At 38.3% G+C, this 72089-nt stretch overlaps 2 protein-coding genes and 1 long non-coding RNA gene across 4 annotated transcripts in view; all 3 read left to right on the forward strand.

Moving 5' to 3' along the window:
• The first annotated feature begins 17426 nt into the window (after nt 1-17426).
• LOC148718651 (uncharacterized) lies at nt 17427-19294 on the forward strand. The gene is made up of 3 exons (XR_015994271.1): nt 17427-17592; nt 18372-18475; nt 18615-19294. It is a non-coding gene; the product is annotated as an uncharacterized LOC148718651 (long non-coding RNA).
• A 9066-nt stretch (nt 19295-28360) lies between these two features.
• LOC148718652 (uncharacterized) lies at nt 28361-43773 on the forward strand. The gene is made up of 19 exons (XM_088740319.1): nt 28361-28581; nt 32776-33111; nt 33831-34231; nt 34334-34393; nt 34815-35019; nt 35293-35400; nt 35538-35607; nt 37440-37530; nt 37653-37702; nt 38258-38390; nt 38484-38587; nt 38685-38787; nt 38872-39022; nt 39147-39228; nt 39686-39752; nt 39884-39966; nt 40932-41052; nt 42841-42882; nt 43079-43773. The coding sequence occupies exons 1-19, from the start codon at nt 28521-28523 to the stop codon at nt 43277-43279; spliced, it is 2469 nt and encodes an 822-aa protein (XP_088596445.1). The 5' UTR covers nt 28361-28520; the 3' UTR covers nt 43280-43773.
• Nucleotides 43774-55421: 11648 nt separating this feature from the next.
• Nucleotides 55422-72089, forward strand: part of LOC111346143 (uncharacterized) — a 17230-nt gene continuing 562 nt past the window's right edge. The window contains exons 1-19 of one of the 2 annotated variants that reach the window (XM_088740317.1): nt 55422-55652; nt 58163-58501; nt 59230-59639; nt 59741-59800; nt 60249-60453; nt 60730-60837; nt 60975-61044; nt 64357-64447; nt 64576-64625; nt 65906-66038; nt 66132-66235; nt 66329-66431; nt 66515-66665; nt 66790-66871; nt 67329-67395; nt 67524-67606; nt 69261-69381; nt 71687-71728; nt 71935-72089. The exon at nt 71935-72089 is cut by the window's right edge and continues 562 nt beyond it. In XM_088740317.1, the coding sequence (XP_088596443.1) occupies nt 55592-55652; nt 58163-58501; nt 59230-59639; nt 59741-59800; nt 60249-60453; nt 60730-60837; nt 60975-61044; nt 64357-64447; nt 64576-64625; nt 65906-66038; nt 66132-66235; nt 66329-66431; nt 66515-66665; nt 66790-66871; nt 67329-67395; nt 67524-67606; nt 69261-69381; nt 71687-71728; nt 71935-72089 (2435 nt within the window). In that variant the 5' untranslated portion in view covers nt 55422-55591. The remainder of the gene's footprint in view (nt 55653-58162; nt 58502-59229; nt 59640-59740; nt 59801-60248; nt 60454-60729; nt 60838-60974; nt 61045-64356; nt 64448-64575; nt 64626-65905; nt 66039-66131; nt 66236-66328; nt 66432-66514; nt 66666-66789; nt 66872-67328; nt 67396-67523; nt 67607-69260; nt 69382-71686; nt 71729-71934) is intronic. The other variant, XM_088740318.1, reaches the window with a different exon arrangement.

Below are 72089 nucleotides of genomic sequence, written 5' to 3' on the forward strand. Positions count from 1 at the left end.
GAATGTAATTAAGTATCGTTTCTTGGTCTGAAATACTTCCTTGTTTTGTGCGCTTTTGAAGAATTTTGTTACTTCGGCTGCAAAAGACCTGTATTGTGTTTCAGTTTGATGTCATATCAATACCACAGTAAACATTACAGGAAAAATCCAATCTCAACGCTTGCAAGCGTTCAGTGTGTCACACAGTTAAAGAAATTTCGACTGTGTGGCCAATTAAACAAAATATTGTGTTCTAGCAGTTTCCCTTAAAACCAAAATGAACAAATGGGAACAAAAATGGTGAATAAATTATATTTGAAGATCATAATCAAGAGTATCAAGAAGTGTTTTGAACGCCTAAGGACACAAAGAGAACACAACGATTATAAATAACAATGAGAAATCTAGATACGTAGGTCTATCGGTAAAATTAGATCTTGCGAGCTTACATAAACAACTGAATCTGATAAAAGAAAAAAACACTTCACATGCATACGTCACTGAAAGATGATAGATTTCTTCATGAAAAGTGTTGGAGAACGATATTTACGCACGAGTTTATTTTCAAAACAAACGAGTGCGTAAATATCGCACAACTCACTTTCATTATGAAGTTTGTCTACTCTAGACAAATTAAGATTCACTTACAGTTTTCTTCATGGCATACCTTTGCCCTCCTTTTGAAGTTGCTTTTTTGCGCGTTCAAAAGCAACTTCTTCGTTGACACTGACGGGATATTTGCATTCTTTCAAAGCTCGATTAAAATTTAAAAACAGACCTCTAGGACTTGAAGGGTTATCAAAGGCAACCGAGTAATTTCTGGATTTTTTTCGCACGAGAAGCAGTATTTGGTTTAATATGTCTTCGCAGTCGGTTACTTCAGGTTACAGTAGTGTCAGACTTACATAACAAATTTCGATATTGATGAGAAATGACTCCTTATCCCTTGATAAAGCAGTTTCATGGAACACGATCACGCAATATGGAAATCAATCACTAATAAAAGGGTACAAAATGCACCGTGCGCCAAAGCGCATGGGCCAGAGCTGGAGGAGGACTTCGTCATGAACAGATTTCTCTTTATCGTTGTGTATGGATCGACTCTTGCTATCGCGTTACCATTTGTATTTACTGATTATGGAGATGAGAAGAACGTAGCAGTCTCGAAAGAATCTATGCACGACTTTCACCCGGAATTTGAAGATGTTTCAAGGTACTTAATTTAAAAGAAAAGTTTACTCTAAAAATCGATTCTTTTATCGCCACCATTTGAGGGCAGTGGAAAAAAGAAAGATAAACTTCAACTTAAACATTTAAAACGGGCAGAACCTTTTCAGCCCGATCGAATTTGACTTCAACCGGATTGAAAAAAAGGAGTTCTGAGAAGCTATACAATAACTGGAGAATTAAAATAGTTTAACTTCATGAACAACTTAGCCATACTTAGGATCTTAGATTGAAAAATCTTAATAGTCTATATACTACTGTTCACTCAAATGGGACAATTCATGCTTGTCTTCAATCCATACAATCCTTTTGAGGATTAGTCAACTATATAAACCGCACAAAGAGAAAGGTTTGTACCGTTGCGGAGTACTTTTCTGACAAGCTCTGTCTTTTCTCTTTTTCATTATAGTAAACAGCTGGTTTCGCTACTTTTCGAGTTCGCAACTTTCGAATGCGATACAGGTTCGCTACCTTGAACATCGTGTTTGCCACATCAGTAAACTCAGTTCCATACCAACGTTTAATTTCACTGAATACCTGTTTAAATTACAACAGAGAGAGTGAGAAAGTCGCTTTATTACTTTCAACACGGAAGTTCGCTAGCAAGTGCCACGATCCATTCTAAACAACGATAATGACGGCCTTTGTTTAGTATTACGATTTTATCTATGTACTAAATTAAGCTTTACTTTTTAAAACCTATACAATCATGATTTTCTTCGGTAATTTCCAAATTCATGTAAGTTTAGAATGATAGTTAACTAAACGAGGCTCCACTGACATTGTTTACGCTCCCGAGGCTAGGTGTCAATAGATTTTAATTTCGCATTAGTTCTATCCAGCCTGTAAACAAAGTGTTGAAATAGTCATGTAATTTTTAATTCTTTATGCGGTGACTAACTTGGTTAGCTAATGTAGCGAGCACGCATATGTGCAGCGAACGTGCCACGGTGTAGCGAACGTGTTGCGAAACCGCCGTAAATTCAAAACTATGCGTCTTTGAGAGATGACTTCTCGTGCCTTTGATAAACATTCGGCAAAGCAAGTCTAATGGAAAGTTCGACGAAGAATGCAATTTTGCCTCACCGATCTAATGTTTGGCGATATCTAGCTGGCCGGAAACGACATATCGCTCAGTATAAACGATATATCGTTGAGCTGAGACGATATAGCATTTGGCTTAAAGGATATTTTGCTAAGAGTAAACGATTGTTTGCAAGGAGCTCAAGGATATATCGGTGATTTGTAGCGGCCGTTAAAACAATAGTCCTGCGATATTTCGCCGATATATTTATTATTCCAGTCGAAATATCTTTCAAGTATAGCTGACATATCGTGATTACCGGGCAATCATCGTTTGGATTGGATTAGTTTTGCACGGTACTGCAACATCATAATATAGTGGCGCTTTGAACTGGTGACTGGCTTAATCAATTGCCTTCAGCATGGAGAAAACCTGACAGTACTCGGGCTTCATCTGACCAAATTGTTTGTAGAATGGCTGAAAAGGATGGGACAGCTGCGAGAATTTATAAACTGTTTATGATCTCTTAGCAGCTGAACATGTAAACTTACTGTATTTTTCTCATTTAAAGGGACTTAAATTGGAATGTTGAAGACGATGACCTCTACAAAATAAATCAGAAACTGGCATCGACGATGATAAAGACGAAACCGAAGACGAAGAGAGTAATATTTCTTTAAGTTTAACGCACCCCAAATCGCGGAAAAATGGGCCACGCACGTCCAAGCCTCCAAGCCACCTTGCAGTACGCACCCTAGGGGTACGCCCTCGTATACGCCGAAGGAGCTAAGATCTCTCTAGCAGATGATACCCATAAGGTAGGTGAGAATAAATTCCTCAGTTCTCAGCTGCGTCTGCAGAATATTAGTCAAATGAGCGGGGTCGGCGCTTCGTTTAGGGTGCTCACTTCTCCCTCTATAATACCGGGGCACTTTCAGCTCTTTCGAGAAGCGGCTTTTCACCAGAACACTAGCAGTTTTTACATTTTAGTTTAGCTCTTAATGCCATGTATGTTTGTAAATGTTGAGTTCACGGTCGATGAGATGGTATGTCAATTAAAGTCCAGCTTCTTTACGCTAAGATTAAAGAAGAGTTGAAGGAGTTTATCCCCGCAATATAATCAAGAGTTTCAAGAAGTGTCTTGATTGATGGAACGAACGCCTGAGAATATGAATAACATCATCCATTTTAAACGTGACGTAAGAGATGGGATCTTCTTTATGCAGATTAAATCTCGATATGAAAAGTAAATTCATTATCATGCCAGGAGTTGTTTTTTTTAAAAATCATCGTTCATTTGATCTGCTATCATTGTTATTAAAATTATGACTGTGATCCTATTTATAAACAGTATCATTATTATTATAACTGTGAAAATTTTTCTAGGTTTCAAATGTATTTTTTGCCTGACCAACAATTCACTAGAGGCCTTAAAAGCCAGAACATTGAGGCCAGCAGAACTTGACAAGGGAATATTCATTAAAAATTACATCTTTTTCTCTTTTTTTTTCTCGTATCAAAATATTGTGTTTCAAGAAGCCATCGAGTGATATTATCCACCGGTTATTTTTGGTTATTTTGAAGGTGAATAGACATATAAGAAAAAAGAAAACCGACTATTCAATGGCGACTAAGGAATAAAACCCACCGTTGTAGGAATAGATTAATTATAGAATTTGATAATAGCTCATCTTCCGTATTTCATCATATTTTACATAAACTGTTAACTCCCAAAATAGAAAAAATATGTTTTCCTAAAAATGTAAATAACGATCATATTTGTCGCATATGGATATATTTTAAAAATGGTGGACAAATACACCGAATCCTTTAGGGGACATAAAATTCTTACCCCTCGTGTTTCTCATGCTCATCAACGGCTGGGAAAATTAAGAACATAGACAATCAGAAGACATTGCTTTGTTTGCACTTAACTTGTCAATGAACGCTGAAATGAATAATTACACATTATAATTTTAAGAGTAAGTAGTTTATTCACTGACAGGTCGGTATTTTTAGGGCTGAATAGCTAAGGTAACAGTATTGTTTCAGTTTTACTAGAAATCAAATCGTGCAAGCGTATGTAATAAAGAGAATTTGATAAGGGGGCGGACAATTTTTGTCTTATGACGGGTTACTTGAGGATTTAACTGTGGATAGTTTTATTACTTCACCCAAAAATGTTTTATTATGGCTGGGAGACAAATCTCCAGAGAGCAATGAACTGTCTTTTTCATCATGTGGAATATGGCAAGTTTATTAATTAAGTCAGCGAAAGCTCCAGAGGTCTGCGCTATTTATTGATATTCAACGGAAAAGCCCTCCTCGACCGGGTATTTTTAGTCTGAAATAATTAAGTTCTATTTCAAAAAAGGAATATGGAACACTTCCACTGTCGATTCTCATATTAACATTTTAATAGATTCGTATATTTCCATTTTTATATATTGGATTGTTTTCATATCGTTTCGACTCTGTGGTGTCAATCCTTGATATCAAGGAAGTTTCGCTTATGCTGAGGTATTTTTTGTCAAATTCAGTCAGGCTAAACCAAATATCAGCAAATATTTTTGTCTTTAGTAATTTGACCTTCATACTCAGGAGACATTCGTAATAGATAAAAACTAACGCATCTGTAGCTGGCTAAAAACCCAAAGAATATTCGAATAAGGGTGTACAACAGCCAAGGCATGGACATTTTCAGAAATTGACCTAAAGAATGGTGGAACATTTTTCGACAGGGAACAAAAAGTGATCTTCGCTTTGCAATGTGAAATACTTACTTGTTTTGTGCGATTTTGAACAATTCCCTCTGGTATTGGTGGGCTGCAAGAGATCTGTCAGTATTATATTGTGTTTCAATTTGATATCATATCGTGAATAGTTTCGGAAGAAAAATAATCGATAGCAGGCGGGTTTCGTAATCCAAGCTCGAGTATTGACAAAGGTAACCACTTCGGCAAAAATGACGAAAGTTCAATTCCTAGAAAAAAGATCCTCATATAACATTTACGTGCACTGTACACCCAAGGACCCTACAATGTGCTTTTGATTATCAAAATTTGTCTTTCATTACTATTGGTTCCTTATATTTCAACAGGCTCATGAGGACCATCCGAACTTGAAGACTAACAAGAAATTTAGCTTGAAGCATGAGAATCAAATTTCTGCAATAATACACGGTTATGATAAGGTTATATTTTAGACGTTAACTCGAACGTAAAACTCGGAAAGAGTTAGTTGTAATAATCATGAGCTTTTCATCGATGGAACTTTGGTTTAAAAAGCAATAAACAAGAAATTTGGTTCATTAACTCTTGTGCTCACTGGTGCTCACTGGGGGTGGGAAAGCTTTTCTTTCCTTTTCAAAATGTAAAAATATATATTGTGTGAGCCCTTGGCCCGTGGAATACTGGATATTGGATATCCACGGTCTTGTTAGGTGCAAATTCTATTAGGCAACCCCCAACCTGTGAAAATTTATTCGGTGTCCGCTCATTCACTATCCGCCGGGAGCAAGGAAATTTTCCTTTTACTATTCCAAATGTTTTCTTCAAGATGCCAGCCAATTAAGCTAACCTAAGGATTATTCGACACAAAAACAAAATGTCTTGATCCTTCCCGATCGCGATAAACCGAGACTTCTTTCTTCCATGGTGTTGAAGTCATTTGCCTACTCAGTCCTGCAAGATATCAGCAATTGGCTGCAGTACTAAAGTTAATTCAACGAGCAGTAAGCGCCCTGCCTGACATATATCGACACAGTCTATACGTAAAAAAACAATTCTTAGTCTTCTTTGCTTTGCAAATTATGATATCTTCGTGTTACTTTTAGTATCTGTATTACAAATCTCTCAGTTTTTCCATAGCCTGAATACGTAAGGAATGGGAATTCTAACAAAATTGTTTCAGTCCGGAAATTATATAATGCAAACCTATGTAAACAACAGAATTTGATAAGAGGGGGAAATTTTTAGTCTCATGGAACGGATTACTTGACGGGTTACTTGTCAGGTTACTTAACGGAGGTTAATTTTATAAATAATTCACTAAAAACAATATAATATTTTCAATTAGGATCAAAGTCGATTAACTCAGGCCTAATCACGAGATCCATAAATAGACTTGCAATATCTCTTATCTATCTATAATGATAAACCAATGTCTAAAACGCAAGCGCCTTAACTAAGAAGTACTAGATGATGTCGCCAATATCGACAGTTGGAGTATTCAACATTTAGCCTCCAGTTAATTAAAATACCGTCAGGTCTTACTACGGTCTCAATATTTTTCCAATATATAAGTATCAGTTTTATTAATCTCCTGCCGTAGAGAGGAATATCATGATTGAAGTTGTCCCCCAGATTGGCTCTCTTGCCTATTTTTTTTCACTTGTTGAAGAAATTGTGTTGTAAGCAAAACGAGTATGGACATTTCAGTGCTTCCTAGTGTTGACTCAGCTGGAATAAGGTCGTAACGAATTAACAGGTCGCGTTTAAAGAAGATCTTAACTCAGTAGTTAACAACAAATTTTTCATCAAACTATTGCAAATGATCTCTGAAATAAGCAAATTGAACTAGATATCGCCTATTTTGAAAGTGGATATTTGTCCTTGCCGCCACACTGAATCGGGTGATGTTTCACAACTGATTGCCACTACTTCCCTTTCCGGTCTGCGATGGATGAATATTCGAAGCAGAATGCTTACCCAATATGATCAAGATAACTAAGTGTTTTGACTAACAACTTACGATGAAAATAAAAACTTTGAAATGGAGAGCAAACAAAGTTTCTCTTGACGTAATGGTATTTCTAATGTCAGAGCGCCTTTGGGATAATCAATTGGCTCAATTAACTTTTAATCAGTACAATCTTGTGAGGTTTGTTGGGATTTGCGCTGTGTTTCAGTTTTTGATATGATACATTTACTTGAAAGAATGAAAAGCGGCAATGGTAATAGAAGATAATATTTATATTCCTATCTAGAATATTCGTGGAGATCACTTACCAAGCTAACGAGGCCTCTTAATCTATTTAAGTGAACATCATCACGCCATATGGAGACCATGCGTGTGCAGTTCCCGCTTTCATTGAGTTTTCGCAACTCAAAATAAGTATTGGCATAAAGGAACTTGTTGAAAACGAGATAAATATCTCGGATAAGCAAAACATTGCTGAGATACTAAACTCGTTTTTTGTTGATCAACCGAAGAAACTGGTTGCTGCACTTGGGCTTGGCTCGCTGACTGACCCCCCAACGATGACTTCTATCAGTCAAGGCAATAGAGCTTTTGACCTTCCAAGAATAACTCAGAAGAGAGTTGTAGAGTTACAGTTATCTATCCCAACCCATAAGGTCACCGGAGATGACGGCATCAGCGCCAAAATACTAAGAATTGCAGCTCCAGCAATTGCTCCATCACCTGGATTATCCTGGATTGTAAAGCGCCTTTGATCATCCCATAATGTTAAAGGGCGCTGTGTAAGTAAATAAATTATTATTATTATTACTATTATTATTATTATTATTATTATTATTATCATCATTATTATTATTATTATTATTATTATTATTATTATTATTATGTCAATTGCCCTTTCCAAGGTAAGGTTTTTACTTTTTTCTAAGCAGCGTTGTCTTACTCGTTCGTCCAGAGATTTGCATGCAATGGCGTTTCGGATCAACTTGTTTGACTCTGTCATGTCCAGAGCACGGGCCAGGAGCTTAAGATCGGAGACAAGGGAGTCAAACATTTTACCTTGCAACTGGTGTCTTCGATCAAATTTAGCTGCCGCCATAATCGGGTTCTTCTTTGCTTCAAGATGTGCTTTGAACTTTCCGACGACTCTATGGAAAATGTCCTTTTCATTTACATTTTGTGCACTTTCTCCAGATCCAACTTGCACAGTTTCCCATTAGAAAGTGAGGTAATTTTTTCGACCTTTGTCGCCGACGAAGCTCATAAGGTTGCATATTTCTTCCTTCTCAGTGCATTTGCTGAGCGGTCTTCCGAACGTGAATTCGCAGTGTTGGTAAAATCTCTCCCATTTTTTGCTCAGGTCCGTAGCGGCCCAGTTCATTCTTGGACAGTTGAACGACGAATTGGCGTATCCTTTAGCCATCTTGTTGTGTTTGGTTTTATCCAGTGGTGCCCGTAATCCCACTCCTGACACCAAGTTACATATTGATGACACAGACGCCATGTTGGATCTCCAATCCGAACTGCGTGGTTTAATGTGATTGGTTAACAAACAATAACTCAACAATTAAATAACTGAATAATGACCAGCAGTATTGCCATACATAACACTATGTATGCTGAAAACAAGATGGCGCCAGAAACCTTTCGATGTTGACAAGGAAAGTACAAAAGTTGTCGAAGTTCTGTAACGCACGTAACTTCATGACTAGAGATGAAACTACCGTGGAATCACCTTGGAATCTTAAGAATATAGATGACTTCTGACGTTCCAAGACACGATATAAAGCCCAAAAAGGGAGAAGAAACGAAGCACAGTAAAACGTGGCTGCCAGCTATGTCATGATGTCATAACAAAAAACAATAATAATGATGATGTTAATGATAATAATGAAAATAATGAAGCTGATAATTATAACGATGATAATTATAATAATTATAACAAAAATAACAATAACACTAATGAAACTAATAATAATAATTGACGGTTGTAAAGAACGGAGTAGGATGTATCTGGTTGACGTGGAATGAGAAAAAGTGTGCTGTGGTAAATGTGAAGAAAGCTCATACCGAGCAAGGTAGAGAAGACATGAATATTGCTAACCTCAAACCTAAGAAGTTAGGTAAAGATAGCACCTGTAAATTTCTGGTCGTTCTTGAAAACAACAAGCAAGAGGACGAGGAAATATTAGAGGTTGCTGCGAAGGCTATTAATCATCTGGTCTAACCCATTGTCAGACCGCTCGAAGGTTAAGGCAACCGATCAGTACGCACTTCCGGTACTTACATACCTCATGTAGACACAAACGTGGCCGATAGCAGGCATTAAACAGGTAGATCGCGAGGAAAGAAAGATCATTGAAGAGAATGGAGGAAATCACACTCGTGGATCAAAGGCAGTACTCTATGTCACGGAAGCACGGTGGAAGAGGTGTTAGGTCGGTGGAGAAGGAATACAAGAACACTAATATGAAAGCAGCAATAAAGAAGCTCTATTGTAATGGTCACCCAACGATGGCTACTGTAAGATCCTTTGAAGAGCTTGCTGAACAAAAAGGTCGTCACTCCACGATCCAAGATGTAACGACGTATGCAGCTGAACTGGGTTTTCAGCTACGGCTAAGTTATCCAAACACAACTGTCATCGATGGGGATAAAGAAGTACAGGTCAAACAGGTGAAGCCAGTAATCAACAAGTCACGGCAGCAGGAGACACAATCAACTGTATCTGAGGAGAGATGTCAAGGAAAATTAATCAGGAACAGATGGGACGACGAAGAAGTTGATCTTGAGAAATGCTTTGCGTGGCTTTCTTCATAGAAGAATGCCCCTACATACACCATAGCAGGAATGCAAGAGCTTTACCTATGCTATAACTGAAAGATGAGTTCGCAGTCACGGATGAAAATTGCCGTTTATGTGGAAAGTTCACAGAGAAGGTACAACACATTCTATTTGGCTGCATCGCTTTGGCCCAAACAAAGTACTTACAGAGTCATAACAATGCCCCTAAGATCCTATTCTTCGAAGTCCTGAGACCCATGAACTTCATTAGCAAAGTGGAGCCATGGTTCTCAACAGCTGTATAATAATAATAATAATAATAATAATAATAATCAACTTTATTTAAAGAGGGTAAAACACATAACAGTATAAAACTGACAAACCAGTGGCCCTCTTAAAATATATTACAAATAATTATTGAAAAAGATTAAAAACTAATTAATCATGGAAAAAGATCAAGAGCTAAAAATCTAAAATTACAAAGTTTATAAAAACTATAAGATAAAATGTTCTAATCGTTTATAACTATTCTTAAAAAAATCTAACATGGCCTTCTTAAAACATTTGATAGTAGGTTTCATTTTTATGTCCAGTGGTAAGGTATTCCAGAGGCGTGAGGTCGATACTGTGAAAGACCTACCTCCCTCTGACTCCCGCTTGAATCGGGGACAGACGAGGTTGAGTTTTCCAGGTCTGCTTGATCTTTCATTTATGTCTGCATTTCTTACGAGCATTTGGGACATATAAGGTGGACAGTCCCCAGACAATCGTTTGTACACCATTAGTGACCTATTTACTTTTGCCTCATGAAAGAATGGAACCCAATCCAATTTCCTAAACAGTTGTACGCTATTCGCTTTAGTGTCAGCTCCGAGAATTACACGTGCCGCACGTTTCTGAAGTTTAAAGACTTTCTGCAAATTCTCAGCAGAACAAGATGTCCATACGGTTGATGCATAAAGCATTGTCTGCTTGATCATAGCATTATAATAAAGTTTCCTTTGATCAATGAGCAAAAAGCGTCTTATTTTTCGCAGCACGGCAATTCTCTGCGATAACTTCGTGCATAGATTTTCGACATGTTGGTCGAAAGTAAGCTGGCTGTCAATCGTGACACCTAATAGTTTATGCGAGTTCACTTGTTCAAGTTCAGTAGAATTAACGTTTAGCTGCAGGGTGGACTGTTCCATTCCATACATTCCATGTATCAAAGTCAATGTACGAGAATGAACGTGCTATCGCCTACTGGGACGTCGCCTTACATGCAGACACAACATTGGTGAAAGCCAACAGAAGAGATGTTACAATTATTGACAAATTAAACAGAAGAGTTGCATTCATCGAGAATAGCTGCCCATGGCTGGAAAACAGAGAGGCGAAAGACATTGAAAGATCACAAAGTATCACCAACTATGGTTAGAGCTCACAAACAGATACCCTGGGTACAAGATCATTCAATACAATATAATCATATATGTCCTTGGTGGTTGCTCAAGAGAGGTGGAGCAGAATATCAAGGAACTGGTGAAAGACAAGAGTGAATCTGTCTTGGGACAGATGCAGAAGGCCATCCTTATAAGTTCACTTCATATTGCAAGAACATTAAGCTAAGTCACTAGATATTGCACAGTTACAGTGGAATTTATTTCCATAGAACATTATTGAACATTAAGACATTCAAGTATTTACAAATTCTTTTAATCATTTTTACCCATTTATATTTCTAATTGTATATATAGATAATATTCGACGCTGGGGCTGGCCATGGCTTATCGCTCAGCCCCAACTATAGTTTTGTTTTTATTCTGGGCATTCAGATGTATATACTGCCGCATGGTAATAATGATAACAATGACAATAATGATAATAATGATAATGTTGATAATAATGATAATGATGATAAAAAAATTATAATAATAATTATGAAATACCCGTCAAAAGGTTTTTAGAGCGGGGGTTCGAGCTAATTTTGATGCGGACTTGCAGATTCTGCAGATACTCTGGTGCAATACTTTATATTTATCGTCTCTCCAAACTCATTCGTATGATAGATTTGAGAGGATAAACAATGGAGAAGAATAGAAAAGATCAGTAAACACAGATTGTAAATGACTACAAAATATTAGTTCAGTAAGATGAAAAAAAAAAATACACAACGGAGATAGTGGTAAACCACGAAGGAACAGAGAAGGGTAAAAATGGAGAAGATAACAACGGATTGGAAATCACATCCTTCAAAATACAAGAAACTAGACGCAAACCGATTTTGCATCAGCAAGGGCGGCGCTTTGTTTAGGGTGCTCACCTCTCACAGCTTTGGTCTGGGTTTGATCATATTACCTGCCTTCACATTTGGTTTTATTTTGTTCTTCAAAGGGCCTTTTTGAATGCATGGTTTCAAGCGACTGAGTTATTTAACTGTTTCACGTTATACGGTTGCACCAAAAAACAGAAATACTATCTTTGAATATCGTGTATTCACAGGTCATCTCTCACATTTGCTATGAAAGACATTTCTTATACATGCACTGTACAACTAGGGACCCTTAATTGTGATGTTGATGAATTTATTAATATTGTATCCTTTTATTTCAACAGATTTATAAGGACCGTCCAAACTCGAAGACTGATGGGAAAATTCAATCTTGGAGATCTTTCTCCGTAGTAATGCGTAGTATTTTTGATTAATAAGTATAATATGTGACTAAAACGGGAATACAATCGTAATGAGCATAATAAAAATCGTGAATGAACTGCTAAAACAACCAAATTTAGAGACACTCGACGGATGAGAACAGAAAAAGGGAAGTACACTACATTACAGTCACTCCTCAATGCCGAGGCACTATGAGGACTTTCGAGAAGCTATCGCGATTTTTCACCATCACACTATTTGTTTTATTTTTAGTTTCAACACTCATGTAGCTCTTGTGCGATTTATCTTCTTATTATAAGTATGATTGTGATAATTTTTATAAACCGTAACATCGTTATCTAACTATTAATTAAATTTTATTTTAGGTTTAAAATGTATTATTTGGCTGACCAACAATTCACTAGAGGTCCATAACTATAATGTCGTAATGATGAGGCTTCAAAAGCCAGAGCATTAAGATCAGCAGAAGTCGACGAGTAAATGTTCATCAAAAGTTACTTCTTTTTCACTTTTTTCTGGTAACAAAATGTTGTGTTTCTAGAAGCCATTGAGTAAAATCATCCACTGGTTACTTTTAGTAATTTTGCGGGCCGGAAGAGACATGAAGTTTAAACAATGCAGTATTTTATTCTTTAGTGTGTTGTTGGCGTAGCTGAAGGATTGGAGAGTTGGTGAACTTAACGTTTGATAATTATTTTTACGTTGCTACTGTCTATAAGGTCGATTTCAGTAGTTTGCAGAACAGTGTCAGGTTGATATTCGAAGCTTTAGTATTGGTGAGGTGGGTACTTTTTTAACTGAAGTGGGCTCTTAGTTATTAGATGAAAAAGGCCACGCGATATGGGATACAATGTATGCTCTAAAGATATAAAATGCACCTTTACCTTTGCTAACAAGCCAGAGCTAAAGAAGACCGTTATGAACAGATCTCTCCTTATCGCCGCGTTTGGATCGGCTTTTGCCATCATCTTGGCTGTATCTTTTACCAATCATGAACAGGAAGGAAACTCATCAGTGTTAAAAGAATCTACCACGGACTTAGAATCGGAGTTCGAAGATACTTTCAGGTAATAAGTTTGGGATAACCTGTTAAATCTTCAGGTCACATTAAGTTTCGCAGGGCTCTTTCAAACTGGTCGAATTTGCCTTAAATAGGGGTGACAGAAATTTGCTTCTGGACGCCCATATTTATGTCCAGCTTTATATACGACATGGTTGGCATAAATAATCTTACAATGATTGTAGCAACTAAGTACAAAAAAACCAAACACTAAAGAAAGGTTTAGATTTCCAGAAACTTTGGATTACATGCAATTACTTTGGCTTAGGTTTACCTGTAATATGCTGGATACTGTAGCTAAGTTTAATAAATACAGCCATTTGTAATATTGGACTTTTGCGGCTAACGCCATGCCAAAAATACTGCCGTTTTGAAGTGGGTGTCTATCTAGACTTAACGATGAATGCATTTGGCCTCGTCAAGGAGAAAAATGACGCACCGGCTAAAAGTTGAAAATCAGAAGAGCTTACAATACTTTTCTCATCTTAAGTGACCTAGACTGGAATGTAAAAGATGACGGCCTCGATGAAAACGAACGAGAAGCTTACAACGATGATGAAAAGGACGCTGAAGATGTCGAGGGGAATAATGGTTTTTTCAACGTATTGAAGAAATCATCGGATCCAATATCGCGGTTCAGACTCCCACGTCCAGTCCCCCGGGCAGTACACCCATGGTTTAGACGTCGTTATTACCGTCGCGGTTGAAAAGTAAACAGTTGATAATCATAAGGAAGATAGGGACTTTATAAGGTTGGTTTAAGCAGGGATTGCACTTTGGTGAGTGTGCTCATCTCCCACAACTGTGGTCTGGATTTCTGGGTTTGATTTTCCTATCTTGCGACGTGTGTCGATACAGTTTGATCCTGCTTCTCTTACGTTATCCAAAAGACTTTATTATGATCAGGTCAACAAGCAACAAGTCAAATTATAAATTCCACACCAACCGTTCTTCAATTTATCAGTTATGCATGCGCGGTTACACAAACACTAGGTATGATATACTCTTTGACATTTTATTATTTGCACATATATATATGCAAAAGGGCCATCAAGTAAGAAAGCTTACCAATGGGATATCCATATTTTTGTACTTAAACTGAGACATTTCCTATATTCAGGGATACATACATACTTTATTTGAACAGCTCTCTGTCTAGGGCTCTTCCACTGTCAATGCTAACAGCTAATAACATGAATATATCATAATATGCTAAAATTAAAAATTACAGATTTAAAAAATAATTATAGACTTTAGCCTTAAACTTTTTTACATCAGAGGTTTTCTTAATCTCGTTTGGAAGGTTATTATACAGCTTTGCACCCCGAAAATCAAATTATCGTTGCCCTGTTTTTAATCTACAAATTGGGAGGTCTAATTCACCACTGAAACTAGTGTTTCTGTCGTGAATCTTCGAACGCTGAATAAATTTTCCAGTAAGGTAGCTGGGTATCTGGTCATGAATACACTTATGGACCACTAATAAGTCGTTTATAAGCAGTCTATCGTTCACATTGAGCCAATTTAGAGATTTCAGGCCTTCCGTGACATGGTCGTATTTCTTAAGGCCTGAAACGATTCTACATGCGAAATTTTGGATTAATTGAGGTTTTTTGATGTCACCTTTTGTCGTATTGCTCCAAGCCGTGGAGCAATAATATAACCCACTAAATATAAAAGTGTTCATCAAGAAAACAAGAGTTTTACTGTCCAGGAGATGTTTTATCCTATTAACGCAGTTTAACATGTATGTACAGGTTGAAGCAGTTTTCGCAATATGTTCGTTATAGTTAAGGTGACAATCGATCTGTACACCCAAGTCTTTGGTAACAGAGGAAGGCTTTACTTCCTTCCCTAGCAACAGCACAGGTGGTGAAGATGATACACTTCTTGTAAGTTGCGGAACGCCAACAAAAATTAGTTTTGTCTTGTCGGGGTTGATTAGCAGAGAGTGGGCACAGCACCAACTGCATATATCCCTGAGGTCTAGGTTTACAGCAGCCACCGCTTCCGAAAGCTGACTAGAAGGAAGTGCCATAAAAATCCTACACTCTACACTCTATCCTACACTCTACACTTTAGGACTATTTGAAGGGCTTCTGGGTATCAAACATCCACTTTATTTCTATTTGTTTCTTTTATTACATCAGATTTATAGAGATCGTCCAGACTCGAAGACTGACATGAGGAAGATATTGGCCTTTATTTCTGTGGGATTGAATAAAACACGTCTTTAAATCCCTTAATCGTGGTGTTAGTCTCATTGTATTTATTTTTGAACTTACCGTAAACGTGGCCTCAAGAAACGTAAGGAATAAAATCTGATTCAAACACTCTTGTGCTCAGTGGGGGACGGGGGGGGGGAGGGTCTCGTCTCACTTCGTTCCCTTTTGCGACTCTTTTCTTCGATAAATACAATAAACCTAGTATCCAGTTTAGCCGCTAAACGGCTAGTACATTAATTAAAGACAGCGAAAGTTCCAGAGGTTCCCTCTAGAGGTCTATTTTGAGCGGAAAGAAACAGCTTTTTTTAAGAAAGGAATACAAAACACTTCTACTTTCGATTCTTATATTTTCATTTTAATACAGGATTGTTTTCAAATCTTTTTAAATCTGTGACGTCAATGTTTTATTTCGAGAAAGTTTCGCTGATGCTCAACATGCACAGCTCAAATATCAGAAAATACTAGGGTTTAGTAAGTTGACACACAGGAGACATTAACAACAAAGTTGAACTAGCGCATTTTTAAATGACTGAAAACCAATCAAATATTCCAATCAAAATGTACACCGGTCAAGCCATGAATCTGCGCAAAGATCGATCTAATGAACAACATAACTTTTTCGATAGAGAATGTAATTAAGTATCATTTTGTGGTCTGAAATACTTCTGAAGATTTTTCTACGATGTTGATTCGGCTGCAAAAGATCTGTATTATGTTTCAGTACGACGTCATATCAATATCACAGTAAACATTTGAGGAAAAATTTAGTCTAAACGCTTGCATCTGTTCTTGTGTCACACAGTTAAAGAAATTTCGACAGTGTGGCTAATTAAACAAAATGTTGTGTTCTAACAGCTTCCCTTAACACCAGAATGAACAAATGGTGAAGACATTATATTTGTGCATCATAATCAGGAGTACCAAGAAGTGTTTTGAACGCCTAAGGGCACACAAAGGAGACAACGATTATAAATAATAATGAAACATCTAGATACGTAGATCTTTCGGTAGAATTAGATCATGCGCGAACTTGCATAAACGACTGAATCTGATAAAAGAAAGAAAAAAACGCTTCGCATGCATACGTCAATGAAGGAAATAAATATTTTTTCATGGAAAGTGTTAACGTACTATATTTACGCACGAGTTTATTTTCAAACCAAACGAGCGCGTAAATATCGTACCAAAACACTTATGAAGTTTGTCTACTATATACAAATTTAGATTTGCTTACAGTTTTCTTCATCGCAGACCAAAATGCAGTAAACTGAAGAGCCAAAAAGTGTATTTCAATGCATCTCTGTTTGAAATTTACAGGAAGCTTTTTTTCGAAGAGGAAACTCATCTCATCATCGCTTAGGGCTTCTGCTGCATTAGGTCCATTACCTTTGCCTCCTTTTAAAGTTGCTCTTTTTTTGCGCGTTCAAAAGCAACGTCTTCGATGACACTGACGAGATATTTGCATTCTTTCAAAGCTCGATTAAAATTAAAAAGCAGACTTCTAATACCTGAAGGGTCATCAAAGGTTACCGAGTAATTTCTGGATCTTTTTCGCACCAGAAGTAGTTTTTGGTTTAATATGTCTTAGCTGTCGGTTACCTCAGGTTGCACTTAAATGTCAGACATACATAACTAATTTCGATATTGATGAAAAATAACTCTCTATTCCTTGATAAAGATGTCTCATAGAACACGATCACGCAATATGGAAATCAATCACTCATAAAAGGGTAGAAAATGCACCGTGCATCAATGCGCATGGGCCAGAGCTAGAGGAGGACTTTATCATGAGCAGATTTCTCTTTATCGCTGTGTATGGATCGACTCTTGCTATAGCCTTAGCATTTATCTTTACTGATTATGGAGATGAGAAGAACATAGCAGTCTCGAAAGAATCTAGGCGTGACATTGACCCGGAATTTGAAAATGTTTCAAGGTACTTCATTTAAAAGTAAAATTCACTCTAAAACTCGATTCTTTTATCGCCACCAGATAAGAACAGTGGTGAAAGAGAGATAAAATTCAATTTAAACATTTTAAAATAGGCAGAACCCTTTCAGCCCGTTTTATTTGACCTCAGCCGGAGTAAAAAAAAAGGAGTTCTGAGAAGCTATACAATAACTTGGGAATTAAAATAATTTAACTTCATCAACAACTTAGCCATACTTAGGATCTTAATTAGAAAAAAAAAAAATAAATAGTTTATATACTAAAGCGGAGCAATTCAGGCTTGTATTCAATCCATACAATCATTTTGAGAATTAGACAACTATATAAACCGAACAGAGAGAAAGGTTCGTACCGTTGCGGGTTACTTTTCTCACAAGCTCTGTCTTTTCTCTTTTCCATCATAAGTAAACAGCTGGTTTCGCTACTTTTCGAGTTCGCAACTTTGGAATTCGATACACTTTGATGATTTTACCTATGGAATAAACTAAGCTTTTACTTTTTAAAACATATACAGTCTCCCCTTACTTTTGTCGGTGATATTTAAATTCATGTAAATCTCCTTTATTCTTTAGGTTAACGTTTCAGTCTTACTAGAACGCAAGAATAATAGTTAACTAAACGAAGCTCCACTGACATTGTTTACGCTCTAGAGGCTAGGTGTCAATAGATTGTAATTTTCCATTAGTTCTATCTTTAAAAAAAAAGTGTTGAAATAGTCTTCCCTATAATTTGTCATTCTTTGTGTGGTAAACAACTTGGTTGTAGCAAGCTCGGAAATGTGGACACCGTCGAACATTCCTCTAGTGCAGTACGCCCATATCGTTTACGCAGAAGGAACCAAGGCACCTCAAGGAGATGATACCCATCAGGTAGGTACGAATAAAGTCCTCAGTTCTCAGCTTCTTCTACAAAATTGTAGTCAAATGAGCAGGGGCGGCGCAGGGTGCTCCCTTCTCACAGTTCTGGTCTGGGTTTGATAACCTTACCTGCTCTCACATTTTGTTGCAGTTTGTACTCCAAAGGATTTCATACTGGCTTAACGGTAAGTGATGCTCTGCTTTAAGTGATCCGTTGAAAATTGTTTATATCAGATATGTAACCAAAATAGGAATACAATCGTAATGAGTATAAATACATATCGTGGATGAACTGTTAAGACAACCAAGTTTAGAAAGACTATGATGATAACAGAAAAAGGGAAGTACACTGCGTTCACTCTTTAATGCCGGGACACTATGAACACATTCGAGAAACGAGTTTTCATCAGAACAGTCTAGTAGATTTTAATTTTTTGTTTCAACGCTCACGTAGCTCTTATGCCATGTATGTTCGTAGATGTCGAGTTCAGGTCAATGAAATACCATGTCAATTAAAGTTCGTCTTCTTTACGCTAAGATTAAAGAAGGGTTGAAAGAAATTTATCTCCGCAATGTAATCAAGAGCTTCGAGAAGTGGTTTGATTGATGGAACGAACGCCTGAGAGTATGAATAACATCATCCATTTTGGACGTGACGTAATGATGGGATCTTCCGTAAGCAGATTAAATCCCGCTATGAAAAGTTAATTCATTATTATGCCAGGAGTTGTTTTTTTAAAAATCATCGTTTACATTTTATCCGCTATCATTGTGATCATAAGTATGATTATTATAATTTTTATAAACAGTAACATCGTTATTATAGCTATTAAAATTTGTTTAGGTTTGAAATGTATTGTTTGGCTGACCAACAGTTTACTAAAGGGCTTAAAACCAGAACATTGAGGCCAGCAGAAGCTGAGGAGGGAATATTCTTTAAAAATCTCATCTTTTTGCCTTTTTTTTTTTGTTATCAAAATATTGTGTTTCTTGAAGCCATTGAGTGCTATCATCCATCACTGGTTAATTTTGGGTATTTTGAAGGTGAATAGACATATAAGAAAAAAAGAAAACCGACTCTTCAATGGCGACTAAGGAATAAAACCCACCGTTGTAGGAATAGATTAATTATAGAATTTAATGTTAATGATAGCTCATCCTCCGTATTTCATCTTGTCTTACATATATTGTTAACCACAAAAATAGGAAAAATATGTTTTCCTAAAAATGTAAATAACAATCATATTTGTTGCAAATGGATATCTTTTTAGAAATTGTGGGACAAATACACCGAAACCTTCAGGGAACTTAAAATCCTTACCTCTCGTGTTACTCATGCCATCAACCGCTGGTAAAACTAAGAACGTAGACAATCAGAAGAAAATTTTAACTCGTCAATGAACGCTAAAGCGAATATTTACACATGATTTTAAGAGTATGTAGTTTTTTCACTGGCAGGTCCGTATTTTTAGGGCTGAATACGTAAGGTAACAGTATTGTTTTAGTCTTGGTATAAATCATATTGTGCAAGCTTATGTAATAAACAGAATTTGATAAGAGGACGGACAATTTTGGTCTCATGGAACGGGTTACTTGAGAATATAACTGTGGTAAGTTTTAATATTTCACCCAAAAATGTTTTATTGTGGTTGGGAGACAAATCTCCAGCGAGCAATGAACTCTCTTTTTCATCACGTGGAGTATGGTAAGTTTATTAGGTCAGCGAAAGCTCCAGAGGTCTACACTATCTATTGATATTGAATCGAAAACCCCTCCTCGACCGGGTATTTTTAATCTGAAATAAGTATGTTTTATTTCAAGAAAGGAATACGCAACACATTGCCAGAAATTTGGGACAATATGGGGGAGGCGGTTCTCGTGTTACAATCAAAATGGCGCCGAAAAAGTATAAGAAAATGTATGGGAAAAGATTGTTTTTTCAAAATAACTGTCTGAGAATGGCATATTCTTTAGCTGCGTACTTGCATTGGAAATGCAGCATTCATCGGTTAAAGCGTCCATCGCTACGAAAAAGAAATACTCAAATTCAAGTCTACCTTTTCCCAAGGTATACGAGTAAACTCATAATTCTGACTCCATTTTCCCATACAAACTCTTAAAACCTGCTTCGACTAGGTGTTACAATTCTTTTGTCGTGGGAACAGCCTTGTGAAGATTCGCAACTGCGTAGTTCGCTATGCATTCTGCAGAAGTTTGCTCAACTAAATCGCTCATAAACGGTCGAATATGCGGTTGGCCCACAAATTTTCCTCGAGCCGGGAAACTCTTCGTATTTATCACAGAGCTAAAAAGCCAAATACACATTTTCAAATGCCCCAATTTTAGGAAGGAAGAACACGAAAGAAGGGAACGAAAACGATCGTCTTTTTGCAATGTGAAATACTTCCTTGTTTTGCGCGATTTTGAACAATTCCTTTTGATATTAGTCGGGCTGCAAGAGATCTGTATTGTGTTTCAGTTTGATATCATATCGATCGTGAATAGTCTGGGAAGAAAAACAATTGATAGCAGGCGGGTCTTGTAATCCAAGCTGGAGTATTGACAAAGGTAACTACTTCAGTAAAAATAACGAAAGTTCACTGTACTTCCCAGAAAAAAGATCCCTATATCATAACTGCTTCATTTGAAGCTCTTCGTCAGACGGGTCACGCCTCCGAGTATTGGACTGCATGTTACATCAAAACATAAAAATATACTTTTTTCAAAATATACCTTTTTCATCCGTAATAATCGAAAATCCATAATTTACCAATAATCTCGATCCCGTTGGCGTTCACTTGTAGATCAGAAAAAAAAAATGGTGTTCGGCAAATCTTGATATGTTGTTTAAAGAGGAATCGTTTTTAAAAAGAACATATCCACTTGTCTATCTGTAAAATATGTCCACCTGCATTGAAACTATGGCTGGCTAGTGTACGGTAAAGGTCATTAGACTCTGGAACATGACCACGGCGGAAAACAATTATAAAATCAACCAATTAACAAGAATCCCATTTCACTGAACTGGATGTTTTTCTGAACCAGATGCCTTAATCATGAAATGAATTCGACAGCACTCGCGCTTCATGTGATCCACTAGTTTGTGTTATGATAGTGAATAAAAAGGTTCTATTAATTGAATATGTTAATCTTTATACATTTACATGCACTGTATACCCAAAGACCCTACAATGTGCTTTTGATTATCAAAATTTGTCTTTCATTACTATTTGTTCCTTTTATTTCAACAGGCTCATGAGGACCATACGAATTTGAAGATTAACAAGAAACTTAGCTTCAAGCATGACAATCCAATCTCTGCAGTAATACACGGTTATGATAAAGTAATATTTTAGAAGCCAACTCGAACGTAAAACTCCGAAATAGTTAGTTTTAATAATCATAAGCTTTTCATCAATGGAACTTTGGCTTAAAAAAGCAATAAACAAGAAATTTGGTTCACTAATTCTTGTGTAAGCCTTTGGTCGGCATTGCCGGAATACTAAATATTGCATATCCACGGTCTTGTTATGCGCAAATTCCATTAGGCAACCCCCAGCCTGTGAAAAGTTATTCCAGTGTCTGTTCATTCACTATTCGCCGGGAGCAAGGAAATTTTCCTTTCCCTACTCCAAATGTTTTCTTCAGGATGCCAGCCAATTAAGCTAACTTAAGGATTATTCAACACACAAAAAACATGTCTTGATCCTTCCCGATCGCGATAAACCAAGATATATTTCTTCCGTGGTGTTGAAGTCATTTGCCTGCTCAGTCCTGCTAGATATCAGTACTTGACTACGGTACTCAGTGAAGTTAATTCAACGAACAGTAAGCGCCCTGCCTGACACATGTCGACACAATCTCTACGTAAAAAATAATTCTCAGTCTTTTTTGCTTTGCAAATTATGATATCTTCATGTTACTTTTAGTACCTGTATTATGTTGTATTTATTCGTTGTTTTGGGAAATTTAGCGTTCACAATTCATGCGAGTTTCTTTCACTGCGATGTTTTAAAAAAGATAAAAAGCCACAAGTGATTTTTTAATAGCCAAGTTAAATTGTAAAGCTGCATCTCGGTACTTTTCTTGTTCAACTCTAGTGAAATTTTAGGCAAATGTAAGTGTTGATGGTCTTTCTGGCAAAATTAGTTGTTGTGGTAGTTGGCAGCTGGGTTTAAACTCGTAATTTTAATTCCTTTTCATACGGTAATTTCCACACCAACCTTGCATAGATAAGAGGAAACGTAGTAGTGAACTCTAGTAGTGAACTTTATTTATGTGTCGTGAAAACCTAGCGCATAGCACTAATTGGGGACACAGGGTAAAAGCTTTAAAAATAAGAAATCTGAAACCTATTTACAGAATTATTTACTTAACCTATTAACAGTTAAAATCATTTATCAATGTCCTAGAGTTAAAAATCAACTATTACAGAGCGCACATTTTTTGCATCCATCATCAATCATGACAGTCATGTCCGTTCTCCTGATTTTGCTCTTAAATCCGTGCAGGCTCTCTTCACTGCGTAACTCTTTTGTAAGTTTCGACCAGAGGAGAGGGCCATAGTATCTTATAGAGTGTTTACCATATTTTACTTTATTAAAGCGAGGGATTCTAAAATCTGCATTTCTTAGAGAATATCTTCTACTGCGGTTTACTTCTGACATAAATAGTTCCTGTATTTGACAAGGAAGTAAGTTCTTTTTTGCCTTGAACATAAGGATTACTATGTCCTGGAGCCTTCTGTTCACCAGTGATGGAATTTCAGCCAGCTTCAGCAGGCCGTCATAAGAGAGTGATTTATCGTTAAAAACTACTCTCAAGGCCCTTTCCTGTAGTCTTTCAGCTTTACGTTTGTCTGAGGCTCTACAGAAATGCCAGATGATACTGCAGTAGGTCAAATGAGGTAAAATGGCGGCTTTATAAAGTTGTAGTTTAGCGTAAGTGGGTATTAGTTTTCTTAGACGACTTAAAACTCCTCTATGTTGACTTGCCTTTTTACAGACTAAGGTAATATGCTCACTAAAATTTAGTTCAGAGTCCAGGAGTACCCCAAACAGTTTGATAGATTTTGATCGTTCAGTGTCAGACCCATCAATATGCAGGTTTATACTATTTTTGGCCTGAGTTCCAGAACCCATAAGCATGGATTGATATTTCTGAACATTCACTTGTAGCAGGTTTTCTTTGTACCATTTAGTAATTTTGCTACCTTCACTCAGCAGTTCCTCTTCAACAATACTAGCAGACGAGCCTAGTGCAAAAATTTGATGATCGTCCGCATACATGGAGATTCCCTCCTCAGTTATATCAGTGAGATCATTTTGAAATGAGTTCCACAAGAGGGGACCAAAGGAGGACCCTTGAGGACAACCTCTTATTGTATCTTTCCACTGACTCGTCACAGGACCCAACTTAACCCTGTTCCGTCTGTGAGAGAAATACGCACGCAGAAGGTTGAGGGCTGATCCTGAAAAGTTGTATGATTCCATTTTCTTGATGAGCAGTGGTGGACTAACAGATTCAAATGCCTTACTCATGTCAGAGGATAATACTCCTACAACTTTCTACTATCTAGATCCAGCTTCCATTTCTCAACTAGTCTCAGTAATGTGGTTTCACATCCATTGTTCTTTCGATAGGCTGTCAGGCTATTGCTAAGTTTAGGATCCATATACTCTGTAAACTGCTTTCCCAATAGTTTCTCAAAAAGCTTATCGAGGGTGGGAAAAACTGTAATTGGTCGATAATTCTTCACTTTTACTCTGTTGTTACTCTTGAAGACAGGTACCCATACCCCTCTCTTCCAGTCAGATAACTATGTCCCTTGTTCAATGCTAGTATTGAGAATCCTGGTTAGTGAAGGAGCCAATTCCTAAGCTACTAATTTTAAAATTCTGGGTTGCAAACCTTCATATCCAATTGTTTGCGAGTATTAAGATTTTCAAGAGCATTCTTCACTTCATAATGATTTACAGGTCTGAAACAAAAGGAATCATTTGATTCTGCCATCTGTGAAGAAATGAGATGTAGACTGCTATGCTCAATAAAATGCCCCTCCGTTAAATCATCTACCTGTTCACCTCTTATTCCTTTTGATTCTGTTCACCCTTCCTATTCCGTTTGATTACTTTTCCACTCTTATTTCCTAAGCTGCGCTACTGCAATTAAGATAGGTATATTTTCTACGCCAGAGCTGTGAATTCTCACCTAAGTTTCCTATTTTTAATGGCCTCGAGTTTATTGCATCCGTCCTTTTAATTGGAAATTCTTTCCGTCGTAGAGACAGTTTGGAATATTTAAGTAGTTTTAACTTCGAAGAGATCTTACCGCTTTTTTTGTTTTGATGTTTAAATGTGGTAGATTTGGATAACAATAGCACTTCACATCAGTTAGCTTATAAGCAGCTACCTTGTACAGTTTTGATGATTACATCCATGATTATAAACTTGGGTTCGCTAGAGGTCACGTCGCTTGTTTACCTGACCTAGAATAAAGTTTACTGTGGAACCAAACGCTGTCTCATACTTGACGTCCATATAAGCTCGCTCGAAGTAGTCTCCGTGTACTAGGAAATCTTGACGAGTTTCCGTTCTCGCTGCCAAGTGGTCTCTACCGAGTTAATTTCCCCCAGTTATTGTTGTGCCGTCCGCGAAGGTTCAGTTTTTCCAGTTACGCACGCCGGGAAAACCTATCGTCACAATTAAAAGTCTCTCAGTTGTTTTACTTAGGCTGAATAGTAAGGGAATGGGAATTTTAACAATATTGTTTCAGTCTGGGAAATTGTGTCATGCATGCTTATGTAAACAACGGAATTTGATAAGAGGGAGAAATTTTTAGTCTCATGGAACGGGTTACTTGACGGGTTACTTGACTTGTTACTTAACTCTTTCAGGGCAAGCCATGCATACATCAGTGTAATTACACAGACTACTGTGGTTATTTGTTTCTTGTTTAAATTAAGAGACAATATTATGTAAGTGTGTACATTGCAAGGCTGTTTGATGTGACACCTATTGCAGCCTAAAACAGCCACAGTGATTCCCGATTTCCATTGCAGTGAACCGTTCATATAACAACACTGAAATCCCAAAAATCCAGCATTCTACTCCAAGAGCAACACTGACAAAGTGTCGATCTTTTAATATCAAAACTTGCTCAAGAAATCAAAAGTTTGCATTCAAAACACACCTCTGAGCCAGATCTTGCTGTTTGACTGCAAAATGCTTTCTCACTTTATCCGCTAGCCCTTGTTCCTCCATTTGACGAAAGCTAGTGTCGCAAACACAACCTTTGCCTCGTTTATGACCGAAAAGAGCTCTGGGAAATTCCACCACAACTCGAGAAGGGAACACTTCACATCTCCATTTTAACAAATTATTAGAATCGTGTCGGGCCACCCAGTCCTACCAGCAAAATATCACCTCCATCGAGACTTTTGCCACACAAAACTGGCCCAAAAAGCCTTGGTAGGTCCTGGTAGTCATCCACAGATGGGCCAGAGACACGACTTCACTTGTGAACTCGCTAAGGTTGTATGAAAGCATTTTGGCGGTCCAGTCTACTTGAAACCACCTCTCACCTCTGTTTTCTTTCAGGGGCTTGCCTATACCCACATTCCAGCTTAATGATGCTGTCCTGAGGGCTTCTGTAGAGGGAAAATGGCTCGAAAAACACTTATAAGCAAATTTTTTAAGGGATAACTCATATAACGACAAACCAAGTGAGCTTAAGTTTTGTATGGCCATGTTATGAGGTTTTTTGTCTGCTGGCAGGGGGTTAACGGAGGTTAGTTTTATAAACAATTCACTAAGAATATAACGATGTTTATAACTAGGATTAAAGTCTATTAACTTATGCCTAATCACGCGATCCAAAAATAGACTTGCAATATTAAACACTGGCATCCATCTGTTCTTTTTAGAAACTTATGGTTAAACACTATTGGTTAACAGTCACATGAAAATTCTTCCGCCTGACGAAATTTCGTGGGCCTTCCTTTTTCCTCTGTTTTTTTTTTTTTTTCAAATTACTACTGATAACTCAGCGCTCGGGCAGGATACAAATCCTGAGAACTCCTCTGAAATCTTCGCTCGACTATAACTTACTACAGCACTACTTTCCTCAATTTCTTTCTACATTTTATTTTAATCGAAGTTTTGATATTGCTTTCTTATCATGAGCTCGCCACTCAGCATCTGGTACAGGCTTGAGGGAAAAATTTGCTATTCAGACGTAAACTGATGCTTATTTATTCATTATAGTCAAATAAGAGTGAATCATAAGTTTCTGAAAAGAACAGATGGATGCAATATTTACTTCCGAATTTGCATCGCAAAGCTATCGTTTAGAAAACTAGTCACCTAAACCTTATTTATACCACCAACAAAATAGCTAGCTACATAGAAAATTGTCCTTTTGCAAAGCCTTGGCTTCAAATGCTACACATTTTTTTTCCATGTTTTCTTTTAATGAAGAAATGGCTTATTCGAAATTGTTGCCCAACTTTTTTTTCAGTCGTGAACCCGTAGCAGAACGAAAGATGTATCATTGGAAGAAACTAAAATAACAGCCAAAACTTAGGTTTGAGTTCATGGTGCACGAAAATAATCGTAATGCTTAGATCAATTCTTTTATTATCCAACTACATTCCGTAGAGTGTAAATAACGCCATAGACAAGTACAAATATCACGCAGCATTTGTACACCAGAGAACCGCTTAGAAAGGTTTTCTCGCGTCGTGTAAGCGAATAATAATTTAGCATATTGGATACTAAATAACGTTTTGTTGTGTAATATCGCTGAGTATTTTTACTCGTTATTTGTATTTTGACCCGCCCTACGGGCTCGTCAAAATACGGCACAACTCGTAAAAATACTCAGCGATACTACACAACAAAACGTCTAATAAGATATCTATATTTGCATGTTTACATACATGCCCAGGACACTAACCCATAGTCTCGATGCGTGTGCATCGAAGAGGAGGGGCGGAGCGGAGGGATGGGCTAGCTCCAACAAAAACGCCTGGGCATCAAACTCGTGGCGAAAAGTGTTTTTAAAGTTAATAACAGCTGTTGATTTTATTGCTGAGAGGCGCGCTTGATAGCTTTCTTCTATAATACTGGAAGTTCAGAGGTAAAATAATATAATACGCATGAACACAGCACGGTGTTCGATCAAGATAATGGTGAGATCTTGTCAGGACTCCCTGCATTCTATATGGAAGTTCATGTTTTCCACCCTGAATATTTTGTTGGTTTGCTTATTTGATTATTAATGCTGGTGCTATCTCAGAACCGGTTCAAAAGCCCTAAAGCATGTATGCATCTGACTACGTCTCAGCAGCCAATTTGTCCCTCAAACCTCATGCTCCAGGCGCAGAGTTGTTAGTTTTAATGATGCAACACTCTGGAAAATGGTAGTCTAACGGTGCGAGTAGCTGAATTTTCAAAACTTAAAGAGATTGTTGCCGATTGCTGAGTAAACAGAAGTCATCTAGAAAACTAAAGCTGAAGAAAGATTACAAAAACTTAATGTCAGGCAAGGGGCTTTTTGTAATGTGTGTTAACCAATAGCCTTTAACCAGAGGTTTCGGAAAAGAAACAGATGGCATGGGAAATTTTTTAATTATTTAAGAGTTTGCATGGCACAATTTACGTTTAGAGAAACAGTCGCTGAAATAAATGTTTTTTAGTTTAAAATAATAAAATTAAAGTTATCTTATTTCTACATGCACACAAGTATTTGCTGCTTGTGAAACTTGAAAACATTGGAAATTTTCACGCCGAAAATGTTACCTTTTTATTCATCAAGACAATGGCTAACACCTGGCGATGGGAGTCTTCGCTCTGACTGGTCCGTTATAAATAACATTTTTCCGAGTTTAGTTGGCACGGTGACAATCGTCTACCCAGAGATTTGCATCGCTCTGAACCATTTAAGAAATAGTTTGGAATTCCTTGGGAAGGAAACTGCTTAGAAGCATACGCATTTCTATCATCGACGACAAAAGATACTTAATAACAGACTGTAACCTGGAGTTAAGTTGGTCACGATGCTAACTGGAAATGTATACCCTAAAATTTGTATATCCCTGTTAACAATTTTTGCGCTGAGTAAGTACAACGTATTGTTTTTGGTTATTTCCTATTTTTCTTTTCTTTTTTCTTTTTTTACTTTTTAACGATTCTCGAAAGAAAAACGTAAAGACGAATTCCATAGATTTAACTTTCGTTTCTCTAGATCTAAGAATCTATTTTTGGTGGTATCAATTCTTGAAGCCCGTAACCAAATGAAACCGTAAAGAAGAGTCATCCAGTGCCCAGTTGTTCAAAGTGCGGACCTGACAAAGTTATGATAATGTGTTATCGCAGTAGATACAATAGGCTGCTTGCTCTTTGGGCATAAAGGGTGAAAACCACAAGCTGCTAACCGAACATGAACACTAGCGCTCGCCTTGTAAAATACGATGAATATAGAAAGTCAAAGAGCCGTGGAAAGAATATAATTTCAATTATCTGTAAAACTGAATATGTAAACGGAGGATGGCGGACATCGGACGACAGACAGTGCACAATGAAAATATAGTGTGAATAAATACATAGATAAATAGATAAAGAACAATTAATTGACGTCGTAATTTGTCAGAACATCTTCGGTCTCCTGCTAGAAACTCGTTGCAAATTATTCGAAAGGTTTCCAAAATTGCAAAAAAGTTTCATTTTCATATTACTGAGAGGTATAAACTTCAAACGGTTTACTTGGTACCTCAAGCTGTTGACAGGCCGGTGTTGATTGAATAAACCAGGGCATGTAATACCGCACAGTGAAAGGTTACTGTTAAGCTCAGAAGCTCGAACTACTGGCATGAAATTGCAGATTACCTTGCTAACTCTTCTCCTACCCTCGGAACTGAAATCTAAACACTATGCAAGAGGCTAACACCGCATCACGAAAGGAAGCGGGGTGAATGAATGAAAAACTTTATATAAGTGTCTATGTTTTTAGCTATAAGCTAATGGGGGACACTAAAAAATTTAAAAGTCGAATACATTTACATATGTAGATGATAGTTATTTACAGTAGATAATTATAAAGATTATAAAGTTATTTAGTTAAGTTTTAGATTTCAACGAGAGTTGAAAGGTCCACTTTCTTATGTTCTTGAACGAATTTAGAGTTTCTATCGTTCTTAGGTGTCTTGGTAACTTAGACCAGATGAGAGGTCCCATATATTTAATAGAATTCCTACCAAATCTTACAGTTTCGAATCTTGGCAGTTCGAAGCCACTGTTCCGTAAATTATATTGAGTGTCCTTTATATTAAATAAGTCAGAAATATTCTCAGGTACGAGACTGTACGTGCTTAACTTTAAACATCAAAGTGGCAATGTCTTGTAGGCGCCGATTGTTCAACGTCGGTAGTTTGGCGCGACTTAGCAGTTCTCGATAGGACGCTGATCTAGTTTTGTACACCGCCCTGAGTGCTCGCCCCTGAATCCGCTCAAGCTTTCTCCGATCCGATGCATTACAAAAGTACCATACTAGATGACAGTAGGTTAGATGGGGCAGAATTGAAGACCTGTAAAGTGATAGTTTAGCATTACAGGGTATCAAATTGCGTAGCCGCACTAGGACCCCTACTTTTTGACTGGCCTTAGAGCATAGATCACTGATATGACTAGTAAAACTCAATTTTTCATCGATTTGAACTCCTAAAAGCCATATTTCCCCCATTCTCTTAATAGTATGGCCATCAACAGAAAAATCTTGATCATCGTTGTCTTTGTCAACATTTCTCGGGTTGATCGTTAATAGCTGGAACGTTTCTGGGATAGTTGAGAGATAGTCGTTCTTGTACCAGGATAGAGCTTTCTCTCCATGTATCTTGATACTTTGCGCGACAACGTCATGCTTCTTCCCCGTGACATACATCTGATGGTCGTCGGCATACATGCTCAAATTAGCATTATTTATATGAAATGACCTATCATTTTGGAACAAATTCCACAGAAGGGGGCCAAAGGACGAGCCTTGCGGGCAGCCAAGCACCATCCTTTTCCAGTCACTTGTCACTCCTTTTATTTTCACTCTATTGAGCCTATTGTCAAAGTATGATCTAAGAAGGTTGAGAGAATTTTGTCCAGTGCCTTAGGCCTCGAGTTTCTTTACAATTAGAGAATGGCTAAGAGAGTCAAAGGCTTTACTCAAGTCAGTAGACAGTATGTACACCAGTTCCTTTCTGTCAACAGCTGATTTCCAGTCTTTCACGAGTCTAAGTAGAGTGGTCTGACAGCTATGATGTCTTCTATAAGCTGTCATTCTCTGATAGAGAGCTGGATCATAGTGCCCGGTGATTTGCTTACTGAGCATATGCTCAAATGTCTTATTTACGGTAACAAGGGACGTGATGGGACGATAGTTCTACGCCAGTTGTCTGTCACCTTTTTTAAACACTGGCGTCCACTCTCCCATTTTCCACGCAAAAGGCCATCGCCCCAGCTCGATACTGCTGTTGTAGAGAGTCATTAGCGATGGGGCAATTCCACAGGTCACGTTCTTAAGGAGTTTAGGCGATGCTCTGGGGTCCCACCCACAGCACTTATTGGGGTTGATATTTTCAAGCGCCTTTTGCACTTGATCCTTGCTGACGCGATTGAACTCAAAGTACGTTCCTTGGTATGCTTCTCATAGAGCTTTAACGCTGCCATGGTTGTCATGGTTCTCTTCTGTGATGCAAATAGCACTGTCTCCTACAATGCTAACAGCAGCTGTGGTGAAATAGTTCACTAATTGCTCAGCTACCTCGCATTGATCTTTTACAATGATGCCCTCTTCTGTTTTTAAACTGATTAAGGTGGACTCCTTAGTTTTGCTATTAATAAATGGCCTAAAGGCGTTGTAAAACTCCCTTGGCTTAGATTTCAGCTCCTCTGACTTGGCGAACCAGTATTCCATGATAGCCTTCCTCCGTTCGCGTGTGGCAATATTCCTGTACTTTCTTTTAAGTTCCATGTGTTCTCTGGCGTTCGGTTCTTCGCAAACAGTATGGCGTGTTTCCTCTTGTTCCTTATCGCCTTTTTCCAAGTTGGGGTCATGTAGGGTACGTCCTTTTCACGCACACGTTTTCTTTTGATAGGGGCGTGTGCGTTCACTGTGCACTCAAAGAGGGCGGTCCAATACTCGTACTTATCATCTACATCAGTGAATATTTCACCCACATGCCACCGTGCTTCTAGAAGTTCGTGGTTGAGCTGTTGAAAATCAGTTTTTCTCGTCTGCCTGTAGGTAGTTACCTTCGTTCTGTGCTTATGAACTTTCTCTTTCCCCAGGTCCAAGGCCACAACACATGGTCACTTATGGGGGGGGGGGGGGAAGGGGGTGGGGGGAAAGAGATTCAAATTCATTTTTCTCCATACATATTATTTTTATTGAGCACCGTCTGCAGTCTTCCGCCCTCATTTTACAAAGTCCCATAATTACTCTGGGTATTGCATTATAATTTTAGCTCATACTGTGACAACATCACTTGCTTTTAGGGAATTAATTTTTTAAATTAGATTTTGTTTGATTCGTGTATTTAATTGCATCTTTTTATTCCATAAGTCCATGTTCCCAATTTCTAAATAACATCAAATACTTTTGTTCTTTACCTCGATGGCTGTTATATTTTCGTCATATTTATTTGGCTGAGTATTTTAGGTACTTAGTAATACCATATAATCCTTTATTACCACAAGGCTTCACTGTAAGCCTGAAATTTTCCAACTTGAACTGTCACATTAATTTATACGCGCCCAAAGGACAAGGGAATGGTTTAAGCCAACCTAGTGCAACGCGCCTCGTTAGTGTGGGATTAGCCCTTAATCCTCTTACCTAGCAACCGCGCTCGACTTATAAATATCCTGATGTGATTATACAACAGTTCAGTTGACCTCAGGCCTTGCTCTTGTAAGCTACTCTTCCCATTAAATGTATAGCTTTAAATATATATTTGGCCTCCACTCTTCCTTTCGCCTCCGATAGTCGCACAGTTAGCTATTCGCCATCTTCATGTTATGGGTGTGATTTCTTTTGTGTTGTTCGTGTGTGTATGTGCGTGTGTGCGTGTGCGTGTGTGCGTGTGCGTGTGTGTGTGTGTGTGTGTGTGTGTGTATTGGTGTGTGTATTGGTGTGTATTGGTGTGTGTGTGCGTGCGTGTGTGTTTGTGTGTATGTTGTTCTTGTCTGTCGGTCTGTCTGTTTAAATTGTTTTGTCTTTTTTGAAGTGATTCATGATTGTGTTTTCAGCTCATTCCAATTCCTTTTCAGAGGCGTCCTCAGCAGTTAAAATGACTACCCCACCGATCTCGAGAAGATTATGGATAGAATGCAGACCAGAAAGATGTCCACCGGGTAGTACTGACCTTTTTGAATGTGCTGATAATCAATATAACAACGACCAGGATTGCACGTCGAATCATGGCACCGACCAAACCTGGAATGTGAAATGTAGTGGATCCTCACAACCTACATGTGAACTCTTGTGCCAGAAATGTGATCTGGAAAGCAAGAAAAAAACAATCTATTGTGTCGGTGACATCGATACATCAAATGTTAAACATACGTTTACATGCAAAAAGAGGTGTCAAGAAAGAACAACAAATGGTAGGTTTCACAACAAAGAAAACAAGAAACCTAAATCTAAACAGTGCACAAATTTCCGCATGTTTATTAGGTTAGAAAATGATTACATCAAACTTTTGTAAGTTCCCAAGCCACGAATAACATTCTGAGAATCTAAAACCCAATTTGCCTTTGTTGGGGTCCGGAACTTAGACCAACCCTCCACCTGCTAGGTTATATAAAGCACTTTGAGAGATGCTGAAGCTTGAAAAAACTTAAAGCAAATATGGGCTGGAAACGACATGTTCACTGAACTGTGCTAACAACTAATAGTGGCTAGAAATTGTTTTAGGTGTGTTACATTAAACGTAACTTTTATCTTGAAAATAGCGTTTAACTTAATTGTTAAAATAAATAGTAAATTTCAAAGTGATCTCGGACCAAGGAAAAAGTTATCTTGGGAAACTTTCTTTACAGTCTGAAATGCACCCAGACACAAGGACCAAACACCGTTTGTTGGCCTAATTCAAGTAGTTAGGGAATCGTTTTATCATCATACAGCTATGGCTTATAATAACTATAAATAAACAAAATAGTACGGATATATAGTTTAGCTAAATCTTTTAAGGCTGAGAAATATATGTACACTTTTTCTCATAAGGATTTCTTCTAAATACTTATCTGTCTTGAGCTTGTCTACAGACGCAGTTTAATACAACTAAGCTTTACATGATGATCTTGATTTTTTACTTTACCATCAGCATCATCGTCATCATCGTCATCTTCCATATCAGTGGCATCAGGAGTAGCAACACTTATAACAACATCATCGTCACTAGCATTATCATCGGCAGCAGTAAAACTTTCTCCAACATCATCGTCATCAATATTATCATCAGAAACAGTATTAGCACTGACAACCTCGTCGTCAATAGTTTCACCAGCTCCAACGCTGTCACTTAAAACCCCGTCGTCAATAGCATCGGTGGCCGCAGCGTTAACGTCAACATCAGTACCATTACCATCTTCAAAAATTTCATCTGGAAAATCGTTGTCACTAATACCATACTCGTCAGTGACATCATCGACAGTGTCATCACTCCTTATGCCTCAACCATCATCAACATCATCGTCATCACTGTCAAAGAAAATTCAGAAGCTGGTAATTTTTTCTTATCTTTGTATTGTACATGTAATTAAACTTTTTCCGTTTTTCAAGGATTTTTGTGGTTCATGAACCTCGCTGCAACTTTCTTCATCTTAGGCAAATGATACTATTTCAGAGTTCGACAGCCTAAATATTACCAGCAACAATTCCTTGCAGGTATGTGGTTTCAACGATTAAATTTAAAATCCATCTTTTAATCTAAATGTATAACGAAAGAGCAGCTACAATCTTCGTGTCAATTCGTGGCAAAAAATATCCATGCCAAGACGATATCTCTTCTACCCATGGTTTCAAAGTAATTAGTACCCAGACTATTTTTGTCAGTGATCTTTTCCTTTTTTTCTTTTAATGGTAAAAGCCTTACAGGACCATTTGAAACTTATATATAGACGAAGATTTGATCAAACGAGAATGTCATATGCGGTATGATTGTTTTTTCAATAGTTGTTGCTGTTAAATCGCACGCGCACGTAAATGCTGCCCTTGCCAAGTGTCACAGTGAATTAATTTACATCTTAATATGATTAACCTGGGTAACGTTAAAAACCTGAATAATGTGTATTATATGGACCAACAGGAAGCTGCTAATTTGTTTGAAAACTTCACCACTAATTATCAAAACATGACCCTTGGAGAAGTACAGCCTGGAGGAGAAAAGCTCAGAACGGAGTCCATTTTTAAGGTGGCAGTTGCCTTCGAGAAAATTGTTCTTAGCTATGGCAAATATCACTTACGTGGAACAAACCGTTTAAAAAGGATCAGTTACTCTCACCGCAACATGTGTGAGTACATACATGGTTGTATTTTCTGATTTGTGATAATGACCATTTATTCAGTAACTGATTGAGCGATTGAGAGAGTGAATAACTGGGTAACTTACTAGTCGACTGACTGACTGGCTGGCTGACAAAGTCACTAATCGTCTCTCTGATTTGCTGGGGGATTGAACAACTAACTGATTTGTTGGCGGAAATATAACTCAATGAATTTTGTTAATTTCGCAAATCTGTCTATTACTGTTATATTAACATAATTTTTTTCCATTCTTTCGAAAGTACTTGTTATTAAAAAAGATTACAAACAAACTGCAAGTGACTTCCACTCAGGGAATCACGAATGGCAAGCCTATATCAATATTTCCTCTGGAAATTTTGTGGACAACGGTTTGTATACACCGACGATATATTTTATCGTAAGTAATTCGTCGCTTTTACATACCATCCTTAATAAAACACAATCTTTTGAAATTTCCATTTGCCGACATCTAAGCTACGCATAAGCTCGCTTTGCTCTCTTTTAGGATCAGTAATATTTGTGTGTGTGTACAAGAATCTACATGATTTAATCCAAACAAATTCTGAGAAAACAAGGTATGTGAATGGCTTATATAATTTATATAATGTAATCTAACCTTATCTAGTTAGTACATTTGAGGATATTCAAGGATTCATTTCAGTTTTTTCCTGAAAAGAGAAGAATTTTTTAAGCCTCACAAAAATAGTTTCAAAGGGTAATTAGTGTCTAGTCGTACACCCCTCTGTCCGTGTTATCAAAAAACCCCATCGATGAAAAATTGAAATGGTAGAAACGTGCAATGGTCAGTGGACCCCACCATTAAAGCTTACTCAGCCTTACGGACTTCTCCCGTCCTTAAGCGATGGACAACCAAGAGTGAACGAGGTAAGGAAAACTGCATACTTACCTAACGTCAGAATCGAGGTAAGTTCAGTGAAAAGAACCAATATAGGCGTTGAGATCTTACCAAAGTATCAGCATCCTAGTTAGAATTTCCCAAATTTGGGAAGTTTTAACTGAGATATATATCGCCTCCCGGTTAACTCAATGGATAGAGCGCTGGACTGATGTGCGGGAGGTCGAGGGTTCGAGCTCCGCCCGGACCAACACTCAAGGTCTTAAAATAATTGAGAAGAATATGCTGCCTTTCTATAACATCAAGAATTTGTTAGATATTCTAGTCTTCTCGGATAAGGACGAATAAATGGAGGTCCCGTCTCCTGCAGGATTAGGGGTAGGAGACGTTAATTTCCCACGCACTAGATTACTGTGTGATGGATGTCCTCCTCTGGGGTGGGATGGGTGGGTTGTTGTCTTGCGTTTCATACATGAGTCTCTGGCTTGGGTAATATTGGTAATCATGCCCCACGTAAAGACATTAAACTTAGATTACTATTACTTACTTTGATATCTAGAATATTTTATGGATCTTAAGAGCGTGTCTCTGTAATTTCCGACTGCTCGAAATTGGTTAAAAAATAAATCTTCCCTTAAACTTTGCATGTGGATAAGGAAACCATTGCCTATCATCGGAACAAAAGTGGTTTCCCTCAGATTTCAAAAGTTTTTCATTTTTAACAATTTTCCGCACGTAGTTCAAATCGTGAAATTGACATCATTTGTGTACACCAAATGAGCAATCTTTATTAGGATCTCACGCTGTCAAAAATGATTTAATACAAGAGATATTCTGGAATATAACAGTTTAATACATCAACTTTCCAAGTGTTATCGCAAAGGTAGAGTATCTGGATAAATGTATACACTGTCGTTACGTCAAATATGCCACTACTTGACTAAGCCGAAAAGTGGTACTTTTTAAATTGCGATTTCTCCGTACTGGAACAAGAGTAGGTATCAGGAGTTACACACACTCAACAACCGTACACGGGAACACTATATTCTGTGAAAATATCCATGGCTATTATAATAGGACAATAAAACCTGACTTACAGACGTTCTACAGTATTAGTAGGTACACAGAGCTGTTCATTTGCGATTATTTTGTGATTCATTGTGGATAATTACGAATGCAAATTACCGAAAGCAGCGCCGTACAGGTCTGTGAAAATCATACATTTCTACTTCACTTTATTTTTTCCTGCGATAATAGCCATGGATATTGTTACAGAATATAGTGTTCTCATGCACGATTGCTGAGTGTGTGTAACTCCTGCTCATTTTGGGGACACAAATGATATCAATTTCACAATTTGACCTATGTGCGGAAAATTGTTAAAAAATGAAAAAACTTTTGAAATCTGAGGGAAACCACTTTTGTTCCGATGATAGGCAATGGTTTCCTTATCCACATGCAAATTTTAAGGGAAGGATTCATTTAAAAGTGAGCGTTTTTCTTCACTTTTCAAGCAACATCTCAGATGCTTTTGTTTTTCTGGTTACTTAGGCGTGTGTTAACGAGGATTATAATGGCAGCTATGGATCCCAAACCAGGAAAGTTACAAGAGAATGTAATCTTGAAGTTTAAGAACTTGAAGGTGACAAAAAAGCAAAGTCCTATTCATTCGAATCAATTCAGATCAGTTTCAGTTTCAGTTACTTTATCATCAGTCTCACTTGAACGAGATACATCTTAGTTCTGCTTCTTTCTTCCTTTCAGATAGACGCTAGAGAGAAGCAATGCGTGTCCTGGAGTGGCCTCAGCAATAGGTAAAACGGGACAACAACTAACTTCAACACTACCAACAACAGTATCACCCAAAAAGCCTTCCAATTGTTGCTTGCTTTTTTTCTGAATTTAATTAATTTAGAATTGCAAGGAGGACAGAATACCATTGATCACTCCTTTGTGTTACATTCAACTGGTAATAGAAGTCTTGATAAGAAGTATGGTCTAACGTCTCGACGACCTGGGCAGAAGTCTGACCGATAAGTGTTTACAAGATATCAATGAAGAGATTGTGTTATAAAAATTTGCTCTCGTTTTCCTTCGCTTATAGCTTCAAAATACCCATGACTCTGAGTGATAGAAACAAAACCCATCGAAGTCAAAAGCCAAACGCGACACGAAAAAGATGCACTGGGCTCTGTCGTGAGCAAGTAAATCGATGATGCTTACCGCCTCTGACTTCAGTCTAAGACATTCAACCAGCTTAATTAATTTAATAATCCCAGTAAGGGAAATAAAAAACTATTAAAGCTTTCATTATATAGACTGTGTATTACATAACTATTATCGGTTCAAAATTCTCGTTCTTTTTTCAGTCAAGATGGATTTTCGAAAGATGGTTGTCATTTAATTACATCACAAAGCAACTCAGAAGAAACAGTCTGCAGCTGCAGTCATTTGACTCATTTTGCTGTCCTAGTAGACTACAGTGGTGGCAGTGTGCACGCGGTATTACGTTGTTCAATATTGCTTCTAGCATTGCTCATAAGCGCATTAAATTGATAAACATCCTATTCCGTCTGTTTCTGATTTGTTCTGCAGCTTTCCCAGAAGGACGAAGATATTCTCGAGATTATCACTTACGTAGGATCGAGCCTTTCAATCATCGGAATGATTTTAACCATAATCATGTATTCCTTTTTCACGTGAGTAAACATCGTCTAGTTTCTTAGGCCTTTGATTGGTTGAAACTAACAAAGAGATATAGATAAATCACTTCAAGTATTTTATTTCTTAAACCAGAGATATTCATCAGCCTCTGACTCAAATAAGACTGAGTCTTGCCGCGTCGCTCGGAGCTGGTCAAATAAGCTTTCTCGCCGGAATGCACGCCATGGGTAACCCTGTGAGTATGGTTTTTGTGTTTGTTTCTGGTTTCGAAATTTCTATAAAGAAAATAGAAGAAAAACTCTTTTTACCTTTTCTGCAGGTCGTTTGCATAACAGCAGCAGTTCTTACGCAGTATTTCTTGATGGCTGCTTTCTGCTGGATGCTGGTGGAAGGAATCTACTTTTACTTGTTTATTGTAAAAGTTTACAACATCAGCAATAAGATGATCGTATATCACTTCATGGCATGGGGTATTTTTCTTCAATCAATAATTACTACCTATTGTTTTCAGTAATGATCTGCCCTATTTCGGATCAGTTTATTAATAATATGATTTCATGCGAAGTTTGACCTCCTTCGTTTCTTTGTGTGCAGGTTTCCCCATCACCATGGTCAGCATTTCTCTTCGCGTCGCAATCGGAAAAGGAGAGATTCAAAGCTATACCAGCGATAAATAGTAAGAAACACAGTTTACGTTCATTGATTCCTCCCCTTTTGCTCCCTCTACGTGTTTTGGTTTTTCTTTGAATTGGGTTTACTTTACATTATATTTCCCTCATATCTTTTTTTCGTCTTGCACACATCTTCCTTTTTTCTTATGTTTGCAATCTAGTTCATTTCTTATTTCATCCTTTCTCTTACAGTCCTTTTCAGTCTTCAAATATATCTATTAAAATACATTCCCCTTTTTATAGCCAGCGTAGCAAACTACTTGTTTACTTTCCTCTAAACATTTCTTTGTCTTTCCCTTTTATTTTAACTCTGTTTTACCGCCGACCTTCTACTTTTAATTTTTTTTTTTAATTTTCAATTGTGAGCTGTGATTTGATCTTGATTTGACTTGCTTTTAAGATATGATGCTACCTTTATATCTGGATCCTTAGCTTTGTCTTTCCTCTTTCCGTTTTCTTTAGTTGTTGGTTGTCATCAACTTATGACTTGATTTGGATATTTGTTGCATTTCTGACAGCAACTGCAGTGGTAAATTTACTATCAAATTTTTGCAATTACGTATCAAATTTTAACTTTTCCATAAGATACTTGACCTATAACACGTGCACATTACTCTATTACGGTTTTTATCTTCTTTAATTTTTTGGTTTGGTTTTCAGCTCAGCAGTTTTATACTCGCACGAGTCATACGGGAGTTGACCACATTTCCACAAACAGGAGCCACCCAGATTCAGCGAGTCCGGTACAGTTGAATTAAATTCACGAAGAGAGAAAATCCCTTTATTTGATTCATTCTCTTCCAATCTGAGTAGTAGTGATGAGCATTGTTTGTGAGCCCTAACCCGCGGACTTACAAGGAGTTAAAGAGAGGGGTGAAGGAGGGGGGAAGAGTTGAAGGAAGGGGGAGAGGTGAAGGAGGAAGGAGGGGTAAAGGAGAGGGAGGGGTGAAGGATGGAGGAGGGGTGAGGGAGGGAAGGGGTGAAGGAGGGGGAGTCGTGAAGGAGGGGGGGAGGGGTGAAGCAAGGGAAGGGGTGAAGGAGGAGGGTGAAGGAGGGGGAGGGGTGAAGGAGACGGAGGGGTTAAGGAGGGGGGAGGGGTGAAAGTGAGGGGAGGGGTGAAGGAGGGGGTAGGGGTTAAGGGGGGGGGACGGAGTGGTGGATACAATTCTGCCCTCTGGTTTTTTTCCTTTCACTAAAATATATCGAGAAGATTTTATCTGGGCAACCGTCCACTTCAGTAGCTAGTAGTTTACCTTAGAAAATGACAAAAGAGGTGTTGGCTACGGGTTCTAGGTTCAAAAGGGAATTACGGTAAACCAATTATCTACTTTCTGATTCTTATTTTCTATTTTCGTGTCAACCTTGACTGTAACTGTTCCCATGACAAGCCAAGAACAGTTGAAAAAGTGAAAAATCTAACGCAAAAGTCCTCCATGTTAGATGAGGTCACCCTCCTCTCCCCCCCCCCCCCCTTATGCATGTTGCGCCATTTGCAGTTGACATAACATACGTTCTATTCAAGGTAAAAAATTTTCAAAATACGGCAACATAAGTTTTACAATCAACTCCTCCAACCCAGGCCCCTTGTACAGTTGGGTATTCGCTTGAATGTATGTGCGAGGGTTAGGAAGGTATCTGTTTGCTTGATTTCCTGTAAGAGCCAAAGTTATCTGACATCTAGAATTAACTATCATTTGCCGTCCTTTAGACATGGAATCAGAATATGCGTGGTGATGATTCCCCTTCTGGGTATCACTTGGTCGTTTGGCCTTCTATCGCCACTTCACAAGACTTTTATCTACATTTTCACCATTCTGAACTCTATGCAGGTTTGTTGTGCATTTCCTCGATAAATTAGGGTGGCATTGCAACTAAAATTTGACAGGCTTAAAAAGAGACAAAAATCAATAAATCCAGTTATCAATCAATCCTTCTATCAAGATAATTTGGATATATCAACAAAGTTGAAATGGTAAATTGGCCACCGTAACGATTACAAAAGCTGACGTTTCGAACCCTTCGTCGGAACGAATAGAGGAATTGTGGGTTGTATGTGCTTTTAAAGGCAGAAAATGGAGCTTCGTTATTGGTGAGAACATGGCAACGAGAAAAAAAGAATAAATTAGTGGAATGAAAAGCGTTCGTTGATCCCTGTAGGATTTAGACTGCCAGTTTGAAAGATCTTTTGTTCAAGAGTTTTACGGCTTTCCGTGCTGCCTAAGTGTAAGGAAAGACCGCAGATTGCCATATGTTGCTTAGAATGATTAGGTAAATTAAAATTTCTAGCGACTGATTTCGATGGGTCTTTGTCATTCCTTTCCACGCCACGAAGGTGTTCTCGGAATCGGTCACCTAATCTTCTGCCTGTTTCGCCGATGTATATCTTTTTGCAATAAGTGCAAGTTATGCAATAGATTACATTGGCGGAGGTGCACGTGAAGTGATCGGTGATCTTAATGGATCGTTTGGGTCCCGATATTTTATCAGTGTTGTGAATGAAAGGGCACATTTTGCATCGTGCACGAGCGCATTTAAAAGTGCCTGGTTGCCCATTAATCTGAAAAGAACTTCTAACCAAAAATTGCCTATGTTTTTGTCGCATTTGAATGAAACGAGCGGAGGCTGCGAAAAGATAGTGCTTGTCTCTGGATCGTTTTGAAGTAATTTAGAGTTTTTAAGAATGATTGATTTAACTGAGTGATTGTGAGGGTTAAACGTGAGAGTGAATGGGATGCGGTCGGAATCTTCCTTTTGTGACGTTTGTAGTGCTGAATGTCGATCAATAAATTGGGCGCGGTGGTAACCCGCTTGAACGACAGAAACAGGGTAACCACGTTTATCGAAAAACTGGCACATTGACTCTGATTTGTGGTGGAAATCAGAGTCATCACTACCTAAACGACGAAGTCTTAGAAACATAGAAAAAGGAATGGAATTCTTAACGTGGGATGGATGCGAAGACGAATATAACAAGTAATTACGCGAGTCTGTAGGTTTGTAACACACATTAGTGCAGAAACAGTTGCCTTCAATTGAAACTTTGATGTCTAAAAAGGATAAAGAATTGTCAGAAATTTCCCAGGTATATTTCCGAGCCGGGTGAAAAGAATTGACTGCGGTTATGAATTGAGTCAGCTCCTCTCTAGTAGGGGAGGTAGCGCCGATACAGTCGTCGATGTAGGGACCGTAGAGTTCAGGTTTGGAGCCGTTGTATTGGCTGAAAATTTGGTGTTCGACAAAACCTACAAAAAAATTGGCATAGCTATGTCCTATTTTGGTCAGATATCTTCTATCAAGATATCTGACCGTCAATTATTTAGTCAGTCCATGGTTATCTCCAACCATCAATCAACCATTCAGTCATTTGGTCAATTTGATAGCAATTCAGCAGTTCAGCTAATGGGTTATTCCTTCGATTCCTTAATCCATGAAAGAAAAATTCCTCTACTTCGCCATATCTTTTTGTTCCTTTACAAGCCTGATTAATTTTTCTAAGACTCAGGACAGTCTGATATGTTAAGATCATTTCAGTTAATTAGAGCTCCGTTCAGCTAAGACCTCTCTACGTAGCTTTATTCATACATGACTTGCTATCCATAATTACACTTTTATTAAAGGGTGTCCTGATTTTCATCCTGCACTGTGTGCGAAATAGTCAGGTAAGAGCAATAATTTAAAGTAATAAAAATGATAATAATGATGATGATAATGATGATGATGATGATCATCGTACTCATCATAATAACAATAATTATAACAATAAATAGTGTAAATCATGAATTCTACACGATTGGATGACGATTTTAAAGAGAGAAACTGACTCAGGTCACGTTATGTTTATTTGTTTATTCACAGATTATGGAGCGCCTAAAAGGAAAAATGATCCCGAAGCAAATTGGTCAGATCAGAGCTTGTTTGAGAGGGAGAATGAACGTTGTTTCCCCATCTTCGAACAACAAAAACTCAGCCAGAAAGAATGCAAAGATCCATCCGTTTGCCGGTGATGCAGTGTTGGCAATTAAATTGCACTCTTCCAGAAAATATGAGTTGAAATAGGAATACATATAAGTAAATAGATTCGATAGGCGGTGGGTGATAGCTAAGCGACGATAATTCCTCAGTCGCAATTGATCCGTTTCAATTCGTCTTTCTGCTCGGTTAGTGGACAGTTCGTTAATTCAGAAATTAGGTTGTTCGTGGAGCGGTGGAGGCCGTTGACGTTTTTTAAGAGTAATCTAATGAATCAGCCCTCCGCAGTCTTACTCAAATTGAGTTAGAGGATTCAGTTCGAGTCAGTAGAGCAGTTCATATCTCGATAGGTCTTACAGCTTATGAAACCGTAGCAAAATTCATCAATCATTTATTTCGTTTAATGAAAGATAGAAATTTTATTTACATCGCAGGCAGACGATTAATTTCGTGTATCCATAATGTAAACCTGTTTCGTGTATACAGAACGACTGTAAAAAGCTCTCTGAGACTCGATTAAAATGTTACTTAGACAGAAAGAAAACTAACGATTATCTTCAATAAACGTTTACCAGAAGCCATTTATGATACATTAAAATCATTTCTAGTCAAATGTTCTGGCATGCCTAAAGATATATTGGGAGACCTTGCAAGGAGGTATCAAATGATCGAAGCTGATTCCTCTAAAGTATCATGAAAAAGCGACAGGGATAGGCGTAGTGTCTCGTGGTCAAAAGTATAGCTAGAGGTGTTCGGGTGAGGCAAGGCGGTTCTTAGGAAGAAAAAAGGCCATCTTTCTCATACAGTGATGACAGCTGTTTAAGGACACTAGTAGGTAGCCCTTCGGATGCATGCTTCATTCAAGAAAGGTGGCTAGCAGTGTCTCAAAGGAACAAACAGCTTCTAGGTTATGGCCTTCTTCAATCACGGGAATAAGTTAAACTTTGTTCTTAGTGAGATGTTTTTGTAATTCCTTGCCTTTGTCAAGACTGAACTAATATTTTTTTCTCCTAAGACCAGTTCTTTATGGGAAACCTCTGATACCTTTGCGTTTTTTATATATTTCCAGGAGAAAGCATTACGAGAAACCATATCGTTGAACATCCGCCAAAGCGTTAGTTTGGTAACCTGAGGGAAGCCTAAATGGGGGAAGGGTCCTATGATATGCGACAAAAAGCCCCCTGCCACGTGCTTAACTATGTAGAAACTGTCAGGCAGATTATATAGTATCCAGCTACTAGTAATACCTTGCATTTCTAGTGGTCTTAGCTTGCGAACTATAATGGTATGGTTCGCACAGCAAATCACATTCAAGAAAGTTTACAATTGCCTTAAAACCATCGTTGTGGGACGCCGTGGGACGGGGTCCAGGTTTCCACTTCGAGGAATGGCCATCGCATCTGTTGTCATTTGCTTGTTCCATGATAAAATTATCGTTAGGAGGCGATTGTGTTAAATTCTGTGAAAATCGTGTCGCTCGAGATATCTCTTAGCGTTGCAAGTGTATTATAGGACCAATAAAAAATCCAGCAGTCCTGTCAAGTGCATGCATATTAGAAACACTTTAATAATGATAAACAGGAGAAATGTGCGGCTTCAGTTCTTCAAAGTCAGCTTCTATTTAGCACTTTCAAAGAGTGAATTGCTATTATTCTTGACGCGGTTGAAAATTAAACAGTTGATAATTATAAGGAAGGTAGGGACCGTTTCCAGGTAACTTCTATAAAGTTGATTTAAGCAGGGTTTGCACTTTGGTGAGTGTGCTCATCTCCCACAACTGTGGTCTGGATTTCTGGGTTTGATTATCCTATCTTGGGCCGGATTTCGATACAGTTCGATCCTGCTTCTTTTACGTGATCCGAAGGATTTTATATCAGGTCAACAAGCAACAAGTCAAATTATAAGTTCCACACCAACCGTTCTTCAATTTATCAGTTATGCATGTGCGGTTACACAAACACTAAGTATGATATACTCTTTGCCATTTTATTATCTGCACATATAAATACAAAAGGGCTATCAAATAAGAAAGCTTACCAATGGGATATCCATATTTTTGCACTTAAACTGAGACATTTCCTTTATACAGGTATCCTACACTCTACACTTAATGACTCTTTAAAGGGCTTCTGGGTATCAAACATCCATTCTATTTCTATTTGTTTCTATCAATTTATATCAGATTTTTAGAGATCGTCCAGACTCGAAGACCGACATGACGAAGATATTGGCCTTTATTTCAGTGGGACTGAATAAACACTTCTTTAAATCACTTAATCGCGGTGGTAGTCTCATTGTAAGGAATAAAATCTGATTCACACACTCTTGTGCACAGTAGGGGGGGGAGGGTCTCGTCTCTCTTCGTTCCCTTTTGCGACTCTTTTATTCAATAAATACAATAAACCTAGTATCAAATTTAGCCGCTAAACGCCTAGTATATCAATTAAAGCCAGCGAAAGTTCAAGAGGTTCCCTTTAGAGGTTTATTTTGAGATGAAAGAAACACGTTATTTTTTAAGAAAATAATACAAAACACTTCTACTTTCGATTGTTATATTTTCATTTTAATGCAGGATTGTTTTCAAATCTTTTCAAATATGTGACGTCAATGTTTTATGTCGAGAAAGTTTTGCTTATGCTCAACATGTGCAGCTCAAATATCAGAAAATACTAGGGTTTAATAATTTGACACACAGAAGACGTTAGCAACAAAGTTGAACTAGCGCATTTTTAAATTGCTGAAAACCTATCAAAGATTCCAATCAAACTGTACACCAGCCAAGCCATGAATGTGCGCAAAAATCAATCTAATGAATAACATAAATTTTTCGACAGAAAATGTAATTAAGTATCATTTTGTGGTCTTAAATACTTCCTGTTTCGCGCGCTTTTGAAGAATTTTCTACGATCATAATCAAGAGTACCAAGAAGTGTTTTGAACGCCTCAGGGCACACAGAGGAGACAACAATTATAAATAACAGTGAAAAATCTAGATACGTAGATCTATCGGTAAAATTAGATCATGCGCGAGCTTGCATAAACGACTGAATCTGATGAAAGAAAGAAAAAAACGCTTCGCATGCATGCGTCAATGAAGGAAATAAATATTTCTTCATGGAAAGTGTTGACGTACTATATTTACGCATGAGTTTATTTTCAAACTAAACGAGTGCGTTAATATCGTACCAAAACACTTCCCATTTTGAAGTTTGTGTACTATATACAAATTAAGATTTGCTTACAGTTTTCTTCATCGCAGACCAAAATGCAGTGAATTGAAGAGCCAAGGTGTGTTTTTCAATGCATCTCTGTTTGAAATTTACAAGAAGCTTTTTTTCTAAGAGGAAACTCATCTCATCATCGCTAAGGGCTTTTGCTGTATTAGGTCTATTACCTTTGCCTCCTTTTAAAGTTGCTCTTTTTTTGCGAGTTCAAAAGCAACGTCTTTGATGACACTGACGGGATGTTTGCATTCTTTCAAAGCTCGATTAAAACTAAAAAGCAGAACTCTAATACCTAAAGGGTCATCAAAGGCTACCGAGCAATTTCTGGATCTTTTTCGCACCAGAAGTAGTTTTTGGTTTAATATCTCTTCGCTGTCGGTTACCTCAGGTTACACTAAAGTGTCTGACTTACATAACAAATTTAGATATTGATGAAAAATAACTCTCTAAACCTTGATAAAGTAGTCTCATAGAACACGATCACGCAATATGGAAATCAATCACTCATAAAAGGGTACAAAATGCATCGTGCGCCAAAGCGCATGGGTCAGAGCGAGAGGAAGACTTTGTCATGAGCAAGTTTCTCTTCATTGTTATGTATGGATCGACTCTTGCTATAGCCTTAGCATTTATCTTTACTGATTATGAAGATGAGAAGAACATAGCAGTCTCGAAAGAATCTAGGCGTGATATTGACCCGGAATTTGAAAATGTTTCAAGGTACTTAATTTAAAAGAAAAATTCCCTCTAAAACTCGATTCTTTAATCGCCACCAGATAAGAACAGTGGTAAAAGAGAGATAAAATTCAATTTAAACATCTTAAAACAGGCAGAACCCTTTCTGCCCGATCGATTTGACATCAGCCGGAGTGAAAAAAGGAGTTCTGAGAAGCTACACAATAACTTGGGAATGAAAATAATTTAACTTCATCAACAACTTAGCCATACTTAGGATCTTAAATAGAAAAAATTAATAGTTTACATACTAAAAAGGAGCAATTCATGCTTGTCTTCAATCCATACAGTCATTTTGAGAATTAGACAATTATATAAACCGCACAGAGAGGAAGGTTAGTACCGTTGCGGGTTACTTTTCTCACAAGCTCTGTCTTTTCTCTTTTTCATCATCAGTAAACAGCTGGCTTCGCTACTTTTCGAGTTCGCAACTTTCGAATGCGATACACTTTGATGATTTTATCTATGGACTAAACTAAGGTTTTACTTTTTAAAACATATACAGTCTCCCATTACTTCTGTCGGTAATATTTAAATTCATATAAATCTCGTTTACTCTTTAAGTTAACGTTTCAGTCTAGAACGCAAGAATAATAGTTAACTAAACGAAGCTCCACTGACATTGTTTGCGTTGTAGAGGCTAGGTGTCAATAGATTGTAATGTTGCATTAGTTCTATCCTTAAACAAAGTGTTGAAATAGTCTTCCTCATAATTTGTCATTCTTTGTGTGGTAAACAACTTGGTTATAGCGAGCTCGGATATGTGAACACCGTTGAAGATTCCTCTCATGCAGTGCGCCCCTATCCTTTACGCAGAAGGAACCAAGGCACCTCAAGCAGATGATACCCATAAGGTAGGTAGGAATAAAGTCCTCATTTCTCAGCTGCATGTACAAAATAGTAGTCAAATGAGCAGGGGCGGCGCAGGGTGCTCCCTTCTCACAGTTTTGGTCTGGGTTTGATAACCTTACCTGCTCTCACATTTTGTTGCAGTTTGTACTCCAAAGAGTTTCCTACTGGCTTAACGGTAAGTGATGCTCTGCTTTAAGTGATCCGTTGAAAATTGTTTACATCAGATATGTAACCAAAATAGGAATACAATCGTAATGGGTATAAATACATATCGTGGACGAACCGCTGAGATAACCAAATTTAGAAAGATTCTGATGATAATAGAAAAAGGGAAGTACACTGCGGTCACTCTTTAATGCTGGGGCACTATGAACACATTTGAGAAACGAGTTTTCACCAGAACAGTCTAGTAGATTTTAATTTTTTGTTCCAACGCTCACGTAGCTCTTATGCCATGTATGTTCATAGATGTCGAGTTCAGGTCAATGAAATACCATGTCAATTAAAGTTCATCTTCTTTACGCTAAGATAAAAGAAGAGTCGAAAGAAATTTATCTCCGCGATGTAATCAAGAGTTTCGAGAAGTGGTTTGATCGATGGAACGAACGCCTGAGAGTATGAATGACATCATCCATTTTGGAAGTGACGTAATGATGGGATCTTCTGTAAGCAGATGAAATCCCGCTATGAAAAGTTAATTCATTATTGTGCTAAGAGTTGTTTTTTCTTAAAATCATCGCCGGCTTACATTTTATCTGCTATCATTGTGATCATAAGTATGACTATTATAATTTCTATAAACAGTAACATCGTTATTATAGCTATTAAAATTTGTTTAGGTTTAAAATGTATTGTTTGGCTGACCAATAGTTTACTAAAGGGCTTAACAACCAGAACATTGAGGCCAGCAGAAGCTGACGAGGGAATATTCTTTAAAAATCTCATCTTTTTACCTTTTTTTTTGTTATCAAAATATTGTGTTTCATGAAGCCATTGAGTGCTATCATCCATCAATGGTTAATTTTGGGTATTTTGAAGGTGAATAGACATATAAGAAAAAAGAAAACCGACTCTTCAATGGCGACTAAGGAATAAAAGCCACCGTTGTAGGAGTAGATTAATTACAGAATTTAATGTTAATGATGGGTCATCTTCCGTATTTCATCTTGTCTTGCATATATTGTTAACCACAAAAATAGGAAAAATATGTTTGCCTAAAAATTTAAATAACAATCATATTTGTTGCAAATGGATATATTTGTAGAAATTGTGGGACAAATACACCGAAACCTTCAGGGAACATAAAATCCTTACCTCTCGTGTTTCTCATGCCATCAACCGCTGGGAAAACTAAGAACTTAGACTATCAGATGAAATTTTAACCTGTCAATGAACGCTAAAGCGAATATTTGCACATGATTTTAAGAGTATGTAGTTTTTTCACTGGCAGGTCGGTGTTTTTAGGGCTGAATACGTAAGGTAACAGTATTGTTTTAGTCTTGGTATAAATCATATTGTGGAAGCTTATGTAATAAACAGAATTTGATAAGAGGACGGACAATTTTGGTCTCATGGAACGGGTTACTTGAGAATATAACTGTGGTAAGTTTAATATTTCACCTAAAAAACGTTTTATTGTGGCTGGGAGATAAATCTCCAGAGAGCAATGAACTCTCTTTTTCATCACGTGGAGTATGGTAAGTTTATTAGGTCAGCGAAAGCTCCAGAGGTCTACACTATCTATTGATATTCAACCGAAAATCCCTTCGCGACCGGGTATTTTTAATCTGAAATAAGTATATTCTATTTCAAGAAAAGAGTACGCAACACATTGCCAGATATTTGGGACAATACGGCGGAGGCGGTTCTCGTGTTACAACCAAAATGGCGCCGAAACAGTATAAGAAAATATATGGGAAAATATTGTTTTTTCAAAATAGCTGTCTAAGAAAGGGATATTCTTTCGTTGCGTACTTGGAAATGCAGCCTGCATCGGTTAAAGCGTCCATCGCTACGAAAAAGGAACACTTAAATTCGAGTCTACCTTTTCCCAAGGTATACGAGTAAACTCAATTCTGACTCCATTTTCCCATACAAACTCTTAAAACCTGCTTCAACTAGGTGTTACAATTCTTTTGTCGTGGGAACAACCTTGTGAAGATTCGCAACTGCGTAGTTCGATATGCATTCTGCAGAAGTTTGCTCAACTAAATCGCTCATAAACGGTCGAATATGCGGTTGACCCACAAATTTTCCTCGAACCGGGAAACTCTTTTCGTATTTTCATTGAGCTAAAAAGCCAAATACACATGTTTAAATGCCCCAATTCTAGGAAGGAAGAACACGAAAGATACAAATCCCAGTAACCACATAATTTGGCCGCCATTTTCCTTGTTTTAGCGTCTCCTTTGGCTGTCTGGGATAGAAAGGTACCAGGCCTTTCTCACGTGGGGTTTTACGGAAATAGAAAGTTACGTGTTCACTTCACTTCCATCGCTGCCATATTGAACTGTCTGTAATACGATATACCGCTGACATTTCGTAACGGGCTCGAAATGTCCCCGATTTCTGGTGATGCTTCTACCGTTCGATTCTTATATTTCCATTTTTACAGATTGGATTGTTTTCATATTGTTTAGACTCTGTCGCGTCAATCTTTGACAGAAGAAAGTTTCGCTTCTGCTGAGGTATTTTTTGTCAAATTCTGTCAAGCTAAACCAAATATCAGCAAATACTTTGGGTTTAGTAATTTGACCTTCACACTCAGGAGACATTCGTAATAGATAAAAACTAACGCATCTATGGCTGGCTAAAGACCCATAGAATATTCGAATAAGAATGCACAACAGCCGAGGCATGGACATTTTCAGAAATCGATCGAAAGAATAGTGGAACACTTTTCGACAGGGAACGAAAACGATCGTCCTTTTGCAATGTGAAATACTTCCTTGTTTTGCGCGATTTTGAACAATTCCTTTTGATATTAGTCGGGCTGCAAGAGATCTGTATTGTGTTTCAGTTTGATATCACATCATGAATAGTCTGGGAAGAAAAACAACTGATAGCAGGCGGGTCTTGTAATCCAAGCTGGAGTATTGACAAAGGTAACCACTTCAGTAAAAATAACGAAAGTTCACTTCCTAGAAAAAAGATCCCTATATCATAACTGCTTCATTTGAAGCTCTTCGTCAGACGGGTCACGCCTCCGAGTATTGGACTGCATGTTACTTCAAAACATAAAAATATACAAAATGAGACCTTTCTCAGCCGTAATAATCGAAAATCCATAAATTACCAATAATCTCGATCCCGTTAGCGTTCACTTGTAGATCAGAAAAAAAAAGTAGTGTTCGGCTAATCTAGATATGTTGTTTAAAGAGGAAATGTTTTTAAAAAGCACATATCCACTTGTCTATCTCCAAAATATGTCCCCCTGCATTGGAGCTATGGCTGGCTAGTGACGGTCAAGGTAATTAGACTCTGGAACATGACCACGGCGGAAAACAATTATAAAATCAACCAATTAACAAGAATCCCATTTCACAGAACTGGATGTTTTCTGAACCAGATGCCTTAATCATGGAATGAATTTGACAGCACTCGCGCTTCATATGATCCACTAGTTTGTGTTATGATAGTGAATAAAAAAGTTCTATCAATTGAATATGAAATTGAATACATTTACATGCACTGTACACCCAAAGACCCTACAATGTGCTTTTGATTATCAAAATTTGTCTTTCATTACTATTGGTTCCTTTTATTTCAACAGGCTCATGAGGACTATCCGAACCTGAAGACTAACAAGAAACTAAGCTTCGAGCATGACAATCCAATCTCTGCAGTAATACATGGTTATGATAAAGTAATATTTTAGACGCTAACTCGAAATTAAAACTCCGAAATATTTAGTTTTAATAATCATAAGCTTTTCATCAATGGAACTTTGGTTTAAAAAAGCAATAAACAAGAAATTTGGTTCACTAATTCTTGTGTAAGCCTTCGGTCGGCATTGCCGGAATACTAAGTATTCCATTAGGTAACCCCCAGCCTGTGAAAAGTTATTCCAGTGTCTGTTCATTAACTATTCGCCGGAAGCAAGGAAATTTTCCTTTCCCTACTCCAAATGATTTCTTCGTTCTCGCTGCCAAGTGGTCTCTACCGAGTTAATTTCCCTCAGTTATTGTTGTGCCGTTCGCGAAGGTTCAGTTTTTCCAGTTACGCACGCCGGGAAAACCTATCGTCACAATTAAAAATCTCTCAGTTTTTTACTTAGGCTGAATAAGTAAGGGAATGGGAATTTTAACAATATTGTTTCAGTCTGGAAATTCTGTCTTGCATGGTTATGTAAACAACAGAATTTGATAAGAGGGGGAAATTTTTAGTCTCATGGAACGGGTTACTTGACGGGTTACTTGACTGGTTATTTAACTCTTTCAGGGCAAGCCATGCATACATCAGTGTAATTATACTGACTACTGTTGTTATTTGTTTCTTGTTGAAATTAAGAGACAACATTATGTAAGTGTGTACATTGCAAGGCTGTTTGATGTGACACCTATTGCAGCCTAAAACAGCCACAATGATTCCCGATTTCTATTGCAGTGAACCGTTCATATAACAACAAATCCCAAAAATCCAGCATTCTACTCCAAGAGAAACACTGAAAAAGTGTCGATCTTTTGATATCAAAACTTGCTCAAGAAATCAAAAGTTTGCATTCAAAACACACCTCAGGGCCAGATCTTGCTGTTTGACTGGAAAATATTTTCTCACTTTATCCGCTAGCCCTTGTTTCTCCATTTGACGAAAGCCAGTGTCGCAAACACGACCTTTGCCTCGTTTATGACCGAAAAGAGCTCTGGGAAATTCCACCACAACTCGAGAAGGGAACACTTCACATTTCAGATTTAACAAATGATTAGAATCGTGTCGGGCCACCCAGTCCTACCAGCAAGATATCACCTCCATCGAGACTTTTGTCACTCAAAACTGACCCAAAAAGCCTTGGTAGGTTCTGGTAGCCATCCACAGATCGGCCAGAGACACGACTTCACTTGTGAACTCGCCAAGGTTATATGAAAGCATTTTGGCGGTCCAGTCTACATGAAACCACCTCTCACCTCTGTTTTCTTTCAGAGGCTTACCTCTACCCACATTCCAGCTTAATGATGCTGTCCTGAGGGCTTCTGTAGAGGGAAAATGGCTAGAAAAACACTTCTAAACAAATATTGTAAGGGATACTGCATATAACGACAAACCAAGTGAGCTTAAGTTTTGTATGGCCAAGTTATGAGGTTTTTTGTCTGCTGGCAGGGGGTTAACAGGGGTTAGTTTTATAAAAAAATCACCCAGAATATAACGATGTTTTTAACTAGGATTAAAGTCTATTAACTTAGGCCTAATCACGCGATCCATGACTGGACTTGCAATATTAAACACTGGCATCCATGTGTTCTTTTTAGAAACTTATGGTTAAACACTATTGGTTAACAGTCATATGAAAATTCTTCTGCCTGACGAAATTTCGTGGGCCTTCCTTTTTCCTCTGTTTTGTTTTTCAAATTACTACTGATAACTCAGCGCTCAGGCAGGATATAAATCCCGAGAACTCCTCTGAAATCTTCGCTCGACTATAATTTACTAGAGCCCTACTTTGCTCAATTTCTTTTACATTTTATTTTCATCGAAGTTTTGATATTCCTTTCTTATCATGAGCTCGCCAGTCAGCATCTGGTAAACGAGGCTTGAGGGCAAAATTTGCTATTCATACGTAAACTGATGCTTATTTATTCATTATAGTCAAATAAGAGTGAATCATAAGTTTCTGAAAAGAACAGATGGATGCAATATTTACTTCCGAATTTGCATCGCAAAGCTATCGTTTAGAAAAATAGTCACCTAAACCTTATTTATACCACCAACAATATAGCTAGCTACATAGAAAATTGTCCTTTTGCAAAGCCTTGGCTTCAAATGCGACCCATTTTTTGCCATGTTTTCTTTTAATGAAGAAATGGCTTATTCGAAATTGTTGCCCAACTTTTTTTCAGTCGTGAAATCGTAGCAGAACGAAAGATGTATCATTGGAAGAAACTAAAATAACAGCCAAAACTTAGGTTTGGGTTCATGGTGCACGAAAATAATCGTGGAAATAATAATGGAAATAATTCAACTACATTCCGTAGAGTGTAAATAACGCCATAGACAAGTACAAATATCACGCAGCATTTGTACACCAGAGAACCGGTTAGAAAGGTTTTCTCGCGTCGTGTAAGCGAAGAATAATTTAGCATATTGGATAATAAATAACGTTTTGTTGTGTAGTATCGATAGGTAGTTTTACTCGTTATTTGTATTTTGACCCGCCCTACGGGCTCGTCAAAATAGGGCACAACTCGTAAAAATACTCAGCGATACTACACAACAAAACGTCTAAGATATATATATTTGCATGTTTACATACATGCCCAGGAAACTAACCCATAGTCTCAATGCGTGTGCATCGGAGAGGAGGGGCGGAGTGGAGTGATGGGTTAGCTCCAACAAAAACGCCTGGGCATCAAACCCGTGCCGAAAAGTGTTTTTTATGTTAATAACAACAGTTGATTTTATTGCTGAGAGGGGCGCTTGATAGCTTTTTTCTATGATACCGGAGGTTCAGAGGTAAAATAATATAATACGCATGAACACAGCCCGGTTTTCGATCAAGATGATGGTGAGACCTTGTCAGGACTCCCTGCATTCTATATGGAAGTTCATGTTTTCCACCCTGAATATTTTGTTGGTTTGCTTATTCGATTGTTAATGCCGATGCTATCTCCAGAACCGGTTCAAAAGCCCTAAAGCATGTATGCATCTGATTACGTCTCAGTAGCCAATCAGTTTCCCTCAAACCTCATGCTCCAGGCGCAGAGTTGTTAGTTTTAATGATGCAACACTCTGGAAAATGGTAGTCTAACGGTGCGAGTAGCTGAATTTTCGAAACTGGAAGAGATTGTTGCCGATTGCTGAGTAAACAGAAGTCATCTAGAAGACTAAAGCTGAAGAAAGATTACAGAAACTTTACCTCAGGCAAGAGGCTTTTTTTAATCTGTGTTAACCAATAGCCTTTAACCAGAAGTTTCGAAAAAAAAAACAGATGGCATGGGAAATTTTTTAATTATTTAAGAGTTTGCATGGCACAATTTCCGTTTAGAGAAACCGTCGCTGAAATAAATGTTTTTATTTTAAAGTAATAAAATGAAAGTTATCTTATTTCTACATGCGCACAAGTATTTGCTGCTTGTGAAACTTGAAAACATCGGAAATTTTCACGCCGAAAATGTTACATTTTTATTCATCAAGACAATGGTTAACACCTGGCGATGAGAGTCTTCGCTCTGACTGGTCCATTATAAATAACATTTTTCCGAGTTTTGTTGGTACTGTGATAATCGTCGACCCAGAGATTTGCATCGCTCTGAACCATTTAAGAAACAGTTTGGAATTCCTTGGGAAGGAAACTGCTCAGAAGCATACGCATTTCTATCATCGACGACAAAAGATACTTAATAACAGACTGTAACCTGGACTTAAGTTGGTCACGATGCTGATTGGAAATGTATACCCTGAAATTTGTATATCCCTGTTAACAATTTTTGCGCTGAGTAAGTACAACGTATTGTTTTTGTTTATTTCCTATTTTTCTTTTCTTTTTTCTTTTTTTACTTTTTAAGGATTCTCGAAAGAAAAACTTAAAGACGAATTCCATAGATTTAACTTTCGATTCTCTAGATCTAAGAATCAATTTTTGGTTGTATCATTTCTTGAAGCCCGTAACCAAATGAAACCGTAAAGAAGAGTCATCCAGTGCCCAATTGTTCAAAGTGCGAACCGACAAAGTTATGATAATGTTTATCGCAGTAGATACAAAAGGCTGCTTGCTCTTTGGGCATAAAGGGTGAAAACCACGGGCTGCTAACCGAACATGAACACTAGCGCTCGCCTTGTAAAATACGATGAATATAGAAAGTCAAAGAGCTGTGGAAAGAATATAATTTCAATTATCTGTAAAACTGAAGATGTAAACGGAGGGTGGCGGACATCGGGCGACAGACAGTGCACAATGAAAATATAGTGTGAATAAATACATAGATAAATAGATAAAAAACAATTAATTGACGTCGTAATTTCTCAGAACATCTTCGGTCTCCTGCTAGAAACTCGTTGGAAATTATTCGAAAAGTTTCCAAAATTGCAAAAAAGTTTCACTTTCATATTACTGAGAGGTATAAACTTCAAACGGTTTACCTGGTACCTCAAGCTGTTGACAGGCCGGTGTTGATTGAATGAACCAGGGCATGTAACACCGCTCAGTGAAAGGTAAATGTTAAGCTCAGAAGCTCGAACTACTGCTATGAAATTGCAGATTACCTTGCTAACTCTTCTCCTACCCTCTGAACTGAAATCTAAACACTATGCAAAAGGCTAACACCGCATCACGAAAGGAAGCGGGATCTTCCCCTACCCCCCCAGGTCCAAGGCCACGACACATGGTCCCTTATGGGGGGAGGGAGGGGGTGGGGGAAAAGAGATTCAAATTCATTTTTCTCCATACATATTATTTTTATTGAGCACCGTCTGCAGTCTTCCGCCCTCATTTTACAAAGTCCCATAATTACTCTGGGTATTGCAGTATAATTTTAGCTCATACTGTGACAACATCACTTGCTTTTAGGGAATTAATTTTTTAAATTAGATTTTGTTTGATTCGTGTATTTAATTGCATCTTTTTATTCCATAAGTCCATGTTCCCAATTTCTAAATAACATCAAATGCTTTTGTTCTTTACCTCGATGGCTGTTATATTTTCGTTATATTTTTTTGGCTGAGTATTTTAGGTACTTAGTAATACCATATAATCCTTTATTACCACACCGCAACAAATTATTTTGTAAGTATGCACAAGGCTTCACTGTAAGCCTGAAATTTTTCAACTTGAACGGTCACATTATTTTATACGCATCCAAAGGACAAGGGAATGGTTTAAGCCAACCTAGTGCAACGCGCCTCGTTAGTGTGGGATTAGCCCTTAAAGTGCACCTACACCCAAAAAATTTTTTTCGCTTAACGAAGTAAGCTTATTTTTTTGAGTATTTCTGCACAAAATTTTTTTTATATGCTCAAATCTTCAATTTTCTATGCCCAGTCAAAATACGGAAAATCGGCCGCCATCTTGCCCCACGACCGAGTTTAAAGAGGAATGGCTCTAGTGGGTAATGTGACGTCAAATCGAGAACACGAAAGTCTGCTTTTCCCACATTTTCACTTGTTTGGGAAGGTTGTAGTCGATAATTGTCCGAAAATATGCCGACTAAGTGTGTTGTAGAAGGATGTAGCAACGTGCGAAATTTGCAAGAGGGTATCGCGCTCCATACAATCTTCATACAACACACCTAGTCGGCATATTTCGGACGATATCGACGACAATCTTCCCAAACAAGTGAAAATGTGTGAGATGCAGACTTTCGTGTTCTCGATTTGACGTCACATTACCCGCTAGAGCCATTCTTCTTTAAACTCGGTCGTGGGGCAAGATGGCGGCCGATTTTCCGTATTTTGACTGGGCATAGAAAATTGAAGATTTGAGCAAATAAAAAAATTTTTGCGCAGAAATACTCCAAAAAATAAGCTTACTTCGTTAAGCGAAAAAAAATTTTTGGGTGTAGGTGCACTTTAATCCTCTTACCTAACAACCGCGCTCGACTTATAAATATCCTGATGTGATTATACAACAGTTCAGTTGACCTCAGGCCTTGCTCTTGTAAGCTCCTCTTCCCATTAAATGTATAGCTTTAAATATATACTTGGCCTCCACTCTTCCTATCGCCTCCGATAATCGCACAGTTAGCTATTTGCCATCTTCATTTTATGGGTGTGATTTCTTTTGTGTTGTTCGTGTGTGTGTGTGCGTGTGCGTGTGTGCGTGTGCGTGTGTGTGTGTGTGTGTGTGTGTGTGTATTGGTGTGTGTATTGGTGTGTGTGTGTGTGTGTGTGTGTGTGTGTGTGTTTGTGTTTATGTTGTTCTTGTCTGTCGGTCTGTCTGTTTAAATTGTTTTGTCTTTTTTTTTGAAGTGATTCATGATTGTGTTTTCAGCTCATTCCAATTCCTTTTCAGAGGCGTCCTCAGCAGTTAAAATGACTACTCCACCGATCTCGAGAAGAGTATGGATAGAATGCAGACCAGAAAGATGTCCACCGGGTAGTACTGACCTTTTTGAATGTGCTGATAATCAGTATAACAACGACCAGGATTGCACGTCGAATCATGGCACCGACCAAACTTGGAATGTGAAATGTAGTAGATCCTCACAACCTACATGTGAACTAACGTGCCAGAAATGTGATCTGGAAAGCGATAAAAAAACAATCTATTGTGTCGGTGACATCGATAAAACAAATGTTAAGCCCAAATTTACCTGCACAAAGAGAGGGCGTCAAGAAAGAACAACAACTGGTAGGTTTCACAACAAAGAAAACAACAAACCTAAATCTAAACAGTGCTCAAATTTCCGCATGTTTCTAATGTTTATTAGATTAGAAAGTGATTACATCAAACTTTTGTAAGTTTTCAAGCCACAAATAACATTCTGAGAAACTAAAACCCAATTTGCCTTTGTTGGGGTCCGGAACTTAAACCAACCCTCCCCCTGCTAGGTTATATAAAGCACTTTGGGAGATTCTGAAGCTTGAAAAAAATGAAAGCAAATATGGGCTGGAAACGGCATGTTCACTGAACTGTGCTAACAACTAATAGTGGCTAGAAATTGTTTTAGGTGTGTTACATTAGAAGTAACTTTTCTCTTGAAAATAGCGTTTAACTTAATTGTTAAAATAAATAGTAAATTTCACAGTGATCTCGGACCAAGTAAAAAGTTATCTTGGGAAACTTTCTTTACAGCCTGAAATGCACCCAGACACAAGGACCAATCACCGTTGGTTGGCCTAATTCAAGTAGTTAGGGAATCGTTTTATTATCATACAGCTATGGCTTATAATAACTATAAATAAACAAAATAGTACAGATATAAAGTTTAGCTAAATCTTTTAAGGCTGAGAAACATATGTACACTTTTTCTCATATGTATTTCTTCTAAATACTTATCTGTCTTAAGCTTGTTTACAGACGCAGTTTAATACAACTAAGCTTTACATGATGATGTTGATTTTTTACTTTACCATCAGCATCATCAGCATCATCGTCATCATCGTCATCTTCCACATCAGTGGCATTAGAAGTAGCAACACTTATAACAGCATCATCGTCATTAGCATTATCATCGGCAACAGAAAAACTTTCTCCAACATCATCGTCATCAATATTATCATCAGAAACAGTATTAGCACTGATAACCTCGTCGTCAATAGTTTCACCAGCTCCAATGCTGCCACTTAGAACCCCGTCATCAATAGCATCAGTGGCCGCAGCGTTAGCGTCAACATCAGTACCATTACCATCTTCAAAAATCTCATCTGGAAAATCGTTGTCACTAATACCATACTCGTCAGTAACATCATCGACAATGTCATCCCTCCTTATGCCTCAACCATCATCAACATCATCGTCATCACTGTCAAAGAAAATTCAGGAGCTGGTAATTTTTCTTATCTATGTATTGTACATGTAATTAAACTTTTTCCGTTTTTCAAGGGTATGTGTGGTTCATGAACCTCGCTGCAATTTTCTTCATCTTAGGCAAATGATACTATTTCAGAGTTCGGCAGCCTAAATATTACCAGCACCAATTCCTTGCAGGTATGTGGTTTCAACGATTAAATTTAAAATCCATCTTTTAACCTAAATGTATAACGAAAGAGCAGCTAAAATCTTAGTGTCAATTTTTGAAGGTGGTATAAGATATGAGACGTAAACGCAAAAAATATCCACGCAAAGACGATATCTCTTCTACCCATGGTTTCAAAGTAATTAGTACCCAGACTATTTTTGTCAGTGATCTTTTCCTTTTTTCTTTTAATGGTAAAAGCCTTACAGGACCATTTGAAACTTATATATAGACGAAGATTTAATCAAACGAGAATGTCCTATGCGGTATGATTGTTTTTTCAATAGTTTTTGCTGTTAAATCGCAAGCGCCCGTAAATGCTGCCCTTGCCAAGTGTCACAATGAATTAATTTACATCTTATTGTGATTAACCTGGGTAACGTTAAAAACCTGAATAATGTGTATTATATGGACGAACAGGAAGCTGCTAATTTGTTTGAAAACTTCACCACCAATTATCAAAACATGACCCTTGGAGAAGGACAGCCTGGAGTAGAAAAGCTCAGCACAGAGTCCATTTTTAAGGTGGCAGTCGCCTTCGAGAAAATTGTTCTTAGCTATGGCAAATACCACTTACGTGGAACAAACCGTTCAAAAAGGATCAGTTACCCTCATCGCAACATGTGTGAGTACATACATGGTTGTCTTTTAAGATTTGTGATAATGACCATTTATTCAGCAACTGATTGAGCGATTGAGAGAGTGAATAACTGGGTAACTTACTAGTCGACTGACTGATTGGCTGGCTGACAGAGTGACTGATCGTCTCTCTGATTTGCTGGGGGATTGAACAACTAACTGATTTGTTGGCGGAAATATAACTGAATGAATTTTGTTTGTTAATTTCGAAAATTTGTCTATTACTGTTATACTAACATAATTTTTTCCATTCTTTCGAAAGTACTTGTTATTAAAAAAGATTACAAACAAACTGCAAGTGACTTCCACTCAGGGAATCACGAATGGCAAGCCTATATCAATATTTCCTCTGGAAATTTTGTGGACAACGGTTTGTATACACCGACGATCTATTTTATCGTAAGCAGTTCGTCGCTTTTACATACCATCCTTGATAAAACACAATCTTTTGAAATTTCCATTTGCCGACATCTAAGCTACGCATAAGCTCGCTTTGATCTCTTTTAGGATCAGTAATAGTTGTGTGTGTGTACAAGAATCTCCATGATTTAATCCAAACACATTCTAAGAAAACAAGGTATGTGAATGGCTTATATAATTTATATGATGTAATCTAACCTTATCTAGTTAGTACATTTGAGAACATTCAAGGATTCGTTTCAGTTTCTTCCTAATAAGAGAAGGATTTTTATGCCTCGCAAAAATAGTTTCAAAGGGTAATTAGTCTCCAGTCGTACACCCCTCTGTCCGTTTTATCAAAAAACCCCATCGATGAAAAATTGAAATGGTAGAAACGTGCAATGGTCAGTGGACCCCACCATTAAAGCTTACTCAGCCTTACGGATTTCTCCCGTCATTAAGCGATGGACAACCAAGAGTGAACGAGGTAAGGAAAACTGCATGCTTACCTAACGTCAGAATCGAGGTAAGTTCAGTGAAAAGAACCAATATGGGCGTTGAGATCTTACCAAAGTATCAGCATCCTAGTTAGAATTTCCAAAATTTGAGAAGTTTTGACCGAGATATATACCGCCTCCCGGTTAGCTCAATGGATAGAGCGCTGGACTGATGTGCGGGAGGTCGAGGGTTCAAGCTCCGGCCGGACCAACACTCAAGGTCTTAAAATAATTGAGAAGAATATGCTGCCATTCTATAACATCAAGAATGGTTGGATATTCTAGTCTTCTAGGATAGGGACGAATAAATGGAGGTCCCGTCTCCTGCAGGGTTAGGGGTAGGAGACGTTAACTTTGCATGTGGATAAGAAAACCATTGCCTATCATCGGAACAAAAAGTGGTTTCCCACAGATTTCAAAAGTTTTTTTATTTTTTAACAATTTTCCGCACGTAGTTCAAATCGTGAAACTGACATCATTTGTGTACACAAAATGAGCAATCTTTATTAGAATCTCACGCTGTCAAAAATGATTGAATACGAGACATATTCTGGAATACAACAGTTTAATACATTAACTTTCCAAGTGTGATCACAAAGGTAGAGTATCTGGACAAATGTATACACTGTCGTTACGTCAAATATGCCACTACTTGACTAAGCCGAAAAGTGGTACTTTTTAAATTACGATTTCTCCGTACTGGGACAAGACTAGGTATCAGGAGTTACACACACTCAACAATCGTGCATGAGAGCACTATATTTTGTAAAAATATATATGGCTATTATCGCAGGAAAAAAGTAAAGCGAAGTAGAAATGTGTGATTTTCACATACCTGTACGGCGCTGCTTTCAGTAATTTGCATTCGTAATTATCCACAATGAATCACAAAATAATCGCAAATGAGCAGCTTTGTGCACTTTCTAATACTATAGAATGTCTGTTAGTCGGGTTTTATTTTCCGAAGGTCTAAGGATTCCAAGGATTTCTTTCTGGGTGCGAGTCTGTAGGAATTTAGGTCATTCATTGTGAATGACGATTCAGCGGCACCGAGTATTTGTATACTAGCACTGTAATCCCGGTCATTTGTAAGAAATGGAGTAACATTCATCGTAACATTCTTCTCTTTGATAAACAGCCTGTGGCCTCGATTGCATGAGAATCTAGACAGCCGTGGGCCGGGGGTGGGGTAGGGGCAGTCATTGGAGACAACCGCATTCTGTGACCAGCTCTTCTATCTTTGCAACCAAGTCATTTTTTCTGTCCTTCGATGCGTAAGTTATGTCATAATAATCAAGAATTTTTTTGAGAATTGTATTACTGTTTCAGGAGTTTTCGCTCAGTAGCACATTCACAAACATTGAAAGTGTCATAGATAATGAGGTGTTTCAAACCAGTGTGAACATGGATAGAGTTTAGAAGCTCCACTTCATCTTCAAATTCTTTCCATTCAACTCCCACTGCCTCCTCTTCTTCTGAAGGTGTTGAATGTTTTCGAGTGGACGCCAGCCTGGTGAAGAAGCTATCTATCTGGCTTTCTTTAAAATATTCAACACCTTCAGAAGAAGAGGAGGTAGCGGGAGTTGAATGGAAAGAATTTAAAGATGAAGTAGAGCTTCTAAACTCTATCCATGCGCACATTGTTTTGAAACACCTCGTTATCTATGACACTTTCAATGTTTGTGAATATGCTACTGAGCAAAAACTCCTGAAACTGAATAATACAATTCTCAAGGAAATTCTTGATTATTATGACATGACTTACACATTGAAGGACAAAAAAAGAATACTTTATTGCAAAGACAGAAGAACTGGTCACAGACTGCGGTTGTCTCCAACGACTGCCCCTCCCCTCCCCCCTCCCCGACCCCGGCCCGTGGCTGTCTAGATTCTCATGCAAACGAGGCCACAGGCTGTTTATCAAAGAGAAGAATGTCACGATGAATGTTACTCGATTTCTTATAAATGACCGGCAAATTTGGAACAGTCTACAACTTGAATTCGGATGGAGCTGTGTATTTTAGGGGATACTGTTCTCAGCATGGCTTTAAAGTTGGAAGATGGACAGGATTACAGTGCTAGTATACAAATACTCGGTGCCGCTGAATCGTCACTCAGAATGAATGACCTAAATTCCTACAGACTCGCACCCAGAAAGAAATCCTTGGAATCCTTGGAGCTTCGGACAGTAAAACCTGACTTACAGACATTCTACAGTATTAGTAATTGCACTGAGCTGTTCATTTGCGATTGTTTTGTGATTCATTGTGGATAATTGCGAATGCAAATTACCGAAAGCAGCGCCGTACAGCTATGTGAAAATCACACATTTCTACTCCACTTTTTTTTTCCTGCGATAATAGCCATGGATATTTTTACAGAATATAGCGTTCTCATGCACGATTGTTGAGTGTGTGTAACTCCTGATGTCTAGTTTTGTCCCAGTACGGAGAAATCGCAATTTAAAAAGTACCACTTTTCGGCTTAGTCAAGTAGTGGCATATTTGACTTAACGCCAGTGTATACATTTATCCAGATACTCTACCTTTGTGATCACACTTGGAAAGTTGATGTATTAAACTGTTGTATTCCAGAATATGTCTCGTATTGAATCATTTTTGACAGCGTGAGATCCTAATAAAGATTGCTCATTTTGTGGACACAAATGATGTCAATTTCACTATTTGAACTACGTGCGGAAAATTGTTAAAAAATAAAAAAAAAATTTGAAATCTGAGGGATACCACTTTTGTTCCGATGATAGGCAATGGTTTCCTTATCCACATGCAAAGTTTAAGGCAAGATTTATTATTGAACCAATTTCGAGTGGTCGGAAGTTACAGAGACACGCTCTTAAAAAAACTAATGTTTACGTGCCATTGGTAAATGAAAGCCGCCAGCTCGTCATTGTCCACGAAATGGGCAGAAAAGTGAGCGTTTTCCTTCACTTTTCAAACAATATCTCATATGCTTTTGTTTTTCTGGTTACTTAGGCGTGTGTTAACTAGGATTATAATGACAGCTATGGATCCCAAACCAGGAAAGTTACAAGAGAATGTAATCTTGAAGTTTAAGAACTTGAAGGTGACAAAAAGGCAAAGTCAAATTCAGTCGAATCAGTTCATATCAGTTTCAGTTTCAGTTTCAGTTACTTTATCATCAGACTCAGTTGAACGAGATACAGCTTAAAACTGCTTCTTTCTTCCTTTCAGATCGACACTAGAGAGAAGCATTGCGTGTTCTGGAGTGGCCTCAGCAATAGGTAAAACGGGACAACAACTAACTTCAACACCACCAACAACAATATCACCCAAAAAACCTACCAATTGTTGCTTGCTTTTTTTTCCAAATTTATTGAGTTTTGAATTGCAAGGAGGACTGGTATATCATTGGTCACTCGTTTGTGTTACAGTCCAACTGGTGATAGAAGTCTTGATAAGAAGTATGGTCCGCAACGTCTCAACAACCTGAGCAGAAGTCTGACCGATAAGTGTTTACAAGATATCAGTGAAGGGATATGTGTTTTGAGAGTTTTCTTTCACTTATAGCTTCAAAATACCCTTGGCTCTGAGTGATAGAAACAAAACCCATCGAAGTCAAAAGCCAAACGCGACACGAAAAAGCTGCAAATAGGCTCTGTCGTGAGCAAGTAAATCGATGATGCTTACCGCCTCTGACTTCAGTCTAAGATATTCAACCAGGTTAATTAATTGAGACTAGGTTTACACTAGAGGAAATTATTCCGGATTCGTGATGAATCCGAAACGTTTTGGTACCGGATTGATTTTGCCGTTTACACGAAAGTGGACGAATCCGAAATAAAAACTCCCCGGTTTGGTCGTGTCTCCAGAGATTTTGAAGCCGGAATTTAAAGTGGGAACTTTGAATCCGATAACTTTTGAATCCGGAAGGTTTTGTCGTGTAACCGCCTTTTTTCTCGAATCCGGATATTGTTTCCGCCTGCAATCTTTTGAGTTTGCGGTAAAACCAGAATGGAGGATCCGGTGCTAACATTGCAGGCGGTCTCCGGTTGCCTAATCTTGTTGCAGGTTCAGGCGATAAATTTTATCATGTGTACCGCAGTATTTCTGAGGAAACGCAAGTTATTATTGCAAGGAAGTTTAACGTCGGCCACACTTAATCGCCGACGACGTAGATGGCTTGGCATCTGTCCAACTCAAATTTGCCTCAGTGACATCTGTATCTACTCTACCCTTTTTTGGGAGGCATATTTTCACTTAGTTGATCGAATGACGAAACAACACTCGGCTTGGTAACCATTCCATTTCAAATGTTCCCGGAGTTGTCTTTGTGTGTAAACGGTCAGGAATCCGAATATCCTTTCAGTGTAAACGCCTACGAATCCGAATACTCCAAAATTGATGAATCTGGAAACATTTACGAATCCGGAGAACTCTCCTGTAGTGTAAACCAAGTCTGAATAATACCAGTAAGGGAAATAAAAAAACTATTAAAGCTTTCATTATATAGATTGTGTATTACATAAGTATTCTCGGTTTAAAATTATCCTTCTTTTTTCAGTCAAGATGGATTTTCGAAAGATGGTTGTCATTTAATTACATCACAAAGCAACTCAGAAGAAACAGTCTGCAGCTGCAGTCATTTGACTCATTTTGCTGTCCTAGTAGACTACAGTGGTGGCAGTGTGCACGTGGTATTACGTTGTTCAATATTGCTTCTAGCATTGCTCATAAGGGCATTAAATTGATAAACATCCTATTCCGTCTGTTTCTGATTTGTTCTGCAGCTTTCTCAGAAGGACGAAGATATTCTCGAGATTATCACTTACGTAGGATTGAGCCTTTCAATCATCGGAATGATTTTAACTATAATCATGTATTCCCTTTTCACGTGAGTAAACATTGTCAAGTTTCTCAAGCCTTTGATTGATTGAAACTAACAGGATGTACATAAATCACTGCTAGTATTTTATTTCTAAACCAGAGATATTCATCAACCTGTGACTCAAATAAGACTGAGTCTCGCCGCTTCGCTCGGAGCTGGTCAAATAAGCTTTCTCGCCGGAATGCACGCCATGGGTAACACTGTGAGTGTGGTTTTGTGTTTTTTCCTGATTTCGAAATTTCAAAAAAAGAAATAGAAGAAAAACTCTTTTTCGTTTTTCTGCAGGTCGCTTGCATAACAGCAGCAGTTCTTACGCAGTATTTCTTGATGGCCGCTTTCTGCTGGATGCTGGTGGAAGGAATCTACTTTTACCTTTTTATTGTAAAAGTTTACAACATCAGCAACAAGATGATCGTATATCACGTTATGGCATGGGGTATTCTTTTTCAATCAGTAATTACTACCTATTGTTTTCAGTAATGATCTGCCCTATTTCGAATCAGTTTATTAATAATATGATTTCATGCGAAGTTTGACCTTCTCCGTTTCTTTGTGTGAAGGTTTCCCCATCACCATGGTCGGCATTTCTCTTCGCGTCGCAATCGGAAAAGGAGAGATTCAAAGCTATACCAGCGATAAATAGTAAGAAACACAGTTTACGTTCATTGATTCCTCCCTTTTTGCTCCCTTTACATGTTTTGGTTTTTCTCTGATTTGGGTTTACTTGACTTTATATTTCCCTCATATCTTTTTTTCGTCTTGCCCACATCTTCCGTTTTTCTTATGTTTGCAAACTAGTTCATTTCTTATTTCATCCTTTCTCTTACACTCCTTTTCAGTCTTCAAATATATCTGTTGAAATACATTTCCCTTTTCTAGGTAGTATAGCAAACTGCTTGTTTACTTTCCTCTAAACATTTCTTTGTCTTTCCCTTTTCTTTTAAGTCTGTTTGACGGCCAGCCTTTTTTTAAATTCTTTTTTATTAATTTTCAATTGCGGAGCTGTGATTTGATCTTGATTTGACTTGCTTTTAAGATTTGATGTTAGCTTTATTTCTGGCTCCTTTAGCTTTGTTTTTTCTTTTTCCGTCTTCTTTAGTTGTTGGTTGTCATCATCTTATGACTTGATTTGGATATTTGTTGCATCTCTGACAGCAACTGCAGTGGTAAGTTTACTATCAAATTTTTGTAAATAATTATCAAATTGTAACTTTTCCATAAGATACTTGACCTATAACACATGCACATTGCTCTATTACGGTTTTTATCTTTGATTTTTTGGTTTGGTTTTCAGCTCAACAGTTTTATACTCGCACGTGTCATACGGGAGTTGACCACATTTCCACAAACAGGAGCCACCCAGATTCAGCAAGTCCGGTACAGTTGAATTAAAATCACGAAGAGAGAAAATCCCTTTCTTTGATTCATTCTCTTCCAATCTTAGTAGTAGTGATCAGCATTGTTTATGAGCCCTAACTCGCGGACTTAAAAGGGGTGAAGGGGAGGGGTGAAGGAGGGGGAAAGAGTTGAAGAAGAGAGGGGAGGGGTGAAGGAGGAGGGAGGGGTGAAGGAGGGGGAGAGGTGAAGGAGGGGGAGGGGTGAACTAAGGGGGGAGGGATGAAGGAGGGGGGAAGGGTTAAAGGAGGGGGAGGGGTGAAGGAGGGGGGAGGGGTGAAGAAGGGGGGAGGGATGAAGGAGGGGGGAGGGGTGAAGTAGGGGGAGGGGTGGAAGAGGGGGAGGGATGAAGGAGGGGGAGGGGTAAGGGAGAGGGGAGGGGTGAAGGAGGAGGGAGTGGTAAAGGAGGGGGGAGGGGTGAAGGAGGGAGTGGTAAAGGAGGGGGGAGGGGTGAAGGAGGGGGGAGGGTGAAGGAGGGGGAGGGGTAAGGGAGGGGGAGGGGTTAAGGAAGGGGAGGGGTTAAGGAGGAGGAGGGGTGAAGGAGGGGGGAGGGGTGAAGGAGGGGGGAGGGTGAAGGAGGGAGGAGGGGTGAAGGAAGTGGGAGGGGTGAATGAGGGGGGAGGGGTAAAGGAGGGGGAAGGGGTGAAGGAGGGGGGAAGGGGTGAAGGAGAGGGGAGGGTGAAGGAGGGGGGAGGGGTGAAGGAGGGGGAGGGGTGAAGGAGGAGGAAGGGGTGAAGGAGGGGGGAGGGGTGAAGGAGGGAGGAGGGGTGAAGGAGGGGGAGGGGTGAAGGAGGGGGGAAAGGGTGAAGGAGGGGGGAGGGTTGAAGGAGGGGGAGGGGTGAGGGAGGGGGGCGGGTAAAGGATGGGGAGGGGTGAAGGAGGGGAGGGGTGAAGGAGGGGAGTGAAGGAGGGGGTGAAGAAGGGGGATGAAGTAGGGGGAAGGGTAAAGGAAGGGGAGGGGTGAAGGAAGGGAAGGGGTGAAGGAGGGGAGAGGGGTGAAGGAGGGGGGAGAGGTGAAAGTGGGGGGAGGGGTGAAGGAGGGGGAAGGGTGAAAGTGGGGGAAGGGGTGAAGGAGGAGGAGGGAGGGGTGGATACGACTCTGCCCTCTGGTTTTTTTCCTTTCATTAAAATATATCGAAACGATTTTATCTGGGCAACTGTCCACTTCAGTAGCTAGTAGTTTACCTTAGAAAATGACAAGTGAGGTGTTGGCTACGGGTTCTAGGTTCAAAAGAGAATTACGGTAAACCAATTATCTACTTTCTGATTCCTATTTTCTATTTTCGTGTCAAGCTTGGCTGTAACTGTTCCCATGACAAACCAAGAACAGTGGAAAAAGTGAAAAATCTGACGCAGAAGTCCTCCATGTTAGATGAGGTCACCCTCCTCCCACCCCTCTCCCATGCATGTTGCGCCATTTGCAGTTGACGAAACATATGTTGAATTCAAGGTAAAAAATTCTCAAAATACGGAAACGTAAGTTTCACAATCACCTCCTCCACCCCATCCCCCTGGAACAGTTGGGTATTCGTTTTAATGTATGTGCGAGGGTCAAGAAGGTATCTATTTGCTTGATTTCCTGTAAGAGCCAAAGTTATCTGACATCTAGAAATACCTATCATTTGTCGTCCTTTAGACTTGGCATCAGAACATGCGGGGTGATGATTCCCCTTCTGGGTATCACTTGGTCGTTTGGTCTTCTATCGCCACTGCACAAGACTTTTACCTACATTTTCACCATTCTCAACTCTATGCAGGTTTGTTGTGCATTTCCTCGATAAAATTAGGGTGGCATTGCAACTAAAAATTGACAGGCTTAAAAAGAGACAAAAATCAATAAATCCATTAATCAATCAATCCTTCTATCAAGATAATTTGATGTATCAAAAAAGTTGAAATGAGGTACGATGAATGTATGAAGTTCATATATTTTGAACTGCGGTTACAGATATGTATTGCGAAAATCAGACCTGAAAACAATCCGGCCTGTACGGGATTCGAACCACTGACCTTTGCGATACTAGTGCAGCGCTCTACCAATTGAGCTAACAAGCCAACTGGGAGCAGGCCGTTAAGTTGATTCGTAATAAACCCGTGATGATAAATCAGATACGATGAATATATGAAGTTCATATATTTTGAACTGCGGTTATAGATATGTATGCGAAAATCAGACCTGAAAAAAATCAGGCCTGTACGGGATTCGAACCACTGACCTCTGCGATACTAGTGCAGCGCTCTACCAATTGAGCGAACAAGCCAACTGGGAGCAGGCCGTTAAGTTGATTCGTAATAAACCCGTGATGATAAATCAGATACGATGAATATATGAAGTTCATATATTTTGAATTTTCGCTATTGCATAAATAGCGCTCTCTACTGCGAGGATCGTGCATCATACATAAAGTTGAAATGATAAATTGGCCACCGTAACGATTACAAAAGCTGACGTTTCGAGCCCTTCGTCGGAGCGAATAGAGGAATTGTGGGTTGTATGTGCTTTTTAAGGGAGAAAATGGAGCTACGTTATTGGTGGGAATATGGTAACGAGAAAAACACGAATAAATTAGTGGAATGAAAAGCGTTCGTTGATCCCTGTGGGATTTAGGCTGCTGGTTTGAAAGATGAGCTTTTGTTCAAGAGTTTTCGGCTTTCCGTGCTGCCTAAGTGTAAGGACAGACAGCAGATTACCATATGTTGCTTAGAATGATTAGGTAAATTAAAATGTCTAGCGACTGGTTTCGATGCGTCCTTGTCATTCCTTTCCACGTCGCGAAGGTGTTCTCTTAATCGGTCACCTAGTCTTCTGCCTGTTTCGCTGATGTATATCTATTTGCAATAAGTGCAAGTTATGAAATAGATTACATTGGCGGAGGTGCACGTGAAGTGATCGATGATCTTAATGCATCGTTTGGTTCCCGATATTTTATCAGTGTTGTGAATGAAAGGACACATTTTGCATCGTGCACGAGGGCATTTAAAAGTGCCTGCTTGCTCATTAGTCTGAAAAGAAATTCGACCAAAAAATTGCCTATGTTTTTGTCGCGTTTGAATGAAATGAGCGGAGGCTGCAAAAAGAGAGTGTTTGTCTCTGGATCGTTTTGAAGTAATTTAGAGTTTTTAAGAATGATAGATTTAACTGAGTGGTTGTGAGGGTGAAACGTGAGAATGAATGGAAGGCAGTCAGAATCTTCCTTTTGTGATGTTTGTAGTGCTGAATGTCGATCAATAAGTTGGGCGCGGTGGTAACCCGCTTGAACGACAGAAACAGGGTAACCACGTTTATCGAAAAACTGGCACATTGACTCTGATTTGTGGTGGAAATCAGAGTCATCACTACATAAACGACGAAGTCTTAGAAACTGAGAAAAAGGAATGGAATTCTTAACGTGAGATGGATGCGAAGAAGAATATAACAAGTAATTACGCGAGTCTGTAGGTTTGTAATACACACTAGTGCATAAACCGTTGCCTTCAATTGAAACTTTGGTGTCTAAAAAGGATAAAGAATTGTCAGAAATTTCCCGGGTATATTTCAGAGCCGGGTGCAAAGAATTGACTGCGGTTATAAATTGAGTCAGCTCCTCTCTGGTAGAGGAGATAGCGCCGATACAGTCGTCGATGTAGGGACCGTAGAGTTCAGGATTGGAGCCGTTGTATTGGCTGAAAAATTGGTGTTCGACAAAACCTACAAAAATATTGGCATAGCTAGGTCCCATTTTGGTCAGATATCTTCTATCAAGATATCTGACCGTCAAATTTTTAGTCAGTCCATGGTTATCTCCAACCATCAATCAATCATTCAGTCATTTGGTCAATTTGATAGCAATTCAGCAGTTCAGCTAATGAGTTATTCCTTCGGTTCCTCAATCCATGAAAGAAAAATTTCTCTGTTTCGCCATATCTTTTTGTTCCTTTACAAGCCTGATTAATTTTCTCAGACTCAGGACAGTCTGATATGTTAAAATAATTTGAGTTAATTAGAGCTCCGTTCAGCAAAGATGTCTCTACGTAGCTTTATTCATACATGACTTGTTATCCATAATTACACTTTTATTAAAGGGTGTCCTGATTTTCATCCTGCACTGTGTTCGAAATAGTCAGGTAAGAGCAGTAATTTAAAATAATAATAATGATAATAATGATAAAAATGATGATGATAATGATCAGGATGATGATGATGATCATCATCATCATAATAACAATAATTATGATAGTAAATAGTGCAACTCATGAATTTTACACAATTGGATGACAATTTTAAAGAGAGAAACTGACTCATGTCACCTTCTTTACTTGTTTATTCACAGATTATGGAGCGCCTAAAAGGAAAGATGATTCCGAAACAAATTGGTCAGATCAGAGCTCGTTTGAGAGGGAGAATAAACGTTGTTTCCCTATCTCCGAACAACAAAAACTCAGCCAGAAAGAATGCAAAGATCCATCCGTTTGACGGTGATGCAGT

This window comes from Stylophora pistillata, chromosome 12 (genome assembly GCF_964205215.1).
Source record: "Stylophora pistillata chromosome 12, jaStyPist1.2, whole genome shotgun sequence".
NCBI classification, from domain to species: Eukaryota; Metazoa; Cnidaria; class Anthozoa; order Scleractinia; family Pocilloporidae; genus Stylophora; species Stylophora pistillata.

What these genes read in the sequence shown, in the direction of transcription:
- LOC148718652 (XM_088740319.1), top strand. Translation starts at nt 28,521, where the DNA reads ATGCTAACTGGAAATGTATACCCTAAAATTTGTATATCCCTGTTAACA. An exon ending in TGCACGCCATGGGTAACCCT is followed by an intron (nt 38,788 to 38,871) that starts GTGAGTATGGTT and finishes CCTTTTCTGCAG; the next exon opens with GTCGTTTGCATAACAGCAGC. An exon ending in ATATCACTTCATGGCATGGG is followed by an intron (nt 39,023 to 39,146) that starts GTATTTTTCTTC and finishes CTTTGTGTGCAG; the next exon opens with GTTTCCCCATCACCATGGTC.